At 34.8% G+C, this 72,089-nt stretch overlaps 2 protein-coding genes across 2 annotated transcripts; one reads left to right on the top strand and one right to left on the bottom strand.

Moving 5' to 3' along the window:
* Window positions 1-12,318: 12,318 nt before the first annotated feature.
* On the top strand, window positions 12,319-17,375 carry LOC131945979 (uncharacterized). Its single transcript, XM_059306611.1, has 6 exons — window positions 12,319-12,337; window positions 14,275-14,549; window positions 15,145-15,256; window positions 15,842-16,050; window positions 16,323-16,476; window positions 16,863-17,375. The coding sequence occupies exons 2-6, from the start codon at window positions 14,302-14,304 to the stop codon at window positions 17,253-17,255; spliced, it is 1,116 nt and encodes a 371-aa protein (XP_059162594.1). The 5' UTR covers window positions 12,319-12,337; window positions 14,275-14,301; the 3' UTR covers window positions 17,256-17,375.
* A 980-nt stretch (window positions 17,376-18,355) lies between these two features.
* On the bottom strand, window positions 18,356-35,330 carry LOC131945978 (sodium-dependent proline transporter). Its single transcript, XM_059306610.1, has 17 exons — window positions 34,991-35,330; window positions 29,481-30,485; window positions 28,435-28,583; window positions 26,686-26,849; window positions 25,087-25,230; window positions 24,151-24,316; window positions 23,736-23,865; window positions 23,177-23,311; window positions 22,629-22,732; window positions 22,345-22,469; window positions 21,891-22,003; window positions 21,573-21,701; window positions 21,151-21,250; window positions 20,693-20,793; window positions 20,050-20,223; window positions 19,171-19,341; window positions 18,356-18,789 (listed from the first exon to the last, which is right to left on the bottom strand). Exons 1-17 carry the CDS (start codon window positions 35,036-35,038, stop codon window positions 18,670-18,672), a joined length of 3,078 nt encoding a protein of 1,025 aa, XP_059162593.1. The 5' UTR covers window positions 35,039-35,330; the 3' UTR covers window positions 18,356-18,669.
* Between the last annotated feature and the right edge of the window lie 36,759 nt (window positions 35,331-72,089).

Genomic DNA, 72,089 nt, shown 5'->3' with positions numbered 1-72,089 from the left:
CGATCTTAATGTTGGAAAATATTTTATATGACCATAATCCCTAATTTTGGTACTATGTTTCTATCTGGTAAGGTCAGCCTAATGGATATCCAGGTAGTAAACCCATTAACCAAAACTCTACAGAGGATTAACATAAACGAGTGCAGAAATGGGGATTACTTTACTATAGGGATGGCGAGTTCATTTTGTAAAAATGCGATTACGCTGCAATAATTTTATTTAATTAATTTAATATTCGAATTTATTTTGCAGTCTATTAGCCAATTAGTGCGTCTGCGTGCACATGTGTGAGTATTTGTGTTTCTTGTTATGTGTTTATGCTTTAGTCTTAATACGTCCACATTTCAGAATTAAAACATTTTACTTGCCTTTACACACAATTGAGGACCCGGTCATCTAGTTGTCCGTAACGTGGTGGTCAAATCTTTTACCTCTAGCTTGGCCCATTTCTAATGAATCTATTTGTTTTCAGCTTTGCAGATGAGTGCAACTCGGAGATCATAACACTAGATTATTGTTTTAACCTAAATAGATACTAAATTAATCACACACACACACAAAGTAATATAAAAACTGCAATATTCAATAACCAAAAAGGGAGTTAATAGGTTTTTAGAGACCACTCAATCAGTAAGGGATATCTTTAATCTTTTACATAATTACCACTATAACTAAACAAAATTTAGTTGTTTTCATTTTTGAATTTTTAGTGTCTTTAAACTCAAGACAATCTACATTAACTTTATTTAATGAAATAGCTCACAAAGCATTAAAAGATAACCGCGCCAATAAAATTGGAAGTTTTTATTTAGATTTAATGACTTTTGTATTGTCCTAATAATTTTAAACATGCTTACGTTATAATTTTAGACATAATGCCCTTATAGCAACAAAACTATTTCTATCGTCCCTGTTTAAACAAATACAAATTCATACACTTCAAACTAGTTATCATAGCCCTATTTCACACCAATCAGCTTGGCTTTTAGGAAGTTTCATTCTTATCACACAGCTTTAAAAAAAATCAAACCTAGTTCCAAAACATTAACTCCATAATAATTCGTTGCACTCTATTTGTCGATTTCAAAACTGTTGGTCTAACTAAACTTCTAAAAAAATATCTGTAAAATATTCAAGAATAAACAGTTCAATAAATTATTTTTTATATAACAGATCACAACAGCTCACTAACCTAAACTCCATCCCCTGAAGTAAATAAATAAACATTGGAGTTTCTCAAGACTCATCTTAGCTCCGTTACTTTTTTAAAATATATAATGATTTTCCTTTGCAGATCAACGCTCGGCTGTTTGAAATATTGACGGTACTTCTTTGCATGTTTTTGCAGACAACCTATATACTTCTGAGAGCCAACTAAGAAATGTGCCAATCGACTTATCAACTGGGCAAATAAATATCAACAAAATGCAACTTTTTTTAACATGGATAAAAATATGTTATTGATATTGTCTGTATAGCGGTCGTAAAAAACAAAAACAAATTAAAGCTTTAAAGAACTTTAAATTAGTTTCTTACAAAATTATAATCTGAAGAAAGGTATGTGTCCTTACTATTGTCCGTTAAAAATTAAAGTTATATAACTATGATGGAAATTTCAGATAAAGAGACAGATCTTAAGCCAGTTTGGTATTGTGAATCATGCAGATTACAAAGTTTTCTTGCTGGAGCGGTACTCAACACACCGGCTATGTGACGAGTCAAAATTGTCAGACCACCTCCCCATGAACGAGGCTTCGTGCCTCATATTTAATCTCTACCAGGGGTAAGTGACTTTTTTGTACAACTAGAATCATCTTTCTTTTTTTTTTTTTTACATTTGAGCCCAGTGTTTCTTTCAAACTTTTTTCTCCTGGGGGGGGGGGGGGGGGGGGAGGGAAGGGCACTTGATATTTTCGGGCGGGGAAGGGGGGTGCTGGTAAAAGCATATATTTTCTATATTAATTCCGTTTCGTTCGAAGGGGAGGGGGGGGGGGCGGTAGACGAAGAGATGCATGGAAGAAACACTGGTTCAGCAACAAAGTGTCATCATCCTATTTGTTAGGGTGTCGCGTGGGATTTTAATCTTCAATATTATCTATTTATTTTGGTTTAAAGTATTTAAAACTACATTTTTGTTTAGTTCTTATCTATTTTATAAGAAATTCAGTCATCAAAATAAATAGGTATTTTAAAAATGCGAAAAATAAATAGTGCATAAAAACAATTTCGGAAACATTGGCAAACAAGAAATTCAACATGGCGAAAAGTCTCCTACCAGAAATTCCTAACACAGAAAATTACTTTAAAAAAAATTCATAAAAAAACGTTTTAATAACAAGCTTTTAAGTACTAATGCACTAAAAAGTAGAAAATAAATTATAGACTACTATTTAAATAACTATAAAGAAAAGCGTGGGTCTCTTCTCAAATATTAGTAAAGGTATAAAATAGGTACTAAAGTACTAAAGTGACCCACGCTTTTCTTTATAGTTATTTAAATAGTAGTCTATAATTTATTTTCTACTTTTTAGTGCATTAGTACATAAAAACTTGTTATTAAAACGTTTTTTTTATGAATTTTTTTTATGAATTTTTTTTTCAGTACTTTACATGTTTTATTTACAATAGAGTTACATGACTAAAAACCATTGCGCGCCTACTGAACATCACGTTCAGTAGGCGCGCAATGGTTTTTGAACGCAGCCATTACGTGATGGCGCAGCTATTGAAGGTGATGACGCGTGTGGTGTGGTTGGCTAGACATGCCTACTAATTCGGTCCAAATTTTTATCAATTCATAAAAAATTAATTAGGCATCCAATTAAGTCAAATTTAGTTTCAGAATGCATTGTCTTCATGTCTTGACCCACGTGTCAAATGTGAATCGTATCGGTCAAGTAGAAGTTCCCGAATTTTCACTCCAGCGTTTCGATCTAGACTGACGACTGACGACTGTCGACAGACAGAGGAAGTGAGTTAAATAAAAGCTTGTAAAAATGCTTCACCCTAGAAAATTATTTTCTCTAAGCTATACGATAGAGAATCGTTTTTATCTTCTAAACAAAATACTTTCAGGATTTTGGGCGTACATGAAAGTGAGCCACCTGAAAATGCTCAATCGGACGATCTTAATTTGACGGAAGCATCAGGATATTCAACCAGCAACCGAAACAGAGGAATCCGGCGAAGTGAAATGGTAAGGGCTGATAATCGTCTCATTAAAACACAATATTTATTGCATAAACACAGATTCAAGATTGAGGTTGTTACAAGTCAGCACAACTATGTGTTAAAGGATTCAGTGTTATTGCAACAATGTGCTAAATGGTGGAAGTGGGTTGTAAGCAGTGTTTCTTCCAGACTTTTTTCTCTGGGGGGGGGGGGGGGGGGCTGCGGACACCGTTAATAGTATATATTTTCTATATAAATTTGATTTCGTTGGGGTGGGGGGCAGTAGACTCTCTTCGGGGGACTCTGCCCCCCCCCCCGAAGAGATAACTGGAAGAAACTCTGGATGTAAGGGAATGTGAAGTAGTATATATGTAATAAGACCCCATGTCTTCTGTGTATTGAGGGGAAAATGGTAAATGGAGTATTTTTTAAATTAAAAAAAAAGATGAAAAAATTGTGAATTTAAAAAAAATATCTGTATTTTAAAAACCCAAAATAGGATAAAGTACTACTTGCAGGGCACTCAAAAATGAAATCAGATATTCACATTCAAAATTTCGTCCACTTAACTGAAATAGTACTATATTTATAAAATAAAATACTACTTCCGGTTACCGGAAACCGTTCAAAAATTGAAATAAATCTTCGCACGCAATTTAATACCTATATCTGAAAATTCGTCCACCTAACTAAAACAGTACTGAAGTTATCAGCTTTAAATAATCTTAAGTTGGATAAGTAGCACATGCCGTTACAAGAAATCAACCAAAAGTTGCTGATAATGAAAAATATGATATAATACACATTAATATTTATATATGCAATTTCGTCAACATAACTTAAATGGTGCGCAAGTTATCATGTTAACAGGGACACCCACGCACGCACGCACACACACACATACAAACACACAGACACAGATATATTTACATACAACATTTTATTACATGAGGGGGTGTAAAAATTCGAGTTTTGTGAAAAATCTTTTTTTTTGTACGACTACAATACTTTCTGTATACTCTATAAGTATACGAACATGTAAAAATATTTTAAAATATAAATTTTAAAATCATTGCTTAATGTTATCTTCCCTAGACATCGGATGTTTTTGGTGCAGACAGTGGGAAAAGTAACAAGAGACGAAGTCAAAGGCGAGCTACCAAGGGTACATTTTTATTTTTATACTAGCCGTCCCGGCCAAGCCCTGCTCTGGCTTCTGTGAAAAACCTTTCTGTTAAAGACCATTACCTGTGTGTTTAGTAATCATCATAAACCCGGCATTGCCCACCCAAACCACAACCAACCATAACAACAAAACGCAAACATAACGCTAACACAATTACAAATACAAACGAAAACAAAATCCTAACAAAAAACCCAACACAACCACAAACACCAATACAAACACAAAGAAAAAACAAACAAAAAAGCAAACGAAAACAAAAACCCTAACAACAAACCCAACCACAAACACCAATACCAACAAAAAAAAAAAAAAACGAAAAAGCAAACGAAAACAAACCAAATCCAAACGCAAAACCAACCAAAAACACAAATACAAACCCAAACAAAAAAACACAAACAAAAACGAAAAAAGAAAGAACAAAAATGAACCAAATCAAAACGCAACCACTAACGCAAACTTACCTAAACACAAAGAAAACACTAACGCGAACATAAACGCCCGGGGCGGAATCACCTGTTTTAGCTTAATGAACGACTATAGTACCCCAACTTATTCATAGTTTTTTGCACTCACTTAAACGAACGCGCCTGTTTCAATTTAATGAACAATTTTAATACTCCAAGCTTATCCGTAAAATACCTACAACATTTGCACTTGATCAATCCCCGCTAATTATGTAATTATTTTTTTTCCCAACACCAAAACAAAGTAATTAAAAAGTAAATTCTTTTCCACAAATGCAATGGTTTTATAAAGGGAAGTAATTGTGTTTTTCCTAATTTATCAAAGGGAAGTAAATGCTATAGGACTAAATAAAGACATAATTAGAATTTTTGTAAAAGATGATATTTTTTAAAAACTTGCGTTGAATGAACATGCCGATAATTATTACTTTAATTTGAAAAATGAAAATTATTTCCCAACACTTTCAATAGTAATTTTTTAACTCATAAATTTAGAGAAATGCGCACGATAATATTATAACACTTTAATCCATGCAAGACCAACGACAAACATATGCGTTACAGAATTGAGCTTTATATATTAGACTAGCCGTCCCGGCCAGGCCCTGCTCTGGCTTCTGTGAAAAACCTTTCCGTTAAAGACCATTACCTGTGTGTTTAGTAATCATCATAAACCCGGCATTGCCCACCCAAACCACAACCAACCAAAACAACAAAACGCAAACATAACGCTAACACAATTAGAAATACAAACGAAAACAAAAACCTAACAACAAACCCAACCACAACCACAAACACCAATACAAACACAAAGAAAAAACAAACGAAAACAAAAACCTAACAACAAACCCAACCACAAACACCAATACCAAAAAAAAAAACAACGAAAAAGCAAACGAAAACAAACCAAATCCAAACGCAAAACCAACCAAAAACACAAATACAAACCCAAACAAAAAAAAAAAACAAAAACGAAAAAAGAAAGAACAAAAACGAACCAAATCAAAACGCAACCACTAACGCAAACCCACCTAAACACAAAGAAAACACTAACGCGAACATAAACGCCCGGGGCAGAATCGCCTGTTTTAGCTTAATAAACGACTATAGTACCCCAACTTATTCATAGTTTTTGCACTCACTTAAACGAACGCGCCTGTTTCAATTTAATGAACAATTATAATACTCCAAGCTTATCCGTAAAATACCTAAAACATTTGCACTTGATCAATCCCCGCTAATTATGTAATTATTTTTTTCCCAACACCAAAACAAAGTAATTAAAAAGTAAATGCTTTTCAACTAATGCACTGGTTTCATAAAGGGAAGTAATTGTGTTTTGCCTAATTTATCAAAGGGAAGTAAGCGCTATAGGACTAAATAAAAACATAATTAGAATTTTTGTAAAAGATGATATTTTTTTTAAAACTTGTGTTTAATGAACATGCCGACAATTATTACTATAATTTGAAAAATGAAAATGATTTCCCAACACTTTTAATAGTAATATTTTAACTCATAAATTTAGACAAACGCGCACGATAATTGATCTAACACTTAAATCCGTAGAAATGCCAACGACAAACATATGCGTTACAGAATTGAGCTTTATATATTAGATTAAAGAATGACATTTTAGGCAAAAAAAGCAATGTACACGCACATTCTGGCATTGCCTTAATCTCTGTTTGCACCGCATCTGAGTCGATTGCCTAGATTTGTCTATTATCTGACAGTGGCCTCTTCCCATGGACTGGACACACCTGACCTTGGCCTCGTCTAATGGTTGAAAGTCTTGTCTTTTATCTAAATTTATCCTTTTCGGAACGTTGGACTCGTCTCTCTTATTCTATATCGACACCAGAGGCGTAGCGACCCCTCCCGGCGCCTGGGGGCAAACTTTCGATTTGCGCCCCCCCCCCCCTCGAACATTTCATTTGCACCCCCTCAAACTTCGATTTGCACCCCCCCCTTCGAACTTTTCATTTGCACCCCCCTCAAACTTTCAATTTGGCGCCCCCCTAAGGTCGGCGCCCGGGGACATATGTCCCCCCCCCCCCGCCCCCACCCCCCCTCGCTACGCCTCTGATCGACACTATCGATGAGCATCATCGCAACTTGTACCCATCATATGTTTTAATGTCTGTTCACAGCAGCTTTCACGGATGTGTTTGTTTTAAACCCACAAACACAACGTTTAGATTCGCATGAGATCGATGTGTATAAAGAAGGATCGGCCTGCACTGTAAAACAGGTGAGTTTACTTATTGTGTGGATTTATTTACATGCACTTATACAAATACTTCTCAAAATTGTCATGTCATGTTTAGATACTTCTTCGTTACAATGTGCCAGATAGATATGGCTCGATAGCAATAAAAAAAAAACAACCCATATTTATTCATTCATTCATCAGCTACGTTTAAGTTTAAACTTCGATAATGTGAGCACTATTGATGGTAGAGTTAACAGTGACTTGATTTATAGGTTATAAAAGTAAGAAAGTACTTTACCTGTTTATTATATGCACGTTAAAATTTACAAATCAATATCTTTTCTTTATATATACAGACGAAAGAAACATTGCTGAGGAGATACAATATTCTCAACAATCTTGACGGATATCGCTTAGCTGTACACGTCACAAATATCACTTTCTATTTGGATGACAGTGATTTAATTTGCCAACATTTATATATAGATGACACCGGTTTTTATTTATCTTTCTACCTAGCACCTACCGCTATTGTAGGTTCTTTGCACATATAATCTACAAACGAAAATACTATATAACCGCAATTTATATGATGCCATACTTGTTAAATTAAACACTCAGCATTTATGATGCCATACTTGTTAAATTCAATGCCGTTTAAAGCGTCAATAGTTTTTTTTCTTGTTGTTGCCCCTGATGTTTTCCATGTCTCGGATTCTTAGAGCATTCCCGACACATTGACCGGAGTCGTAGAGCATTCCCGACACATTGACCGGATTCTCAGAGCATTCCCGACACATTGACCGGATTTGTAGAGCATTCCCGACACATTGACCGGATTTGTAGAGCATTCCCGACACATTGACCGGATTCTCAGAGCATTCCCGACACATTGACCGGATTCGCAGAGCATTTCCGACACATTGACCGGATTCACAGAGCATTCCCGACACATTGACCGGATTCACAGAGCATTCCCAACACATTGGCCACCAGAGGCGTAGCGAAGGGGGGCGGGGGGGTACATATGTCCCCGGGTGCCGACCTTAGGGGGCGCCAAATTCGGTTTCAAAAACAAACTAAAATCTCATTTTAGCTGCATTTTTGCATTAAAAAGTATAAAATTGAAAGTTTGAAGCGGGGGGTGGGGGTGATGCAAATCGAATGTTTGAGGGGAGGGGTGCAAATCGAAAGTTTGAGAAGGGGGTGCAAATTGAAAGTTTGTCCCCGGGCGCCGGGAAGGGTCGCTACGCCTCTGTTGGCCACACTTCCGAGATATATAAAGTCGTCTACTCGATTAATGTTTTGGTTTTCTAATTTTACATCTCCATCTCGGTTATGATTACTATTTTAAAAATAATTTTATCTTTTGGTGGTTTGATCTGTTTAACTCGTTCGTGACCTAAATAAAAACTACCAGTCAGACAGAGGTCGACAATGAAAACAATCCACCCACTTGTCAGGTGGGGTGACAATAGGCAGAGGCGTAGCGAGGGGGGGGGGGTGGGTGCGGACCGCACCGGGTGACACCATTTATGGGGTGACACCAAGGCAAAAAAGAGCAAAATATATAAAGAAAAACTTGAGGGGGGTGCAAATCGAAAGTTTGACGGGGGGGGGGGGGTGCAAATCGAAAATTTGAAAGTATGTCCCCGGGAAGGGTCGCTACGCCTCTGGGGGTGACACCGTTAAGTGCCGCACCGGGTGACACCCGACCTCGCTACGCCACTGACAATAGGGCTGGTAAGTAGGTCACCAACCTATTCTACGGCTCAATAAAACCTGCAAGAGCCATAGAACTGGTTGGTGACCTACTTACCAGCCCTATAATCAAAGAACAATGTCACCGTCTAACCGCAACAAGGATTGAGGTATCGTCGAATAGACAACCAAGCGGCAGGTCTGCCCTTGTAAGTTAAACAATAGGATCCAAACGACTGGAGCTGAACGGGGCGTATTGCAAGCAGAACTTTTTTTTCTTGTGCCATTTTTCCTTTAATTTTATTTTCACGTGACCTTTATTCTGTGATTATATTGACTGTGACTTATTTTTCCGGTGACATTAAAAAAAAAAAAAAACTGCAATCGACTGACGGACGTTTGATTATTTGTGTGTGTGTGTGTGTGTGTGTGTGTGAGAGAGTAATTGTAATTTTATTTTTTTCATTGACATATGCTTTTTTATTGTGTGAATTTGCTTTAAATAAATATTAAACTATCTAATAGAGTTTGTTGGTTTATCAAAATATCCATTGTAGTAACATTTCAATCACTTGATTTGTCGTACACTGCTTTGATACAATAATAATCAATATAAATTTTATTTTATTATCATAAGGGTATTAAAAAATCCTAAATCTGCTCTTGATCTTCTTATTCCGAACAAAAAGACGGGGTGATGCATCATTTTGAAAAGCTATACGACTATCCCAAAGAGGGCTAATCGTAGGTTGGTCAGTCAGAGCTTAGCAATTTCTCCTGCGAAAATTAGCTGTAATTGCACTAATATAAAGTCTACGCCTATATTATTCTAAAACGTTTTTTCTAGGTACTAGAAGAGCGAAAGTGGAATGTACTTCAGAAAGGGTTACCTTTTTAAAAAAAAAAAAAATTAAAGTGCAGGTGCACAGAGGCGTAGCTGCATTTTTGCAGTTTAAGAAGGGGGGGGGGGGTGTGCAAATAGAAAAGTTGACGGGGGGTGCAAATGAAACAGTTGAGGGGGGGGGGGGGTGCCAAATTGAAAGTTTGTCCCCGGGCGCCGGGAAGGGTCGTTACGCCTCTGCAGGTGCAATAATCTCTTCCTAGTCATTTTTTATGCGTCTATACCCATAGATGGAGCTTGAAAACAACAACTACCTATTTTAGAACAAATGGATAGGACCAGCGAGTACACGGTTGTCTAGTCGACAGACTGATGTATAGTTTATGATGTGCGGTAGACGAGCTAGGGCGGGGGGGGGGGAGTCTTTAAATATAATAAACGTTTAAAATTAGCCGCCGTCCTCGTAAATATGTGAAAATTTGAAGGGGCTAGTGTGTTTCACATTGCAATACACGGATAGATAGCTAAATGATGTTGCTGTCGAAAGATGTTGGCCCTCGGGGTCATCCATTTATGACGTCCACGCTTTTTTTGGATTTTGGATTCCCTCCACCCCACCACAAAAATCCACATAATTCCACTTTAAAAATCCACACGCGTCCGCAAAAGCCAATTGTTTCGCCCCCCCCCCCCCCCCGTGTGGACGTCATAAATGGATGACCCCTTTTCGATAGTAGTTTTGTGTTATAAGCCCGCGTTAGAAACAAATAGACACCGTAAGGTTGTAATGTATGAGTTAAGTAACAAAAAAAGGTTTTTTATTTTTCATCTCTTCAGTACTATTAACTATTTTATTTAAAAAAAAAATTCCAGTTAGGTAATTATGAATGTAAAAGGCTTGCTTATCTTTTTCTTAGTTCGGTTTTTCAATCTCGGCCAAAATATATCTCCTTCCACTCAACCCGTTCCAACTCCATGCTATTTCACAGGTAAGATCAGAGTTTCTTCCAGCCCCCCCCCCCCCCCCCCCCCCCCCCGCAAAAATTCTGCCGCCTCCCCCCCCCCCCCAAACGAAATGAAATTTATATAATTATATAGAAAATATATACTTTTAACAGTGTCTCCCCCCCCCCCCCCCCGAAGAAAGTCTACCCCCCCCCCCCCCCCCGAAAATTTCAAGTGCCCCCCGGAGAAAAAAGTCTGGAAGAAACACTGGGTAAGATAGCCACATAATAATCTGTGCAATTTTTTTTCTCTTTAATGCAATCAAGTAAAAGTCTCTGATCTCTCCCTTTGAAAAATTGAAACGTAACTAGTAACTACAATAGGATTATTTCTTCACAACAATGCTTGGAGACTGGAGAAACCGTACATTATGCGTTAATACTAGTTGGTTTCTTGTTTTTTAGTGTTAAAAGTGTCACCAATCCGGTATAAATCCCTCCGCTTTGCGTTTGAAACTATTGGTGACAGTGTTTCTTCCAGATTTTTTTCTCGGGGGGGGGGCGGACACTAGTAAAAGTGTATGTTGACTATATAAAATCCATCTCGTTCGGGGGGGGGGGGGGGCGGACACTAGTAAAAGTGTATGTTGACTATATAAAATCCATCTCGTTCGGGGGGGGGGGGCGGACACTAGTAAAAGTGTATGTTGACTATATAAAATCCATATTGTTCGGGGGGGGGCGGTAGACTTTTTTCGGTGGGGGGGGGGGGGGGGGCGGAGCCCCCCGAAGAGATGCCTGGAAGAAACTCTGATAGGTGAGCGGTTTTTAGCAGTCACTAACTCTTAAGGGTACTTTTAACTGTTACAAAATCGTACAATGCGCGTTAATACTAGTTGTTTCCCCTACTCACCAATCCGGTGTAAATCCTTCTGATTTAAATGGTCGAATTTCTTTTTTAGTAATTCCTAATTTATGAAGTCGGCACGACTAAAAATATTTGTGCAGAGGCTTCACGAGGCAGGGGCGCCGGGGCCCGGACCGCACCGAGTGACACCATTTAGGGGGGTGACACAATGGCGAAAAATTGCACAATATATAGAAGAAAAATGCTTTTTGCCAGTTCAATTAATGATTAATAAGAATTAATCCACCTGTATTAATAACTGACGAATACAGATAACTATCTTTACTATTAACTGTGTACACTTTAAAGCTATCATCCGGGGGGGGGGGGGGGGGGGGAGGGGGGTGACATCAACTGCAGAATTTAGAGAGGAATAACTGCTTCTTGAGTATTTTGAATAGCTGATAAGTCAATAACGACAATAGAGGGGGTGACACCAAAATCTAATGACACGTTGAAAACGATGGTTTTTTTTCCCCCACGTGAATAATGAATTAATCGGTAGATTATACGCAGAAATTAGCGCTATTATGCAGGGAGGCGAATGTCACTTATTGCAACTACATATATTGGACTATGTAGACCTTTTCGGGGGAGGGGGGGGGGCACACCATGATGTCCCGCACCGGGTGACACCCGACTTCGCGACTCCACTGGGGGGCATAGATTAAACTATATAGGACCTATTTTCCATATAGACCTAGATATCTAAATTACTTTTTCAAATTCGTCATTGGGCGGGAGGGGGTGGGGACGGGGTGGACTGGCGTTACATTTTACTAGTTTCTGCTAGGATTTAGAGTACTAGCCCAACATTTTATAATATTTAATCATTAGAATCTAATGCTAGTCTATTTTTTTAAACTCTTCAATAAAAGATCAACCAGATTTCTACAAATCTACCGGGTGTTTGTTTACTCTTCAATATTATTCTTGTTTTAGAAATATTAATAATGTTAAAAAAAAAGTCTGCTTTAGAATATTTAGAGTTTAATTCTAGATCTAGATCTAGATCTAGAAATCTAGATTTATCTGGACTAGATCTAAATCTAGATCTAGTGACTAGTCTTAACTAGAAGATCTAAAAATCTAATAAATCAGAGAACCTAACTGAGTAACATAAACACTAGGACTATATCTAGATCTAGAATGATTAGAATCTCTCTAGATTCTAGTTCTAGATCTAGATCTAGATCTATAAAAAAATCTAGAATCTAGTAGATTTTCGATCTTAGAATATTATTTACTTATTTAGAATAAAATCGGTAATCTAAAAAATCTATCGTTTTAGGAATTTTAGGTAGATTCCAGAATCTAGATCTAGAGTCTAGAAGAGTCTAGTCTAGACTAGACTTCACTACTCACTAGCCTCTATTTAGAAATTTAGATCTAGATTCTAGATCTATATCTATAGTTCTAGAAATCAAGACTGTACTACTACTACTACAGTACTAGTAAACTAGACAAATGGTCATTTGAGGCTTTAGACTTTAGGACGGTTAGGTTGATAGAGTCTTGTCAGAAGATATTTAATATTTATTATTTCGAGTCGTTCCTTTGAATCCCGGTCAGAATGTCCCCCTGGTGTAGCCTCAACCAACCGGCGGGCTTTTTGCATTGGCATTGAGTTAAATAAATATAAACTCGCAACAGTAATATAAACAATCTTCTTTCAGTCCATCAGGCCACATACCATGCACGCACAATGTTGTGTGTCGTGCCTTAACCAAAACTACACATAAAAATAAAATGGCTTATTAGGCCCTTTTTAGCTCCAAAAAATGCATCGTGTGATGTCAGCTACCAACCAAAACTCTGAGAAAGCGCGTGTTTTGATGTTTTGATTGGTTGTTGGCGGGGGTGGCGTAAAATGTCTACCGCCCAATTTATATAGAAAATATATACTTCTACCAGTGTCTTCCTCCCCGGGAGAATTAGTCCACGCCCCCTCCCCTCTTGGAGAAAAAGTTTTAAAGAATTTAAAGAAACACTTGTCAGATTTTTAGATCATACAGACTAATGTAAGACCCTACTTTTAGTCAATAATAATGATGTCATTGATAATAAAGACAGTAACATTACTGTCTAATTTATTTGTCTAATCTTAAAATTGGTCTGAATTTAAATAGAAAAATATACTTTTACCATGTATAAGTATTATATCAAATTTGTTCTGTAGCAACTTTTCAGCGATTTCCGGCAACCCGAAGTGGAACTTATTCTACTGTCAATTTTTCAAAAGCGTATAACTTGAGTACTGTTTCTGATTGATAAATGAAATTTCACATGTAAGTAAGAGATTTAATTCTCTGCCTTCTTTCAAATTTTGAGTAATTTTCGTTGTCTGGAAGTACTAATTTACATGATTTCCGATTTCGCAAAAATCAAATATGAATTTATAAAGTACTATTATTTTGCACTATTATACAGATATTGTTGGCGTTTACATGGTGCGTGCAATTCTTTTTTTCTACAAGATTCTATTCTATTTATACAAGTTTAAGTAATTAAAAATGGATTAAAAATCATGTCTATTCCGAGTCGCGATCCACCCTACCGTTATAATTATATAAGAATATTTGAGAAAGTTAAAGGGAGATCACTCCCGCTTTATTTAAGTCTTAGTGAAGTAATAGTTCAAGTACTTAACAGCAGCGTTTTAAGCCCTCGCAAGAAATAAAAACAAAGCTGATATTATATTTATCTCTCTTTAGACTAATATTTTAATAATTAAAAAAAAAAAAAACCCCAGTTTTGTGCTTTGACAAAATTCTATAAAAACTGCATAAAAACTTTCTAATCACTCAAATGGTATTTTAATTCAATACTGTATATTTTTTTTTAGACCAGTTGCAAGAAAACAGCCAGTGCCATGGATAACACCCTAGGCATTGGTGCTCACTTTGATTCATTTGATGCTTTTCAAACAGCCCTGCAACAGTATGAGGACACACACTTTGTGCAATTCGCCAGGTCCAGCTCACAAACAGTTGCCAAAGCCCAAGCCTCAGCCTTGATTAAAACGTTCAACCCCAAACTGACATTCGCTAAAGTTTGTTACACGTGTATATTTGGACCTAAAAAAGAGCCTTCTACTTCTACCGGACTGCGTGCTTCAAAGTAAATAAAAACAGTTGAGCCATCTATGTTTGCCACTTTGTAAATACAGTACTGTAGTGATTATTTCTGTGTGGTAATGCTAGGGTTAGTGTAGTAATTCTAATACCAACAAAAATTACTTCCTAAATATTTTAAGTTAAAGATATCTGTGTAGCCATATTGAAAATTAGAGTTCTGCTTCATAGAATTTTAAAGAGTGCATTAAAACATGTAAGTTGATCCTTTCAGTTGGCAGTTTTTTAGACAATGAAAAGTGATGCATTTATTTATGACATTTATAGTACTGCAAATGTTGTTTGTAGCTAGCCTTTTTAAAACTATGCTTGTAATTGCCAGAGAATCTTTTTCTCCAAGTTATCCCAAACCAAAACTCAACTAACTAAGCATGCCCACTGCCACCTCCTAATGAAAAAGAAGTTAAATAAATGTCTAAAAGAAACACTGGTTGTAGGTGCAAGCATGGTGATTTCCTTACTTAATATATAATGATTTTATTTCTTCTTATAAAAAAAACTTTTCTCATCCTCATTTCTTAGGTGTATTATAAGTGTATGATTTCATTTTACTGATTTATTGTTGATATTAAAATATTTAGTTCTCGGAAACTAGATTGTCCTGTTCGACTACGTTTGGGTGCTACTAAAGATGGTCAGCAGCTGGTTATTAAAGAGAGTGTATTGGACATTCACAATCATGAAATTTCAGAGGTAAAAAAAATATTGGCGGTATGTTTTTTCCAATACATATTATAATGTAGGCTTATCAAAAAGTTTTCAACATCATTTAATTAGTAACCTGTTTAATATATTTGTTTGCAACTTTTACATTTTTATTATATTCTTTGAGACAAATCTTTTATAATAGGTAACACCAAAATAAGTATTAGTTAAATTATTTAAATTTTACTTTATTTTTAGTTAGGCCAAAATCACCCATTTGGTTTTATAAGGCACTACCAATAAAAACTTTTATCAAGTTGCCAATTGATTTTTTATAGTAAAGTACCCCTTTAAGACCTTGGGCAGAAGAGTCAGAACTAGCATGTGTCTTGACCTCGGCGCTTGAAAGGATGGTGTAGTCAGCACTATGCCCAGCTGCTTTTATTTTCCCTAACATGAGTCAGTTACCCATCAGAGCTGGGTGGACTCAAGGATCCAAGATCAGAACTTGGTCCTTCAGACTAGCAATCAAGCGCTGAACCACTCAAAAAGACATACAATGGTTTTAATTTATTGGACATTACTTTTTTAAAATTTTGTTTTAAAATTGTGTATGTTTTCAAAATAATTCAGGAACTCTACAAATCTTTCTCACGGCAAAAGAGGTTGGATAAAGAAACAGAGATTGAAGTTTTTCATTTTATTAACAGCCAAGTAGACAAACGATTAGCCAGAATGGTTATCAGAGAAAAAATTAGGAAAGAAACTGGGAAATCTTTATCTTTAAAAGATATTTTAAATATCGAATATCGAGTTGGTAAAAATCTCAAGTGCAAAATAGAGTGAGTTATTTTTCTAAACTTTTAATTTTCTCACAATTTCTGTCTGTCATTTTTAAATTTTTTTTTTATTTTTTATCTGCATTTAACAGTTAGTTTATTATTATAAAGTATTTTTACAGTTGTATTATAAAGCCTGATTTTCTTTAAAAAAATTAACCCAAATTTGATCAGGTTCAATACAAGATTTTATTTACCCTTAGTCTGTATAAATTGCTACTCATATCTAAAACAGCAATTATAGCAGTAATTTTTTTCTTTGTGACTTCACGTAGACCAGGATTATGTACTGCTACCAGTCCTATAGACTGCACAGTGCAGCCAGAAGATGAAAACAATGCTGTGGATAGAATACATCAAGCTCAAGGAGAATGCAATGGCACATACAAAGGTTCTAAAAAAGCTGGCAAGTACAGAAGCAGAAAGATAGTAAGTAAATATCTAGCTGTTCTTGGAGAATAATTAAGGCAAATACAGAGATTAGCTGTGACTGAGTATGATAATTTAAATTGACAATCCTGATCATGATACTTCCATCAAATCTATTACTGAATTTAAGAAAAGAATTGTTGGTTTAGCAGTGAGTACTATTAAAAGTTCCAGTAAAAAAAGAATTTTTAATCATAATGAGTTTACAATGTTTAAAGTTTCGGTAAAGAAAGAATTTTTTAATCATAACAAGTCGTACAGTGCTTCAGTTTGTTTTTAACCACTTCTCTCTTAAGTAAACCATTTATCTCAAAACTAAACTACCTCTTTCTAAGCTGCTTTTAACAGATGTATTTATAATACTGTCGATACTTTTTCTCTGCCAGATTCCCAGAGTCAAACTACCTTATTGCCAAACGGAACTGATAACTAACTTCAACGGTTCTGGAGACGCAGCTGAAAATGGAGTAGACCTCCACTCTTATAAAAACAATGTCAATATCATGTCAATACAGGATATTGAAGAGCTAGAAGCACAACATATTCCATCAATAATTGTTTCGGAGAAATGTGTGAACCAACTAACAGAGGCACCAAAAGCCAAGAAAAGGAAGTTATGTGCCCATTGTTGTGAAGGGACAAGTTCTAAAGAACTAGTCGACACAGCTAATAAAAAACTAGCCATAAAAAAAGAACTATTAGAAGTGGAAAAGCAAAAACTGAAAGTTTTTCAGAAAATGGTTAAAAAACTAGATTTAATACTTGAAAAACTTAACTGAAAGCTACTTATATGTAAATTTTATTGTAATTTATTGTTATTAAAGGTTTATTTTAAATTCATCCATTTTATTGAAAAATTATGTTAAGAATGATGCTGAATAAACAACTAACGTAACTTACTTGATCTCTAATTCGTTGTATTTTTAGCATTCTGCTGCCCTTTACTTGAACTTGGTTTATCGCCTTACATTAAGTACTGGATATGATTTTAAAATGTTTTATTTATCATCTTACGTAAATATAATTTGCATGAATGAATCTGCATTGTGTTGGGGTGATAGCTAGATTAAAATGAATTAGCTTAGAAAAGAGTGCTAAAAATTGAAACCCATTGTTCTCTTTCATTAATTTGATCAGTAGGATTTTCTTGAAAGGCCTTTGCCACTGTTACAGATAATTTGGATTCCCTTTTGCAAAATGATCTAGTACATGTGGCGAGTACTTGAAGTACCAAGGATTAATTCATAATACCTTCAATAGCACCATGTACTATTATTAAAAGAGTGAAGCAATTTACAGTATCATAATTTACTTTTATATTAATCATTTTCAACAGAAATTGACACTAGTATTTTGAAAATTTGAAGTTATTCTAATTAAAGTAACACATCTCACAAAATGTAATGTTTTGTTTCACCTCAGCAAATACATATGGGAAGGAGTGGTCTAGCTGTAGAGAGCTGGACTGCTAACAAGCAAGTCTCTACTTCGAACCCGGGTTCAAGTCAGTAGACCGTCCCTGAGTCCACCCAACTTTGATGGGTACCTAACTCAAGTTAGTGAGAGTAAAGGCGGCTGGGCATAGTGCTGACCACACTATCTCTTCATATGCTGAGGTCATAGAAACAAGTGAACTTTACATCACTTGCCCTATAGACCGTCAGGTTTGAAAAGGGAACTTTACTTTTACACCATATACATGAGGTCAATGATGAATGCTTCATTCAGTCATTTAGTTTGTGTTAGGAATTATTCCATACGTATTTAGTGCCATTTTCATGTTGGCCTGTATGTTTTGTTGAGTTGAATAGTATGAATCTATCTATATTTTGATAAAAACAGACAAAACATAAGTGAAAATATTTCCATTTTGCTTTATTTGATTGAATTACAAATGTTAGAAACGGTTTAAAAAATATGCCCTTTTTAACTTATGGTTTTTTCGAATACATAAACAGTTAGTAAAATATAAATTCAAATACTCATGAAACAATGTATATACAAAATGTCATTTACATATCACAAAAGTGATTCTAGAGTTAAAACAAAAAGGTGTATTAAAAATTAAACTGGTTCTTTTATTGTGCATGAGTAAACTTAAAATAAAATTTATTTTAACATATGTAAATTAACTTAAGCAGATGATATTTTTGATATCACATTTTCTCAATATCAGTAGGCCTATACATTACTTTATACATTGGTTTCAAAAGAAATTCCTGATTTCTCTGAACGCTGCGTCCCAATCGTCATCTTTGATAAACTTGAGATCACTGATATACGCGAGGCAAGTAAAGACGTCCTGCTCTCAGTCTGTAATGGAAGAACTGCACAGTTTCGAAGTGTCTTTAATTTTAATTAATTAGATTGCAGCACTAAAATAATAACATTTCAGATTACTTTAACATTTTGTAGCATGGTTGTTTCTTTATTCTGAGATAAGTTCCCAAAACAAAGTTGATTTAAAAACCCCATACCTCGAACTTTGAATGCTGTTGATTAAACTATGCCCTAACACCGATATTTAGTTAAAAAATGCATTTTGGTGGTTTCAAATTTTTATACACATTTTTGCTGGAATTTTATAAATGTAGATTCTTCTACTTCTATGAAAAGGTTAAGAAAAGTTATTCACTAAAATTATTTTATTATAATTTGTTTAATTCAGGCTGTAGTAAGTACTTTAATGGTTACCTTTACACTAGGTTGCAAGGACCGCTGGAGTCTTCTGTTAGCAAATCTATTTTTGGATTTCAAATTTCTGAGTGGATCCACTTGAAATCCATCTACGTAGGTGATTAATTCTCTGTGCTTTGGTAGAGCTGGGCCCCAATATACAGATGGAAGACAGAGCAACCGGATCCTCTGTTGAATTTATTTTTACAGATATTAAGAAAAATTAAATTTGGTTTACAAACATATCTTTTTAAGATAACAACAAAATATTGCTACCCTAGAATCAGACTGTTCTAACTCAACTTTTTTTTCTAGATTTCAACACTGTTGTGTTCTAAATCCACCAGGGCATCTTGGCTAAAAAATTCATGGCTATTTCTCTGACAGTTGTTACACAACAGTTAAATTTCACAAAGGCTTAAAATACAAATTTACAGAAAACAAAACTTTAAAGCCTTATTATGTACATTTTTGAAAAATGGAATTTGATTCTAAGGAAGCAATATAATATTATCTAGCTAGAGATTATCTCTTAAATTATTGAAATATTAACAAAGTGCAAGTTCAGGAAATCAAGATATGACTTGAAAAAGCCTACAGGGTATGTGTTTCTTTGACTGTTATTTATTCTGATAAAAATTGGTACATCTCAGGTTTTACTATTTTTAACTTCTGAAATCTATTTTTAGCATATCCCAATAACCTGCTTTATTTAAAATAAATGGCAGGAGTAGGATTACCTTAACTTTTACTATAAATAAACTCAAAACAAATTTATCTCCCTTGATTTTAATGGCAATTATATAAATTATCTTCCTTAATTTTGAATGTCAAACAAATAACTTATCTCCCTTGCTTTTGTCAATTGAAAAATAACACACAGCTTATCTTCCTCACCTGCCATATACTTTTTCCTTCCTTCTCCCGACATATCTTGTACAACATAATGATTGGGATGGATATGATACATGTGAAAGTCATGAGCCAACCCATGGCATCCGCCCAGCCTGGGTATGTGTATGTGTCATACTTGGTGCCTTTGTAGTCAATGAACATGAAGATAAAGATGAACTGGAAAAATAAAAATAAAATTTGTTACAATTACAATTTTTAACATTTTAACAATCAATGATCGCATTGTTTAAAGAAATATTGTTTTCCAGTATTAATACAATACATTACAGCACTTGTGTTTTCCACTATTGATAGTAAATCATCCTGTATGCTTTCAATTTATAAGCTTTTAAACATGTTGAAATGGTAAGTTTACTTTGTATAACAAGACAGGACTTCTAAAATTTCTTATCTGCAACTATAAAACAGCTCTAATTATCAGAAAGTAGTGGATGCGATTTTAAAATGTTTTATTTATCATTCATTGCAATTTTCCCCAACGCACTTTAAAAAAAATGATTTTTAACTTCAGGATTCTGATTCCCTTGCCCAGTGCTTTTTACTCTGATTCCATTGATCAGATTTTTAAGACTTGTGATTCCTCAACCAAGTTTGTAAGTTTCTAACTTCAAATAAAATTACTTACAACAATTGTGAGTGGGCTGAGCACACACCAAGTGACTTTCCAGTAAATGAAAATTGTGGAGCCAGTCATTAGCTGTATATCGCGGCAGAATCGTCGAACACCTGAGGAAACATTGGATTCAAACCAGTATCATACCACTAAGGCTTTATATAATTGAACGATTTATTATCAAAATCAGAAAAAGTAACCTTGATGATCCAAGGGGCAGGTTAAGTAGAGTTCACCTGTTTGAGTAACCTCGGCATATAAAGGGATCAACTAGTTAGTGCTTTGCCATCAGCCTTCAACTTCTCAAACACAAAGCAGGTACCCATCATAGTAGGGTAGAGAGTTGTTCTACAGACACAAACCCTGGGATTTGAACTCAAACCATTCAGGTTAGCAGTCTTATGCTCTAACATCCAACTAAGCCATTCCCTATTTATTTTGTAATTTAAGATAAAAATATTATAACTTACCATAAATGTAAGTAATTGATGTCACCTCAATAAAACCTATTATGATGAGTGTCATCCCCCCAACATAGTTGTCCATAAGCTGCAACATGTACATGCCACCCTGATAGGAGAAAAAATTTAATAAAAATACATTTTTGCCATATTTGTCTACAGAAACTTAATAATGCTGAGTAAAACATTGATCACAACTATTGCTAATGAGTGGTTGTTTTCAGTTATTATGTACCTGTTTAAACTTAGATTTATATGAAGTCTAATTTAGTGATAGCGTAATTGCTTTATTAAGAGTTTTTACTTTTATAAAAAGACTTCTAATAGTTATTTTATAATTTTGATTGTATTAATGAACATGAGTTAACAATTATTTTGTAAAAGAGAGTTTTTATTTTAAAAAGCACAACTACGTTGACTGCATTACTTACCGGGCATGTAAGAGGAAGTCCTAGTATAAACAGTACAATACAAATAGCCAAAAGTACAAAAACTTTTCTGGCCCGTAACTTAGGGAACTGGTCAATGATGCCAGTTAATACTGTCTCTATCATTGTGAACTGCCAAACAAAATTTAAAAAATAATTAAACATTTAACATTTTTTTAGATATTAAAAAAATATATTACATTTCACTTTCTGAAATAATTTAAAAAAATCTTTTTAAAACACATCATAGATAAAATGGTGTTGACAAAATGAGGTTAATTAAAATTTAAGCAATTGTTTAGTAAATACTTTTTTTTTTACCTGAGAATCCAATCCCAGTGTTAACAGCATAATGAAAAAAAGCAACGCCCACAGGGTAGGTGGGGGGAGGTTGGACACAGCTTCAGGATAAACAACAAATGCTAGACCAGCACCTACAAACATACATTTTTGAATTTGTATTTAGTTAACAACTTTATACAAATTGTTGCTCATTAAAGAAAAATTAATTTATGAAGTAAAACAAATCTATTTAGTAATAACTATTTACAATAGTTTTTGTTTTAGATTGATTTTCTTTTTAAAAAAGTAGTTTTAAAATGGACAATATTAAAAATAACTTTAGTGTCCAATTTGATGTCGATAACTACAAAAATTACAGAAATAAATGAAACAATATTACAGTCTAATTCAATTCTTATTTTCTATCTCCCATCATTAACATCTTGAGCATGTACAGAGTGCTATTACTAAAATCTTTAAAAAATGTTTTTACCATCAGCTGCCACGTCCTGGATGTCCACCTCCAGCTGACCAGCCATGTAGCCAAGATATGAGAAGATAACAAATCCTCCAAGAATGCAGGTCAAGGAGTCACCAAATGTAACAATTATGGAATCTCTAAAAAAAGTAAAAAAAAAAAAAAAGGTTAATGCAGGCTACGTCATAAGTTCACCTATAGTTAACAATATTATGAATAACCAGTTATTTTTTTATATAGAATGGTAAAATTTAGAGGACCTTTTTTATGCTCTGAAAATGAGTTAGAAAAAATGTTACCTGAGAATATTGCTATGAAATCTATTGTAGCTGGATAGAGTGATTAGACCACCACCTGCTATACCCATGGAGAAAAATATTTGATTTGCTGCATCTTTCCACACCTAATTCAAACAAAGATTTTACATGTAAATTTTGTAAACATTTCAGAATTTTTAAAGGTTTTTTTATTTAATGAGGATAGAAAAGAAGTTTTTTTTAAAGTACATTAATGCTAAGGGAAGAATTGAAATATCAAATTTAGAGAAATATTGAAAAACAATTAAAAACTTAAAGGAAGCATAATTTACAAGAGCCATTATTGTAGAGTTTTAAAACCATTTTGTATAAAAAACTTTATAAGTAAATAAGGTTTATTTAGTATGAGTAGATTTCTAATCGATAATTATACTGTAAATCTGGTTTTGAATAGTTTATTACTATTTTTTAATTTTTTTTTTTACAAAGCATTGTGTTTAAAATTTAAACAACTGTGTTTATTAAATTAAAGTTCATCATATTTTTGAAAACAAATTGTTTGTTCAATTTTATATAACATGTGAACTTACATTAGCATCTCCAAGTTTTTCAAATACTGGGGTGATAAAATAATAAATTCCAACTTCAGCATTTTCAAGGGTTACACCACGAAACAACAAAATTATCAAAACAACGTAGGGAAACAAGGCTGTGAAATAAACAACCTGAAAAAAAAACATTTGGAACACAGTTAAAACATCAATTATGGTGTACAGTACTACAAAAATGTGTCCTTTTTTATATCACAATAAAATATGCTTGCATAAAAAAACAAATATTCCATTGAGAAGTAGGCCTATATATAAACTTCAGGACAAATATGTTACAGATATTTGTAAAAGAAATGAATGAGGTAATCACTAAAGGAAAATATTAAAGCCACCCCCTAATCATTTAGCCTTATGATTTGGCAAAAAATAATTATAAAATTGAGAAGTATTTATAAATACATTGAAAGACAAAACAACTTTTTAAAACTTTCTTGTTTTAGAAATAATTATATCGTGTTTTGACTTTAATGATGTTTGAGGTAGAGTAGCTTATTGTTTACATGAAAATATTTAAGTATCACAACCATCAAGTTTGTACCTTTCCAGTGCTTTTGATGCCTTTAATTAAACAAAAGAAACATATGACCCAGGCAAGCAACAGACACAAGGCAAGGTCCCATTTAGGTTGTCCGAAATGGTGGATGCCATCACTGAAACCTAATACAGATCTAAGAAAAAAATGCAAATTAAATAATTAGTTACACCATCAAATAAATACAAAAAGCAAGTAAGCCATTATTAAAAAAAAAAACAACATAAAGGACAATACAAAAAAATGATAGATCCTTCTATTAGTTCCATTGCAGCCATATTTTTTCAAGAATTTCACTCATTTTTAAATGCTCATGTTACAAAACCAAAGAGCTTCTTGGAATTGAGTAGATAAAAAACATACTTATAGAAAACCTACTAATCAAGAACTTTTCAAGTTTAAGACCTACAACTGAGCCTACCTTTCCCAGTATTCTTGAGAAGGAGATTTCAACTTCCGTCCAGTGGCCTCAAAGAAAAGAGTTTTGTTCCACAACCCTATCTCCTTCCCATTCCCATTTTTACATGTACCATCAGCTCCTTTGCTGTCTCCATCGCATTCCATTTTAGGCAGCTTCAGTTTGCAGTCTGTGTGAATAAAAAAAAATGTTTCTTTATATTTGCAACCATCACTTAGATCTATCTGAAAAATATCTGTAATCACAGATTTAACATTTCACATGCCATGAAATTGGTCTAGATTAAACTTTTTTCTGCCATCAAAGTTTTCTCTGGCAGCTCTTGGGGGGAAGGGGGGGGGGGGGGGGGCGGCAGCTGTGAATGTCTACACTGCCCCGAATGAAGTAGAATTTATATACGAAATTATATACTTTAATCAGTGTCCACCATCCCCTGAAAATTTAAGTCCACCCTTCCCCCAAAAGTTTTTTAAGTGCCCCCCCCCCCCCCCCCCCTGGAGCAAAATGTCTGAAAAAGACATAGGTAGCGGTAGTGATCAAAAGTTGATGAGGTTACTATGTTCTAAGCACGATTAATAAGTTTAAACCTATTATTTACACCAATCTTATCTCTAATATATTGAAGCATTAATATATCTGTAGAGGTTTACTGTACAACCTATTAACGTATATTTTTAAACAGTTATTGTTGATATAGTTGGATTCCAAATATTTAGTATGACCATTATATGAAAATATTGTAGGCACTTATGTTTTAAATAAACCCATTTTTTTCTTTATTTCTACATTATCTGTAATGCGTTTTATGTTAGAACCAGCTTATTGGAATCCTTAGGTTTTAATTTTTAAAGTGTTTTGATTTTCTAACCACCATAATAATGTCACACATTGTATTGCTAAAATGAATTACTACAGAAGCAAATCAGATGTTTCACCCACCTTGAGTATTCCAGTTGTTATCACAGGTAAGAAAAGGTAAATCACTGGTGAAGGAGGCGAACATGTAGTGGAGAGCCCAGCCCAGGATCATGTTGTAGTATATACCTGTCATGGCGGAGACAATCACCATGGCAACACCAACACCTGAAAATTCATTTTGTGAATCAACTTATTAATTTTTGTAACTTAAAGATGTAGTCATGACATAACACACTTGTGAGAATTTGGTTTGTGTAGATCTAGTACCCATACTGATTGATATGTAAACAATTATCTATTCCAAAGAAACAAAAAAAAATCCCTAATCTAGAGATTTATTTATGGCCTTCATACAAACTAACCCAAACCAGTGGCGGAACTAGAAAAAAAGGGCCACCCCGCAAAGAAATTTTTTGGGCCCCATCTATATATATATATATATATATATATATATATATATATATATATATATATATATATATATATATATATATATATATATGTGTGTGTGTGTGTGTGCCTTTATATATAAACAAAATACGAAAATACCAACACAGTACTCATTTCGGGATTGTTCGATTTTTTTTTTAAATTAAGAATACTAAAAAAATTTTTAAAGAAATTAAAACAAGTTACAAGAACACGTCACAATTCTGTGAGTGCTAATTTTTTTTTTCTTTTTTTAATAGTGACAATCGTAAACAGCGTAAAATCGAAGATCAGTCTTACTATCCATTCTGTGTGTGTGAGTGCTATTAGTCTGAAAATCTCTGTTTTAAATATATGTTTAATGTTTCCAGTATGTTAGTCGGTCAAAAGAATATGAAGCATGAAAAAACCATGTCGCGTTATGTTTATTTTCGTGTTTTTTTGTATTTATATTATTAGTTTTAAATACATTTCATTTTTATGCTTTGTCATTCTTTATTATGAATTTTTTAAAATAATAATTAAGAGATGTAATTGCTTTTTAATTTGTTTAGTGCACATCTATTAAAAGGAGCTTAAGAGCACACATACTTGACTATTTGAAAAAGGGAAATAAGTCATGGAAGTGGTTTGAACGCTTGCCTATCATTCACGCGATTTTCATACGAATTTTTCCGACAACAGCGTGTGTTTGATTGTTGGAGAAAGAGGACCCGGGATGGTGTCTATAGAATAAAGATAATGAAACCGCAGCTACAGTATTCTTTTTACACAACAACCATAAAGTCAAAAATGTATCAAGATTTTTTTTAACTAAAAAAATAAATTGATTATGGTCGGCTGTGGGCCCCTAAATGGCCCGGGCCCCCCCGCATTGCGGGGTCTGGCGGTACTGTAGTTCCGCCCCTGACCCAAACCAAACCACGTAGTCAACTCTGATTACAAATTACATATGTATATCAACTAATAATCATTGCGCTAAACATAATACAATAAAAGCCAAGTTATTAACCTAATATCGAAGCACATTCTAGAACAAACCATAGTCCTATAAGCCTACCAAAAGCTTGGTTATACCTTTTGCAGGAATAGTAATGGCTAGCTATGTAAAGGCTCAATCAGATTTTCTTTTTACTGTACAGACTTATTTACCTTTGAACAAAGGGGCATAATTCCAACAGACTTATTTACCTTTGAACAAAGGGGCATAATTCCAACAGGTCGTAGCTCCGCAGCTAGTGAATTGTCCGAGCGATGATTCCAAGAAAAAAAGTGGCAGCCCTATCATGAACATCATCAGGATAAAAGGGAAGAGGAAAGCTCCGCCACCATTACGATAACAGAGATAAGGAAACCTGCGAGAGGAGTGAAATATTCAAATAAATAAGAGAATGTAAAGAAACAATGCGTTCCCTCAGTATTATCCTGTACTATCAGCAAATTTTGATTTGTTTTTGAAAAATTCGAGTTTATGATAAAGCAAAGCACAATGCTCATGCACTCCTAATGGTTCCCAGAAAAATCCGGAATCGGAAAACTGCGCAAAAAAAAAAAACAAACAAAAAAAAACAAAAACAAATAACTAGCACGTCATCTTCTAACACTAACACATTATCCTCTACCACTAACACGTTATCCTCTACCACTAACACATTATCCTCTACCACTAACACGTTATCCTCTACCACTAACACATTATCCTCTACCACTAACACATTATCCTCTACCACTAACACATTATCCTCTACCACTAACACATTATCCTCTACCACTAACACATTATCCTCTACCACTAACACGTTATCCTCTACCACTAACACATTATCCTCTACCACTAACACATTATCCTCTACCACTAACACATTATCCTCTACCACTAACACATTATCCTCTACCACTAACACATTATCCTCTACCACTAACACATTATCCTCTACCACTAACACATTATCCTCTACCACTAACACATTATCCTCTACCACTAACACATTATCCTCTACCACTAACACATTATCCTCTACCACTAACACATTATCCTCTACCACTAACACATTATCCTCTACCACTAACACATTATCCTCTACCACTAACACGTTATCCTCTACCACTAACACATTATCCTCTACCACTAACACGTTATCCTCTACCACTAACACATTATCCTCTACCACTAACACATTATCCTCTACCACTAACACATTATCCTCTACCACTAACACGTTATCCTCTACCACTAACACATTATCCTCTACCACTAACACATTATCCTCTACCACTAACACATTATCCTCTACCACTAACACATTATCCTCTACCACTAACACATTATCCTCTACCACTAACACGTTATCCTCTACCACTAACACATTATCCTCTACCACTAACACGTTATCCTCTACCACTAACACGTTATCCTCTACCACTAACACATTATCCTCTACCACTAACACGTTATCCTCTACCACTAACACATTATCCTCTACCACTAACACATTATCCTCTACCACTAACACATTATCCTCTAACACTAACACATTATCCTCTACCACTAACACAATATCCTCTACCACTAACACATTATCCTCTACCACTACCACTTCATCCTCTACCACTACCACATCACCCTCTACCACTAACACATTATCCTCTACCATTACCACTAACACATCATCCTCTACCACTACCACATCACCCTCTACCACTAACACATTATCCTCTACCATTACCACTAACACATCATCCTCTACCACTACCACATCATCCTCTACCACTACCACTAACACATTATCCTCTACCATTACCACTAACACATCATCCTCTACCACTACCACATCACCCTCTACCACTAACACATTATCCTCTACCATTACCACTAACACATCATCCTCTACCACTAACACATCATCCTCTACCACTAACACATCATCCTCTACCACTAACCTCCAGACGTTGCCCAAACCAATGGCGTATCCAATCATCGAGAGGATGAAGTCAAACTTCCCAGTCCAGTTGCCCCTCTCCTCGTTCTCATCCACCCCGTAGATGAGTTTTCGTTTATCGTTCGTGTCGTCGATATTCAGCATCGAGCCCTGGAAGGGTTAAATGATTAAACTATCATCTTGTTTAGAGCAGTGTTTCTTCCAGACTTTTTTCTCCGGGGGGGGGGGGGGGGGGGGGACTTGAGATTTTCGGGGGGGGGGGGGGTCGGTCAACATTTGGGGGGGGGGGGCGGACACTAGTAAAAGTGTATGTTTACTATATAAATTCCATCTCGTTCGGGGGCCGGTAGACTTTCATCGGGGGGGGGGGGGCTCCCCCGAAGAAATGTCTGGAAGAAACTCTGGTTTAGAGGATACGAAATGTACGATACTTTTTGCAATGCCTAGAAATGAACAGTTGAAAAAAAAAATTGATAATTTTAAGAAACTTCGAGGTTGATAATTTTCATACAAATAGCACGCCTGTTAAAAAAATTGCAGCTTTTTAAAAACAGCATTGTCCTTACATTTTGGCAAGTAGTTTTAATTGAACAAAAACAATAATTAAAAATGAATTATCTGAATCAATACACAGGCATTTGTTTAATAAGCAAACTCTTTTAGCAACTAGCACGTATCAATCAATTATTATGGAACACCGAAAGTCAAGAGTTCGGAAGCTGGATTTGAGTCCGTAGGACGTCTTTGAGTCCACCCAGCTCCGATAGTTACCGATGGTTAGAAAAAACTTAAACTTGCTGAACATAATATCCATGACCACCCTTATCCAGAGGTCAAAGAAAATGGTAAACTCTACTTCACCTAACTAACTGACCGTCATGTTCGCAGGGCCTTATCAGTTATGGCTAGAGATATTTCATCACAAAATCTAATCCTAAAGGCAACAAGCTAATCGTAAGTTAATAAAAACATTCAAAATATTATACGATCTAGTAAAAGAGTATTTAAGAAACAAAATAAAATAAAATAAACTTTACTAAAACTGACCTGGGATGGAAAGGACGTACTGTCTCGACTTTTGCTGTCACTCGGTGTTAAAGATTCGGGGCCCAAAATTTGTCTCCCAATTTTCTTGACATTGTTGTTATTATTGAGTCCGTTGGATTTTCTGTACGGGTCATTGTTTGGTCCATCGTAACCCTGATAGTTGGGTGCGTATGACTCGTACGTGTTGTATTTAGACTCTGGTTTCTGAGAGTTTAACGTGGAGGGCTTATCTTTTGGAGGCGTTTTAGAATAAGGGGTGGAGGGTTTTTTTCCTTTTCGGGGCATCGAATCCCAGGGGTCATCGTAGCTGTCGGCGGGCGAGGGTGGGCGGCGGGATCTTCTGGGTGATGCTCGGCTGTCGTCGCTGTCGCTTCTGCTGGGGGAAAGTCGTCTGCTGGGGTGTCGATCTGGTGAAGGTCGGCGTCTTTCAGGTCGTCGGTCTTGGGGGGAGTGTCTCCGGTCTCTGTTTCGATCTGATGGTGATCTATCTTTGTCTCTGTATCTATCTGATGGGGGTCTATCTCTGTCCCTATATCTATCTGATGGGGGTCTATCTCTGTCTCTATATCTATCTGGCGGCGATCTATTTCTATATCTATCTGATGGTGATCTATCTTTGTCCCTATATCTATCTGATGGTGATCTATCTCTGTCCCTATATCTATCTGATGGTGATCTATCTCTGTCCCTATTTCTATCTGATGGGGATCTATCTCTGTCTCTATATCTATCTGGGGAATGTCTCCTTCTATCTCGTCTATCTGACGGTGATCTGTTTCTATCATGCGGAGATCTGTTTCTATGTGGTGGAGACCTGTCTCTCTCAGGCGAGTAGCTTCTATCAGGAGAAGACCTGTCATCATCTGTGACGTCAGGTGAGCGACCGATTGGTCGAGGCGGGTCACGTGGAGGTTTCCTGTCCTCATCACGGAGCGGGTTGCTGAACGGCTGGTAAAGGTCATCGTCAAGGTCATCGTACTTGTGTTCGCCTGGGCCCTGATCAGCCTGGGACATCAAATCAAATAGATCATCGATTTTATGAAACAAAATATTGAATGGTCTACGGATTCATTTATATTTGTCTACATTTACATTTTTTTTTACAGGTCAATGAACCTGAAGTAAATAAGAATGCCGATAGTGTCTACTGGGTCTCCGGTCAAAAGCCCCCTGGATAGAAACCCCCTGGACAAAAACCCCCCGATATAAACACCCTGGACATAAACCGCCCCCCCCCCGCGACATGAACCCCCTGGACATAAACCCCCCGCGACATGAACCCCCTAGACAAAAACCCCCCGACATAAACACCCTGGACATAAACCCCCCGCGACATGAACCCCCTGGACATAAACCCCCCGCGACATGACCCCCCTGGACACCCCCCCCCCCCCGCGACATAAACCCCCTGGATAATACCCTCCCCCCCCGACTGAGGTTTATATAAGGAAATAATAACGATGATGAGAAGCAAGAAAAACTAAATTAAACTAATTAATGTAATCTTTTTAACGACTAACAAAAGAGTTTCTACATAACAGCATGCTATTAGAAAGTCAAGACTCTGGCCTTCAAAAACTTAATCAAGTTGATAGTGAATTTGCTCTAAAGCTCAGAATGCTACCTGTAGATTACTGTAATTCAAAACGTCAGAACACAAAAAATATTGCATTATGTTGATCAAGCCGAACAGGCGAACAATACGGTTAAAGGGTCGTTATAAGATTAAAAAAAACACAACAACAACATTACATCGTGGTGGAATGGTAGAACGTGTAGCTAGCACTCTGCTCTAAACACATTGATATCATTGTTGGCCTTACAACTCGTATGGGGAAGAAAATAAATAAAAAACTACGACCTAGTGAAAATTGTGACGAAACAAATCACACGAAACGATATTTTCGAACAGTTTCGTTGCGTGCTGATCTCTGATACAAGTATCTGGGCACGGCGTGTAGGTCAGATACCAGTATCTGTGCACGGTGTGTAGGTCAGATACCAGTATCTGGGCACGGCGTGTAGTTCAGATACAAGTATCTGGGCACGGTGTGTAGGTCAGATACCAGTATCTGTGCACGGTGTGTATGTCATATACAAGTATCTGGGCACGGTGTGTAGGTCAGATACAAGTATCTGGGCACGGTGTGTAGGTCAGATACAAGTATCTGGGCACGGTGTGTAGGTCAGATACAAGTATCTGTGCACGGCGTGTAGGTCAGATACCAGTATCTGGGCACGGCGTGTAGGTCAGATACAAGTATCTGGGCACGGTGTGTAGGTCAGATACCAGTATCTGGGCACTGTGTGTAGGTCAGATACCAGTATCTGGGCACGGTGTGTAGGTCAGATACAAGTATCTGGGCACGGTGTGTAGGTCAGATACCAGTATCTAGACACGGCGTGTGGGTCAGATACCAGTATCTGGGCACGGTGGTAGGTCAGATACAAGTATCTGGGCACAGTGGTAGGTCAGATACAAGTATCTGGGTACGGTGCGTAGGTCAGATAGCAGTATCTGGGCACGGCGTGTAGGTCAGATACAAGTATCTGGGCACGGCGTGTAGGTTAGTTACCGATGTGATCCGCGTAGAGCCAGCGTGCGGCTATAATTAGCTCCAGTGAAGTTTTCAAAAAATTCCCCCTTTTCACGGTTCACTGACTTAGCGTAGCGTTTGGAATGTTTTCTAATTACAATTTAGGATATAGACCTTCCTTTTTCTAATCAGAATATATCTCGAATCGAAGGTTCAACTCTTTTAAGCCCAGATGAAACCCCCAAACTATATATATATATATTTATATATATATATATATCGTTACGATCCATTGAGAAAGTCTTGTATAAATCTGTCAAAAATTAGGTGACGTCATCTAACCACCGGAATGTACTTAATATTTGATGAGAATTAGTTTTTAAAAAGTTCCTACTTGTGTGTTCTACTTATTACGTTTACTGCGCGTTAAAAAACGTTCGTTAATCGGTCGTAAGCCCTTGAATACACATTGACACCCTATATGCAGCTTTATGTGTTAGTAGTTAGTAAATCTGAAACTAAACATATTTTTTTTGGTAGCTAGTATTCAACTTTTATTTTTCTCAATACTTAATTAAGGAGTGTTCCAAATAATCACCAGGTGAGTCAGATAAAAATAACATGACGCTGTCTGAGAACTACAATACAGAGTTATTGCGCCTTAAAACAGGGCCTTTGAAAACTATGTCACACATATATATATTATCCTGATGTATAATTATAGCTGCGTGATTCAACTCCTTTCAACACTCCTTTCAACACATTTCCCATTCTGTACACTCTTTTAAACCCCAAACCCCGATTTACCTTCTAGACACTTTAAACCACAACCCCCTTCTGCTGAAAACAATTAACCCTAAACCTCCCAACTCTCACTACATTACATTCAATATTCACATATCACTCTAGACTCTAGACTCTAGGAAATCAACGAGCCAGCAATGTGCCTGTTTCATCACTACACGCCAAGACTAACTTCAACTGGGTTAAAGCCCTATTTGAAATACTCTCTAGTCCAGCGACACAGTGACACATGTCTATTTAAAGAAAACAAATAGATTCTGTGAATAGTTCAAGTTTCTTGTAGTCATTAAATATAACTCACATCTTTATAATAGATTGTTCACGTATAAAATAAGACTCCCATGGGCCAATCTTGACCGACCATTTGACCTGATGTATCATCGCCCAATATTCCAGAGCCCATGACCTTATTACATAATAGTTCTTGAATCTTGCCCCAAGGATATGTGTGTCTAAACCTAGTGTGTAGACTCGTTCAACCAATCATTCTACTTTAAAAAAAAAAAAATTCAAAGTAATCAAATTTACGGCATCGTTACATAATATCGCTCCAGTGGCGTAGGCAGGGGGGTTTAGGGGGGTCATAATCCCCCCCCCCCCATAGACCCCTCGGTATATATATATATAAAGTATGAGGGGGGATGCAAATCGAAAGTTTGAGGGGGGGGGGTGTGCAAATCAAAAGTTTGAGGGGGGGGGGTGCAAATCGAAAGTTTGAGGGAGGGGGGTGTGCAAATCGAAAGTTTGTCCCCGGGTAAAAATTGGACCCCCTTGAGACGATCCTGGCTACGCCACTGTATCGCTCTATACCACCTAACTACCTCAAACATAAAAAGGATATACCACCCCGTACAACAGCGATACGTAAAACGACTGTGTTATGTGCAAACTCTCAGAAGTGTCAGCCCATATGGGATCATAGTTTCTTCCAGGCATCTCTTCTGGCGGGGGGGGGGGGGGGGGGGGGGAAAGGGACAGAGCTCTTTCGAAGAAAATCTACCCCCCCTGAACGAAATGGAATTTATATAGAAAACATACTTTTAACAGTGTCCGCCCCCCCCCCCCCCCCCTGAAATTTTAGACCGCTACCCCTTCCGAAAAATTCAAGTGCCCTCCCCCCTTCCGGAGAAAAAAGTCTGGAAGAAACACTGTATCGGATATCACCCTGTTACCATTTTAGAGCGATTGACGCAATTTTGTAGTTTTTCCGACTCCGCTAATTCGTTACAAACAAGTACATCATAGCTGTGGCGAGTATATGAGAGCAGCAATATCTGCATCCAAACCATATGGGTAATTTTCTAGCTGTTATTAATTAATTATCATTATAGTAATTTGTCAAATTTTGATAATCTCGCCTTTTCGCGCTCAATAGACTACATCGCACTATTAAATGTGCGTTAGTAAAAAAAATGAAACAAAAAACAGGGACGTTTTACATCAGCATTTTGTTTTTAATTGGACAGCGTTGTCGAACGGTAGAGCATATGACTCTTAACACGAAGATCTCGAGTTCGGATCCCAGTTTCGAGCCCGCAGGAGTTCCCTGCATCCGCTCTGCTTTGATCCCACTACCCCTTCAAATGACGAGGTCAAGGAAGCATGTGAACTCTAGTTCACCTACCCTGTCTGAAAAAAGTTACTTGTGAAACCACTGTTAATAATACCCAGCTCGTATGGGTACGCGACTCACGTTAGGAACAGTAAAGGCGGCTGGGCGCAGTTTGACTTCATTATCTATTTATATGACGAGGTTACAGTACCAGGGAAGTAGACGTGCAATTACAAAGCCGTATCATTTTCCTGATTCGATTTCGTTCAGTCTTAGTTAGCTTTCATTGTCACGAACATGGCATACCACTAAATATTCACAGGTCTTTTGAAGGCGTTTTATTTTTTGTGTGTTAAAGACAATTTGATACATGGTTAAAGCTGTTGTGTCGATATTGTGCATTTGAAATGGCATGGGTGGGGGTGACATTAAAATGACTGAGAAGAAAAGTCATCAACTCAAAATGACAACAGTGAGACTGAAATGACTAATGTGAGTCTCAAGTAAAAAAGGTGAGATTGGAGTAAACAGATGAGGATGAAGTGAAAAGGTGAGTGAAAACTATAGAGATAAAGGTGAGATTGAATACAGTAAGGTAAGACTGAAACTACTTCTACCTGGAATGCTCGATTGTCCTGGGACTGAGCTCCTCCCCTTAGCGCCATGCTAATTTCTAGAATGTTCCAATGTTGCCAAATATCATAAATTCCACTAGCCGATATCCATTGTTCTACAGATCTATCACACTTTCGATATGTTAGTTTTTACGTGTAGAACGATGTACATCACTCAGCATTAAATAGTTCCCAGCAGGATATAGGTTGCCGTATGATTTAGCAGCGGACCTCCAGCGTTAATTTGTTGACGTGTGTCGTGTAGGTGTTGACACGGCAAGCATAGAGCACGCGTGTTGTTTACTTTCAACACGTTCACGATCAATGACGTGTAGTACAAACAGCACACTGTTGTAACACTGAAAACAAAAGGTTAAAGAGAAACTTCTATAACCAGGTTGATATGAATGAGACACCTACTAGACTATAGTAGGCTACCTTAAGATTACAAGAAATTAAACCCCACTAGATTAAAAGAGGCTACCTTAAGATTACAAGAAATTAAACCCCACTAGATTAAAAGAGGCTACCTTAAGATTACAAGAAATTAAACCCCACTAGATTAAAAGAGGCTACCTTAAGATTAAAAAAAAATTAGGCTAAAAGATAATATAGATATTACATAAAATCAGACTACCAACAGATTAAATAAGGCTACCTTGATGAAAAAAGGAATGTGGCTACAATTAAATTAACCGAGGCTACCAAGAGAGTAAATGAAGCTACACTAGCTAGAAGTAAATGAATCTATCACGAAATATATATAAATGAGAATACTGCAACTGGCTACCTACGAAAATTTTACAATAAGAACGAGTTTGTTTTCGGAAATCCCCAATTGTTTGTTAAACCTTGCCTTTCCCCTCCCCACAAGTTACACAAAAGACTGATCTTTATTTACAGGTAAAAAAACGTTAAAAAGCTACAGGTAAAAAAAAATAAAAGCATTAGCACCCAGCTGACCCCTAAAACAGGATATTTAAAAAAAAATGTCATGATGCCCTAAAGATTGAACAATATAGTAATGTGGTATAGTCCTACTTGACACAAGTATACCAATTACATTTTGTTGGATTCTAAAACACTCTTTCTACTTTATACGTACATACATGGGCCTTATCTTGGGGATCTACATTGTTCATATATATATTCATATATACACATACATTGAAGTCTGCACACAAACACACATATGTCCACACACATGTGCATGCATGTATGCATTTATATATAAAAGGCTCTAATATATATATATATATATATATATATATATATATATATATATATATATATATATATATATATATATATATATATATATATATTAGCCTAAGTTAGTATGGCCGAAGATGATACTTGAATCTTAAACCTTTCTTTCTCGCTTAAGATGTAAGTATAAATTTAAACGACTTAAGCCAGACTTGTAAATAGTTTGCAACGCATCTATACTGAACATCAAAGCATCTAGATTCTATATTTAAACAAAAAATTCGTCATGTTATTAGCGCCCCCCAATTTCGGCAACACGAATATCAAAAATGTGAATTGCTATTTCTAAGAGTAAAAGCCAGTGGATAAATAGGCCACCAAAAAGAGAATTAATTAATTAATCGCTTAATTATAAATAAGAATATTTTCCGAACAAAAAACTACAACTAAAACTACTGTTATGTAATACTATATTTCAAATAGTCCAACATTTAAAATAATTGTGTACTAAAATTCAGCTAGTAATCGCAATCTAAATTTTAAAAAGTTAATGATCCCTCCACACACATTCACTAATTAGTCCAACAGAATAAGTGCCACTAACCCGAACAGGTGCCGGTAGTGTTGACGCCTCTACCTGCCACTAACCCGAACAAGTGCCGGCAGTGTTGACGCCTCTACCTGCCACTAACACGAACAAGTGCCGGCAGTGTTGACGCCTCTACCTGCCACTAACCCGAACAAGTGCCGGCAGTATTGACGCCTCTACCGACCTGACGGTGCACTAGATCTCGAACACCCGGGGCCACGCAGCAGACGACACAGGTGCACACACAGGTTGGGTTTTAAAATCAGGTACACAGCGACTCCTTGTTTGATGACCTACACGGGATAGCCCCCCCCCCCTCCACCTGCCCGCCCCCTGGGTCACACGGAGTTCGTCAAGCGGAAAGTATGACCTTCTGTGTACCTGTGGCGGGGTGTATGAGGGGCGGCGGGGGGGGGGGGTTAAATAAAGTATGATGGGAAGTATTCTATTTAAAGAATGACTTTGGTGTAGAATCAAATAACAGTTTTAAAAATAGAAAATAAAGACAGTCGAAAAGGTGAAAAATTTCAACAAGGTATGCCGTCGTAATCGGTAGAAACCAACACACATCACCAATATCGTTATCCACCACCACCGCATAACACCACACAACACCAGGTACTAATCATCATAGCTCATCATCATAAAAACACACATCACAATCACCCCCACACACTACCGTCAAACACTACAACAACAGTTTACAACAGGCACCACCAATTAACACAACCACCACCACCACACACTACTGTCAAGCACCACAACCACACATGAACACAACCACCACTTACACCACCACACATCATTTGATCAGCAGACGTCAAGCCGTGTCAAAGAAAAGTTCAGGGGTCAAATTGAATCACCGGCCTTGCATTTATTTGTGGAAAGGGCGACAACTGTAATTAAAGTGACGAGTGTGCTGAAAACGAAAGTAGCGTAGCATCCGGTTTGTTTTCATTCAAGCTACATCCTGGATAATTTATCTCTTGGCAATATTATAAAAAAAAAGTAGGAACAGCTCCTGGGAGCGGGTGATAATGGTGGGAGGGGGAAGGGGGGGGGGGGCTGCACATTAATCTGTGTCGTCACCATAAACTCGCCACTAATTAGCAGATTATTAGTCTAAATAGATTACCGCCATACTTTTTTAGCGCAATTTCCATTCTGGAGAATTGCGTTTATTAACCCGTCATTTCCGGATGTATGAATGAATGGATGGATGGATGGATGGATGTGTGTCCGCAGCTTTAAGTCGTATCTCCTCCTCAACGAAGCAATATCGATGACTAGTTCCAAAAGCAATTATGTTAAGCAAGCTACGAGGATGAACATAGGCCATAAAAATTCCGGGTTTCTTTCATGTATTTCCCGTAAAAGCCAAAAAACCTCGAAAAAAATGCAGTTTTTGGCCCATATCTCGGCAACCAGACCACTTAGCGAATTGAAACATGTACCAATCAATTCCTGCCATAATTTAGAACAATATTGCCGAAGAAAGTTTTCAGAAATATCCTTTCGTTCGGTCACAAAATGTTTTTTGAATTAATTAAAATTTGGACCGAATTAGTAGGCATATTTTTCCAACCACACCACACGCGTCATCACGTTCAATAGCTGCGCCATCACGTTCAGTGGCTGCGTCATCACGTGCAGTAGGCGCGCAATGGTTTTTAGTCATGTAACTCTATTGTAAATAAAACATGTAAAACACTGAAAAAAAATTAATAAAAAACGTTTTAATAACTAACAATGGTTTTACTAACCCTGCTCTTGATTTACGCTACGACAGAGCTATTTTTAGATAACACAAGGAAATTGCGCTAAAATTGTCACTAGACTTTTTTTAATTACTTGTTTTCACAATTAGAGTAAGAGATTTAGAACTAAATCCGTGTGCAATGTTATGAAACGATTTCAATCTAATCGTTTGTTACAGGATTTATTTAGGACATTTTGCCCGGGGAATAGGGGTGGGGTTGGGAGCACTTGAAACTGTTGGGGAGTGTGTACTTAAAACTTCCACTGATGGGGGGGGGGGGGGGGTGGTGGCTAAAATATAATTTCTATTTAGATTTAATAGTTTTAATACTTCAAAATTCTGTTTTATCCTGAGGACGGATGACTTGCTCCGGAATGACCCCCCCCCCTCCTGGACACATGACTAAAACAACTGATCAGAGCCGTAGCGACCCCTCCCGGCGCCCGGGACAAACTTTCAATTTGGCGCCCCCCATATATTTTTTTTTTAATTTTTATAATTCAAAATAGCAGCTAAAATGAGCTTATTTTGGCGCCCTTAGGGTCATTGCCCGGGTACATATGTACCCCCCCCCCCCCCGTCGCTACGCCTCTGCAACTGATATATTATAGTGTTGACGGCCGATTGTCTACTGATCGTCTGATTCCGGCACGAGTTCTCCGACCCAGGTCGTCCATGTCAAGACACATGGGCTCGCGACAAAAAGCTCCTCAAATGGTTATAGTCCGTCACAACCGCATGGTCGGGCTGGTAAAGCTCATGGTTGCCAAATCTAAAAGTCTCGAGTTCGAAAACCCGGCCATATATCTGGACATCGACGCTACTAAGAGAGAAAACTTCGAAATCAAACAACAGCTGCAAACAACTGCAGCCTTGTAGTTTGATCTTGAAAAGACAAAAAACTATCCGAACGTAAAAGCTGGCTGAAATCTGAGTCAACGGCCTATATGGCGCATAACATGTTGGTACGTAATACTTAATTGTGTTGGAGGATACCCTGTACAAAATGACAATAAAGGTAGAAGATCTCGATATCAATCGAGATCTTCTACCTTTATACAAACCATATACATACTCAGTTTGTGTTTGAGCGTTTAAGCACAATTGTATTTTATCCATTTGTATTTAATAACAACGTTTCGTTATTCGGCTGAGCACAGTGCTGACCATACTGAAACAGGTGAACTCTACTTCGCCTGACGCAATGGACCGCTAAGTTCGAAAGGATTCTTTACATATACTGTACACTGCTGTATTTCCCCATATAAGATACAATAATTGACGGATGATTGTCCAACACGCATCCACAGATTCTTAGTCACATTGTCGTTTTGAAAAGAACATGAAAAAGAAACAACAAATGTTTCCCCAGACATTGTAATATCTCTAGTTTTATCTGTTGCTAATTAATTTGTTAGTCACGACATCGTTTATGAAAAAAGAAACAACAAAATACCCAATGTTTCTCAGATAATATAATATAATATCCCTAGTAATATCATATAAGCTAATTAAGTTGTAATTAATTTTTTGACAATTGAACATGAAAACACTCTAGAAATTTTTTTTTTTTAATTTTCAAAAAAAAAAAAAAAAAAAAAAAAAAAAAAAAATTCCATATGGTGAAATTCCAATGAAATTAATGCTAAATTAAATGGAATTTCACCATTAAAAAACTTTGAAAATTTGAAAATAACATTTCTAGCGATTTTTCTCTAAAAAAAACTAGTTAGCTGAATTTAGTAATGTTAGTACAAGAAGGATCATTGATAATATGTGCTTTTATAAGTTACTTTATGAAATTTTAGAACTCCACACAAGGTATTGTTTTTCCAAGATGGCCGCCGTTGCGTCAAAGATATAATTGTTGTCTTTTATGTGAATATCATTGGCTAGAGGTCTGTTAAGAAACTGCGTTATCGTAAAACATGCGTCGTTTAGCTCCATTTTACAAACATAATGAATAAATAAGTGTTATATTTTAAGATATTTTTATCAACAGGCTGAAGAGATGGTTCCAGAATTTGCAGCTCATACTTAAATGTTTATCATCCACTGAAGACGATACATCCATCTTATGTGGTGCATTGCAAAGTCATTGGAATAGAATTTCGAAATTTAGCAAGCGAGGGAAAATGCACAATTTTAACAAGAGCGCAGACTGCTTAGACGACAAAGAATGTGCTACAAAAATCCTGAAAATAATTCACGTATACGTTGCTCCTGTCTTTTGCTTGCTTGGCATCGTGGGCAATGCCTGGAGTATCCACTTCCTTAAGACTAAAGGCCTCAGCAACAACATCAACTGTGTCCTCGTATCACTCGCTGTTGTGGACCTCTTGTTCTCGCTGACAACACAATTAATTCACCTCCACTTAGTTTGTGATGCGCTTAACTTAAACCTTGTGCTGAAAGTAACAATATATTTTCAATTCTTTGTCGAACCATTGAATCGCATCTGCTTATTATCTAATGTATTTCATGTAGCTTTGATATCGGTTGTTAGATTAGTCGCTATAGTCTTTCCTTTTCATCTCTCGCGTGTTTTTACACATCGCAGAATTCGTATCTCTCTCATATTTATCCACATTTTGCCTTTTATTGTAGCAATTGCAATTTACACTCTAGATAACATTCACTTAATCAAATTTGGCAACGCAAAAATAAATAAAATAATTGCTGCCTACTTTAAATCTAAGGATTTTCGAAACGCAGTTTTTGTTTTTGAAAATATTATAATCCCTCAGCTGTTTTTAACGTTACCTGTTCTGATAATTCTCTCATGTACTATTGCAATTACTTTCAAAATGTATACACGCAAACACAAAATGTCAACGAAAACGGTGGCTAAATCTATGAACGAGGGGAAAGTGTTTTGGACTTTGTATGCCATCTGCATATCGAAGATGTTGATGTGTTTTGTTGATACGATCTTGTACAGTTTTTACTCACTGCAAAGGGACCACTCTGATTTAAAGAGAGATGTTCTAGAAGCTGTGGTAATGATATTTGAAAGCATCAATGCTTCCAGTAATTTCTTTATATATCTGTTAAATAACATGTGTTAAAAATAAGTTCAAAGTTGTTTTTTTCTTTAAAAAAGTAGTTTGTTGTAAATTATCAGTTCAAATAAAAAAAAAGTCTAAATAGAGACTCAAGAATTGTTTTTGTTTATAGTATGTTTGGTATTTTAAAATAAAGTTTTTTTTGCAAACAAAGATTTAATTTTTTTAAAGTATATAAATGGACTTCAAGGTAATTTTCATAACAATTAATATGAACGTAGATTTTATTAACATTTTTTTAAAGTTCAATTTGTTTTGATGACACTTTTGCGCCTCTGTTTTAAATCCAAACTTGTCAAGAAAATGCTAATTAATAATAACGTTTTATTGAACTAAACAACAAGTGGATAATATCGCGAGAAAATACTCGGACTGGAATCCCCAAAGGAAGGAGTGAAGTGTGCCGGCCAAGGAAATCATGGAGAACATTTGAAGGGGAGAGGAAAGGCCGCTGGACTGACGTGGGAGCAAATGAAGAGACCAACCCAAAACAGAGTAAGGTAGAGTGGTGTGATTCCAAACTTTTTCTCCCCAGGGGCCACACAGAAATACGTCACGTCACACACCAAAATATGTATACGTATTGCAAAGATTGATTCGAGTAGATTACAGATAACACCCATATGTTAAGGTTTATTAAATCATGGAAAATTTCATCTCCCATGTTTCGTAGCATGATTGTTGAGTTTAGTCTATAGTTGATAAACGTCGTACCACTCGTCCACTAAATGAGCATGAACGTTTGGTAGTTATCTGAACACTAGATGATTGCATAGTCGTATGGTAGAGAGTACGACTGCTAGCCCGAAGCACGCGAGTTCGGATCTCTGGATTGAATATTAATGAGATTTCCCGAGTCAACCCTTTTCTGATGGTTAAATGACTCACGTTACGGAACTAATTAATCCAGTTGGGCATAATGTTAATGAAAATATCCCCACAGTAGGCCGAGCTAATTGAAACAGATGAACTCTACTGCATCTCTCCAAGGCTCTTGGGTAGGAACGGGAATAGGTGATAATCTTAACACTTAAAGATGTATAATTTTTTTTTATTATTCATGAATCATGAATTTTTAAATAGTTGTTACCTTTTAGATTTTACCTTTAATTCCCAAGATTGTTTGAAATTCGAAACACAACAACAAGTACAAAAACATCCAGCACAACAACAAACACCACCACCAATACACCAGCAGAGCTGGTATAGCGAATTAATTAATTAATTTGATTGTACTAAATATTACGTTTCTATCAATTTATTAATACTACTAAAAGTGGAAAGTTTGAATATTTTTGTTTGTTTGTTTGTCTGATTCGTTAGATAAGAGCATTTGCATCATGTGTAGAGCTGTAAAATACGTATTTATGTAAATAATAATGTAATTTTTTCCTCAAATGTTAAACACTAATTCATTTAAATAAGATAATTAATTTATTGATATATTCATTTGTAGAAACACCACTTTAATTATAAAAGTTCTGAACAAATGTTTTATTTACACAACCATTAAAAACTTTCACAGGGACTTGTAGTTACGTCATTTGAAAGGCTGAGTAATTTATTAAAATGAAACGCAACTTATACCGATAAGCTATATTTAAGGCCAATCATAAATAATAAGTTAAAAAGAAAAACAAGTATAAAAACACAATAAATAATTGAGTTTCTTTATTAAACTATTTTTTTTTTTTTTTTTTTTTACGTCTCAGTGTTGTAGATTTGACTTTCAGCGCGCCCAGCCAATGAGTGGTGGCAGTAGCTGATTTTTACTACGTTCATCATGCGACATAAGAAGACTGGTGCAGATTTACAATTTAAACTATTCCTGAAACTTTCATTCTCAAAAATTTTACATGTTATTTACAGAATAAAATATGTATTTTATAGGGGGGGGGGGGGGGTTATTTCATGGACCAAAAGTACTTTGCTATTTCTAAAAATTAAAGTTATAATTGGGACAATATTTGGCTATAATAAATAAAAGTGCTGAGTTATAGTAAACTATATATTAACACAATTTGGCTTCAAAGGTTGGTCTAGGCTTCCTAAATGGGGGGGGGGGGGGGGGGGGAAGTACAAATAGTTATATCTGAAATATACAAGAAAACATAATATGTTATGTACAATAGGTAGTTGCTATTTCTGAATAATAAAGTTGAAAAGGGGACAGTATTTGTCTATAATAAATAAAAGTTATGAGTTATAGTAAAACTTTATATTAACAAAATTGGCTTCAAAGGTTGGTCTAGGCTTCCTAAAAGAGGGGAGAAGTACAAATAGTTATATCTGAAGTATAAAAAAAACATGATATATTATGTACAATAGGTAGTCATTTGCATTCACACTGTCCATTTGTACCTATTATCTGCAAACAGTCTTCATTTTTTTTTCTTTCTTTTTTTTCCAAGTTGTTTACATAATCAAAATTTTAAAATAATTAAACTTCAAAACAAACTTATTAATTAATTTGAGTTGGTAATGTACAGAGATGATCGTTAAATCAAATATATTGAAAGTATTTGAATTACATGAAAGGACAAGTTTATAAGAGGAGAACGGTGGTGGGTCAGCGAGGGGGGGGGGGGGGGGGGTGGTGGTGGGTGGGGGTTGATTGGGTAAGGCGACCTAGACAGCGTGATCGTTTTAGCTACGCTGAGTAAACAAAATTCGTTCACTAGGAAGTTTGGTTGGGGGGGGGGGGGGGGGGGGGGTGGTTGGTTGTGGCAGGCCAGGCGCTGGGAGCGTTGTTGGGTAAAATGAACGCTGTGGTGTTACATTTATAGCGTCATGTTGTGTAACATGACTGCTAAAAGGAGGAGATAAACTCTCCCAGTCTCACGATAAGAGTATAAAACTAGTAACAGCTTACTTAAACATTCACAGTAAAACATTACCAGTGGGTGAATTTCCGTGTATGGCAAAGTAAACGGATAGTGTAGTTACAAAGATTTCAAGTAACAGATTTTTACATCTTACAAAGTGGTTGGGGTAAAGAGGTGGGGTTGCAAGGTTTATTTATAAGTAAGGTAACCAATAATTTATTCAAGGGGAAGTTTGAATGAGCAGAAAAAAATGTTCCAGAATTTGCAGCTCAGACTTGAATGTTTATCAAACTCTGCAGACTTTACACCGACAGTCTTATTGGAAAAAAATGTTCGAGTGTAGGCCTACAAAAATATTGGATCTAGACTTTCCAATTGTTTCAAGCCAAGTGAAATATTTTTGAATTTTTTAAAACATACTACAAGTATACGAAAATATTGTAATTCCTCAAGTATTTTTAACATTCCCTATTCTTATAATTCTCTCATGCACCGTGACAATCACTTAAAATTGTGCTCAAATAAATTCAAATTATCGGAGAAAACTAAATCTAATAAACCGGAAGTGATCTTTAAGATTTTACCATTAATTCCCAAGATTGTTTGACATTCGAAACACAACAACAACGAGTACAAAAAAAAACCAGCACCACAACAAACACCACCACCAATACACCAGAAGAGCTGATATAGTGATTAAATTAATTAATTTGGTTGTACTAAATATAACGTTTCTATCAATTTATTAATGTATCTATATGCTACTAAAAGTGGAAAGTTTGTATATTTTTGTTTGTTTGTTTGTCTGATCCGTTAGATAAGAGCATTTGCATCATGTGTATTCACGTAAAGAGTCATGTCATTTTTTCCTCAAATGTTAAACATAAATTTATTCAAAGACGATAACTAATTTATTGTTGTATTCATTTGTAAAAACACCCCTTTAATTATAAAAGTTCTTAACAAATACTTTATTTACACAAACATTAAAAACTTCCACTGGGACTTGTATTGACGTCAATTGAAGCTATTATTTATCAAAATAAAACGCAACTTATACCGATAAACTAGATTTAAGGCCAGTCAAAAATAATTAGTTAAAAAAAAGACAAGTATAAAAACACTATAAATAATTGAGCTTCTTTATTAAACTTTTTTAGTTTTAAATATTTGATACAAATCTTTGCGTTTTAGCTCCAAAGATCATCTAATACAGAGTATTTACATAGAGCTACCGACATATTAGACTTAAGACATTTTTTGTCTGTCTGTAGACTATATTTAGATTTTAGATCTAGAATCTAATCTAATGAATAATTTAGTTTCTGTACTAAAATATTTCAGACCTTAATTATTTTATAAAAATCTTTGTTTTTTTAGCAATGGAAATGCCTAAATTAGGATATAATACATTTGAAATAATATTCGCGCAATTTTAGTTTCTTTCTCTGGCAAAGTAAAATAACTTAATATATTTTCACCAGATGACATTTGCTTAGTTGGCCGAGATATTAGTGTAATAGAAAACATTTAGGTGGTACGGGTTCCAAACACATCATGCCAACGTTAATTTTTATGTTGTTCCTTTCCCTGATAGAAATGACAACACACGCGATTGGTTCTAACTAATAATATATTATTATTTTATTATTAGCTTTAATTATTTATTCATTTATTATTAAAATGAGGTTCGAGCAAAATATATTACAGAAAAAAATCGACCTTTTTAAAAGACAAAAACATGTAAGCTGAGGTGTGACTTTTTGTTTTAGATGGGAATGATAAAGTTGCCTTTTGGTAATTGACGAGACACAGGGTAGGTTAAGTAGAGTTCAGCTGTTTCTGTGACCTCAGTATATGAAAATATAGTGGGGTCAGACACATTCTCAGCCGAAATCGTTGTTTAAAAAAAACAACATGTTGTCTGAAGTGTGACGTCTTTTAAAATTTGGGGTCTGGTTTTAATGATAGTAGGACCGTCCAGGACGTTCAGATTAGAATCAGCATCGATGAAATGCGTTTTAAAATTTTAAGCCAATGTGAAATTCAATTTGTTGTCAAAAAAATTCAATGAGGATCAATAGCTCTATGTAAAGTCTCTTTTACAGTATGGCTCGGAGCTAGGCTACAGATAGTAGAGAATGAAATAAGTGCTTCTAAAAAGTGGATTTAGGGCACAATATCAGAAAGACAGTAGATAACAACACAAAGAAAATACTGCGGTAAATTCCACGGGGAAAGAGGAAGAGAAGGAGACCAAAAAAGTCATGAGGGAAATCGTTTGAAATCAAGATGGGGAGGCTGGATTATTAGGGTTAGATCTTCATAAAAATCAAGTGAGTTGACGAAGTGTTGTATACAACTATGCTCCTTAGGAAGCAGAAACAAATAAAAACAAGAAAATCAAAAGAGTTTAAGGGGGTCGGCGTGGTCGAGTCGGTATAGCTCATGGTTGCTAAACCGAAAAGTCTCGAGTTCGAACCCTCGGGCAGATGAGGCTCGTTAGCTGGGGACAGCCACTCTTCTAGGAGAGACAACTCCAAAATCAAACAACTGCTGCCTTGTAGTTTGTTCTTGGTTGGACAAAGGCTATGGAAGCAAATCCAAAAAGAAAAGCAGTCTGAAATCGGAGTAAATGGCCTCAATGGCGCATAACCAGTTGACACGTAACGCTTAATTGTGTTGGAGGCGTGGTCGAGTCGGCAAAAAGCTCATGGTTGATAAATTCGAACAAAAAGTCTCGAGTTCAAACCCACTGGCAGATAAATCTCGACCCCCTTCAACACTAATAATTAAGAACGAAGAAGAAGAAGAGAAAAAAAGAGTTTAGAGCAGTTTTTCTTAGCCTGGCTAGATCGAACCCAAAAGATTCGTTAAGTCTGTCTCAAGGTCAGTGTGGACGATACAACTATTAAGAAGGGTTCAGTGAATGCACCTATGAAATTGATGGGGCTCGGTTCCTCCAAAAAGCTTAAGAATCAATGCTTTAGACTGTAGTTAGTAGAAGATGCAAGCTTATTTGGCTCACTTTTGTTCTTGTCTTCAGAACAGTTCCGAAACTAATATATCACAGTTTCTAATTATCAGTTATGTTTAAAAAAGTAATAAAACAGGAGCAGTCGTCGTGTTGTATTATTTCTACCTGGTTTAGTAAGTCTAGTAGCCTTAACTATATGACAATAGCAGTATTAAGAACCAGAGTTTCTTCCAGGCATCTCTCCCCCCCCCCCCCAACGAAATGAAACTTATATAATTTATAAAGAAAATATATACTTTTAACAGTGTCCGCCCCCCACCCCCTCCCCGAAGAAAGTCTACCGCCCCCCCCCCGAAAATTTCAATAGCCCCCCCCCCCGGAGAAAAAAAAGTCTGGAAGAAACACTGTTAAGAACTGTTAAGAAACACGCAATCAAAAAATGATCTAATCGGTATAATATACTAATTTTCTTGCCTCAAGAGTATCGCCTTCCACCCACCCTGCTATTTTACTGATTGACTAGCGATACAATAATCCGTGATATTTAATACAGTGATCCAAGCAAGATGTAATGCAAACAAGTAAAAGTATTTGATATCTTACGTCGAAGTTAAAAGAATCGTAAGAATGTTAAAAATAACTAGTTGCATCATTTCTTAACAAAAATGGCTATTCTAAATATTAAAAGAATTATCTACTCACCAATTTAGTATAAGTTCTTGCAATTTTGGTTTTGAATTATATACAGTCAGATTTAAGAAATGTAACCGCTACAATCATTTATATACTGGTTTAACTGTTTTCTACATTGATTGTGTAACTGTAAAACATATTACATCAAGAAAAAAAATCATAGGCTTTGCGACTCCTCCCAGCGCCCGGGCCGAACTAGTAATTTGGCGCCACAATGCAGATAGTTGAACGAAGTTCAGATTAGAATAAGCAGGGATGAAATGCTTTTTAACTTTCTAAACCAGTGTGGAATTCAACTGCATTGCCAAAACTTTTTAAAATCAGGATCTATAGATAAAGGTGTAGTCTCTTTAACTGATAACGGGTTGTTTGGTATTATACTAAAATTGCCCCTAATTTATTATATTAATTTCATTTTGTCCGACTCATGAAATAAGAAAATCGTCAATAGATGTGGAATTTTTATTTATACAAACGTAGAATTATGCTAACATTTCGTGTAATTAAAAATAAAATGGCGTTCTAAATTTGCCGATTGAAAAATGTAATGAATTTTAATGCAGCATTATTTTTCGGCTATAGATTTAAAGATATATCTGTTTTGTGCATCTCTAAAATTCTTTCTCTATACTCTGAATACGAGAAGTATAAAAAGCGTAACTACAGGATAAAAAAAACTTAACATGGTTTATTGAAGAGACATGACAATTTTTTAAACAACTTCATACCGAAAATGAAAAACGTTTTATAAGCATTAACATTTTCTCCGCAAACAATAGAATTTTTAATGAGGTAAATGTTGCGAAAATTTGACAGCTTAGTATACTAACAATGTAATAATACGAGGCGTTTATGAGAAAATAATTGCCAAATGTGTTTTAAATTGTTGACATTTAGTTGAATATAATTAACTAATTTCTTCGCTTGAACAGCTTCTGCGTGTAATAAACAAAAATAGCGTTGTATATAATTAGAAGTTTTTTTTATCTCATAGCAGAAAAAAAATGTTCCTTAATTTGCAGCTCAAACTTGAATGTTTATCAAACTCTGCAGACTTTACACCGACAGTCTTATTGGAAAAAAATTGTTTGAGTGTAGGCCTACAAAGATATTGGATCTAGACTTTCCTATTGTTTCAAGCCAAGTGAAATATTTTTGAATTTAAAAAAAAATACTACAAGTATACGAAAATATTGTAATTCCTCATGTATTTTTAACATTCCCTATTCTTATAATTCTCTTATGCACCGTGACAATCACTGCAAAATGTGCTCAAATAAATTCAAATTATCGGAGAAAACTAAATCTAATAAACCGGAAGTGATCTCCCCTAAACTTTCTCGAATATTCTTACATAAAACAACAGGGGATGGTAATTCAGTATATATTCATGATTTTTAGTCCATTTTTAAATTACTTAAACTTTTAAAATAGAATAAAATTTCGGAGAATAATAGAATTGCACACCAAGTGAACGCCAAACAAAATGTGCATAATAGTGCGGAATATTATTAAAACTTTATAAATTCACATGCATTTTTTGAGAAATCGGAAATAGCGTAAATTGCAACTTCCGTGAACCGAAATTACTCATAATTTGACAGAAGGCAGTGAATTCTGATTTTTTACTTACATATGAAAATTTATTTATCTATCTGCAAAAGTACTCAAGTTAAAACCTTTTAAAAAATTGAAAATTATCGGAAATCGCTCAAAAGTTGATACGGATCTACGATTTTTATATTATTCGTATATATGAAATGTCATCGACCTCGCTATAACGGTACTCAAGTTATCGTGTTTACAGACACACACACACACACACATACACACACAGACATACGGACAACTCAGGGAGTTGTAAAACGTCGAGATTTGTAAACGTCTCGATTCTGTTTTTTTGCACGATTGCAATACTTTATGTATAATTCGCATACGAGAAAGTAAAAAAAAAAAACCCACTCAAACAAAATAAATGACTTATTTGCCTTACAACATTCTTTCATTTTGATGGAGTAGAGGTCTAGATTAAAATTTAACACCTAAGCACATCAAACACAAATTTTCTAGATAAAAATCTAGATTGATGCCTCAACACACACACATTTGAACCGATTAAATGTGTTAGTATAATACAATTCTATGAGTTTACCTTCAAGAGTATTTTATTTGGAAATAAATGATTAACTAGGGTTTTGTCCTCTCTTCTCTCACATCTCTCCCTCCCCCCCCCCAAACCAAGAAGCACGCCCACTGTTCTCAAGGACAAAATGGAAAAATGATATAATTTATACAAATAACTATATAATCTAACATTCGTTCGATCCCCCCCCCCCCCAACTGTTCCATTTACGTCGAAGATATAATTGCCGTCTTTTATGTAAATATTATTGGCTAGCTGTGTGTCCAGAAACTGCGTCATTGTAAAACATTCGTCGGTTAGCTCCATTTTACAAACATAATGAATATAATTTTTAAAAATATTTTATTATATTTAAGAAGGTTTCCAGAATTTTCAAGTCAGACTTGAATGTTTATCATAAATTGAGGACGATACATGCATTTTTTATTGCGTTGAATTGTAAAGTTTTTGTGTGCAAGTTACTGGATATAGAATTTCAAAATTTAGCAAAAGTGACGCAGAACACATATTTTAACATGATTGCAGACTGTTTAGACGACAGAGAATGTGCTACAAAAATCCTGAAAATAATTCACGTATACATTGCTCCTGTCTTTTGCTTGCTTGGCATCGTGGGCAACGCCTGGAATATTCACTTCCTGAAGACTAAAGGCCTCAGCAAAAACATCAACTGTGTCCTCGTATCACTCGCCGTAGTGGACCTCTTGTTCTCGCTCACCTCACTATTAATTCACCTCCACTTTGTTTGCACTGCGCTGCACTTAAAAAGCTTGTTGAAAGTAACTAATTATTTTCAATCTTTTGTCGACCCATTGAATCGAATTTTCTTATTATCTAATGTATTTCATGTAACTTTGATATCGGTTGTTAGATTAGTCGCTATAGTCTTTCCTTTTCATCTGTCTCGTGTTTTTACACCTCGCAGAATTCGTATCTCTCTCGTAGGTATCCACATTTTGCCTTTTATTGTAGCAATTCCAATTTACACTCTAGATAACATTCACTTAATCAAATTTGGCAATGCGAAAATAAATAAAATTATTGCTGACTACTTTAAATCTAAGGATTTTCTAAAAGTATTTATTGTTTTCGAAAATATTATAATCCCTCAACTGTTTTTAACGTTACCTATTCTGATAATTCTCTCATGCACTATTGCAATTACTTTAAAAATGTGTACACGCAAACATAAAATGCCCACGAAAAGGGTGACTAAATCTATCAACGAGATGAAAGTGTTTTGGACTTTGTACGCCATCTGCATATTGAAGATGTTGCTGTGTTTTGTTGATACGATCTCGTACAGTTTGTACGCCCTGCGCCGTGATTGGTCAGATTTAAAGACAGATGTTTTAGAATCTGTGGTATCGATATTTGACAGCATAAATGCCTCAAGTAATTTCGTTATCTATCTGTTAAACAACATGTGCTAAAATTATTTTTTTTTAATAAAATAGTTGTATTTGTTGTGAAATTATCAGATCAAATTTAAGAAAATGTCTAAGTAAAGACTCAAGAAATTGTTATTTATATTATTTGTTTGGTACTTTTAAATAATTTTTTTTTTTGCAAACAATGATTATTATTTTGTTAAAGTATATGAATAAAATTCTTAACTTATATATGACTAACCCAGATTTTTAAAAAAAAATTCATTTGTTTTTTGTTTTAAGTCATTATTTTGAGAACACTTTTACGTCTCTCTTTTAAAAACAAACTTGCCATGAAAATGCTAATTAAAAAAAATATTGAACTAAACATTTAGAGGATAATATCGCGAGAAAAGCCATTGTCTTGAATCACCATGGAAATAGGAAAGTGGGCCAGCCTAGGTAATCATTGAGAAGAATGGTAGTAGAAGAGGAAAGGCCACTGGGCTCACGAGGGTTCAGATGAGGTAGCTACCCAAAACCGAGTCACGCGGAGAAGTGTGATTGCAAACTATGCTCACACTTAAAGATGTTTAATTTATTACTTTTATTAGATCTATATGTGAATTATGAATTGCTACCTTTTAGATTTTTAGTTTATTTCCCAAAATTGTTTGAAATACGAAACACATCAACAACGAGTACAAACACAACCAACACCAGCTCCAAAACAAACATCACGAGAAAATCTACCAGAAAGGTTGATATAGTGATTTCATTAATTTATTTAATTGTTCTAAATATAACGTTTCTATCTATTTATCTATCTGAATACTTCAAAAACGAAAAGTTTGTGTATTTATTTATATTTATTTGTTCTTTTTACTTTCTCGTATATACGAAGTATGGAGAAAGTCTTGTAATCGTGCAAAAAAAAAATCGAGATTTTTACAAATCTCGACGTTTTAAACCTCACTGATACGGAAAAACATAATTTTGCAATCTTGTCCGTATGTCTGTGTGTCTGTGTGTCTGTGTGTTGTGTGTGTGTGCGTAAACACGATAACTTGAGTACCGTTACAGCTAGGTTGATGAAATTTCATATATATATAAGTATTTTATCAAAATCGTAGATGCTGATCAACTTTTGAACGATTTCCGATAACCGAAAGTGGTACTTTTTCTACTTTGAATTTTTCAAACGCCTATAATTTGAGTTTTATTTCAGATAGATAAATGAAATTTCACATGTAAGTAAAAGATCTAATTCTCTAACTTCTGTCAAATTTTGAGTAATTTCTGTTGACCGGAAGTAGTAATTTACGCCATTTCCGATTTCTCAAAAAAGCAAGTAAATTTTTAAAGTACTAATAATATTCCGCACTTTTTTGCACATTTTGTTTTGGCGTTCGCTTGGTGCGCAATTCTTTTTTATTCGAGATTTTTTTTCTATTTTTAAATTTTAAGTAATTAAAAATCATGTCTATATTCCGAGTTACATAAGAATATTTGAGAAAGTTTAGGGGAGATCACTCCCGGTTTATTTGTGTTTGTTTGTCGTTACGTTGGGTGAGAGCATCTGCGCTATGTATAGAACTGTCTTCTTCTTCTTCTTCGTTCTTAATTATTAGTGTTGAGGGAGATCGAGATTTATCTGCCAGTGGGTTTGAACTCGAGACTTTGTTCGAATGTATCAACCATGAGCTTTTTGCCGACTCGACCGCGCCTCCAACACAATTAAGCGGTACGTGTCAACTGGTTATGCGCCATTGAGGCCATTGACTCCGATTTCAGCCTGATTTTCTTTTTGGATTTGCTTCCATAGCCTTTGTCCAACCTAGAACAAACTACAAGGCAGCAGTTGTTTAATTTTGGAGTTGTCTCTCCTAGAAGAGTGGCTGTCCCCAGCTAACGAGCCTCATCTGCCCGAGGGTTCGAACTCGAGATTTTCGGTTTAGCAACCATGAGCTTTACCGACTCGACCACGCCGACCCCCTATAGAACTGTAAAATACGTATTTACGTCGAGAATAATTGTTTTCTCCAAATGGTAAACACACATTTATGTAAAGCCGATTATTTATTTATAGATATATTCATCTGTAGAACACCCCTTTATATACACAAGAACATTAAGAACTTTCACAGGGACTTATAGTGACGTAAATTGAAACGATTAGGAATTTATTGAAATGAAACGTAACTTATACCGATAAACTACAGTTAAGGCCAACCAAAAAAAAATTAGTTAAAAAGATATACAAACACAATAAATAATTGACTACCTTTATTAAAATATTTTAGTCCTTAAATATTTGATATGAATCATTGCTTCACAGATATCTAATTCTAGAATACAACGAATTTACCTAGAGTTACCGATAAACTAGACAAGCCATTTTTCGTCAGTCCGTAGGACTAATGTCTTTCTAACTGTGGGTTCTAGCTTTTCGTTACCATGTGTGACAGTGGGGAAAGGTAACTTAAAAATGGTCTAACAAACGTGGCGTCTAGATGGATGACTCCCGAAAACCACTCTTATCCAAGGATGACGGGTAGTCTGGTATTATAGAAAAATTACCCCATTGTTTACAAGTTTGTATATTTTAATTTTTTTTTTCAAATTCATGAAACAAGAAAATCGTCAATAGATGTAGAATTTAATTCTTACAAACGAAGAATTATGATTACATTTCGTATAAAGCTAAAAAACGAATCCTATTTCTGCAGATTTAAACGTTTAAAGTGTTTAAATTCATTATTATATGTCGGCTATATATCTAATGATATATCTGTTTTTTCTATTATGTTGCAACAAATTTATGAATTTTCAAAAGGATACGCTTATTAAATCTTCTAATTCGAGAATACCAACAACCTATTTCCCAATAAACTAGAAACTAAAACTAATTTTTTTTTATCGTAAAAAAGGCAGACAAAAATGATTATTACCGAAAGACATAAATACAATAGATAATTTAATCGGTTTACTTTACTTTTACAGACCGTAGGCTACACATTTCTTATAAATCTTTGTTTCTTAGTTAAATCAGGATAGAAATTAATTAAAACTTATATTTAGCGTAATTTTTCTTTATGGGTAAGAGTGGCATCTCTTGAAACATTTTACAGAGTGTATATAAAATATTTCAAAATATTTTAAGGATATATACAGTACGGAACACAAACAATAATACATCGTGGTTTTAATTTTCCCCAACGGAAAGTGCACAGTCGAAATTCCCCAGACACGAAAAGTCTTTTAATTCGTTGCTACTAGATTTAATTAAAGGATGGAATCAATGTCTTTAAAAAATAAACCGGGGGTGATCTTCCATAAACTTTCTAGAACATTCTTACATAACACTACGAGGGAAATAGACATTATTTTTTAATTAGTTTAACTTTTTAAAATAGAATAGAATCTCGTAGAAAAAAAGATTGGCACACCAAGTGTATAGCTAACCATAGATGTACCAATATATGTACCATAGTGCTGAATATTATTAATATTATTAGTACTTTATAAATTCATATGCGTGTTTTTGAGAAATCTGAAATAGCGTAAATTACTTCTTCCGGTCCACTAAGATTACTCAAAATTTGAAAGAAGGCAGAGAATTTGATCTTTACTTACAAGTGGAATTTCATTTATCTATTTAAAAAAAGTACTCAAATTATAGGGTTTTGAAAAACTAAAAGTAGAATAAGTTTCTATTCCATTTATAGAAAATAGCTGAGAATTTGATACAGAACTACAAATCTGATATAATACTTATAGATGAAACTTCATTAACCTAGGTGTAACGATACTCAAGTTATCGTGTCCACAGACACACACACATACACATATTCATATTTGGTATTTTTTAAAGACAAAATCTTGTATGTAAGATGTGACGTCTTTTTAGATGTGAGGGGTAACATTGACGATGTGTGACAGTTGGAGGGGAAAGTGTAGATAAAAATCGTCATACAAGTGTCCACTAAATACGACCCCTAATCTTTAATTAGTTATTGGAGTATTGGTCGTCTATTTTTTTTATAAAGTGTAATGATATTTATAATAAGAAAATGGAACTTATAAACATCACACCAGAGAGCCTAACACAAGCTACTTATGATTTAATAATTAACAATTTTCTTATGCGGAATGAATTAATATTCGCTAAAAGTATTTGTATTATCTTTTTGATTTTCGATTTGAGTTTTATAGATCTTTTTTCACCTCTAGAAAAAAATGTGTGTAGAAAAAAACTATAAACACATTTTTACAATCTTTTTTTAGTTCACAACTTCCGTTTGTTTGTTTGTGTGTTTATGCAAATCTTTAAACTCAATTTCGGCCAACTTCTTTTTCAGCGATTTCAATTAATTTTCTAGATACCTTCTTCTTTGAGGTCAATGCATGAATGCATATTTTTATCTAATTGGAAATAGGGTTATTGATTAAAATCTAATAAAACGGGATCGAAAGTAAGGGGAGATAACAAGACGAAAACCTGAAGATAACTCGATACATTACCGAAGTCAATAACATAAGAGGAGATAACTTGCTATACACGATCAATCACCCGATGAACTGAGCTGTGATAAACACTGATTGTTGTTTGGTCAAGGTTGGTTGAGTGTCGACCACGTATATTCAATAATAAAATGGGAGATGACTAAATAACAGCGATCATTCGATCAGCTAGACTTTGAGGGTGAGCTGTTGTCACTGTTGACTATATAGAAGGGGCAGAGAACTATTGTCTAAAGATTGTAAAATGGAAATGGGTTTTAACACAAATATTGTTAGTCGAAACCTAGATAGATATTGTGTCAACGAATTACTAAAAAGTGGAAAATAAAACAAATATAAAAACCTTTATAATAACACGCTTTTAAATGCAGTTAAAATTTTATAAAAAGTATTCTGTGTACAGTTGTACTACATAAACATTAAGACCACAACATTTTACAAAAAATATTCTAAATATCTAAAATTGCAGAGTTGTATTACATAAACAATAAGACTGCATCATTTTACTAAAATATTCTAAAAATCTCAAATTTAGCATGTACTGTTTAATAAATAAATTACAAGATTACTAGAAACGTTGATGAGATTCAATAATGAAATTACCGATTCCAAAAAGTTTATCTTCAAATCTATCCAGCCAGAGAATGAAGAGCTCATAGCGTAGACTACGGCACCAGGTAGACACAACACGAGCTTTGACACGCAGATGGCATACAAAGTCCAAAATATCTTCGCCTCGTTGATGGATCTAGACCTTGTTTGTCCAGAAAATTTGTACTTGCGTCTGCACATTTGAATCGTGATGGCGAAAGTGCATGACATAATTATAAACAGTGGGATTGTTAACGTTATCTGGGGGATACAAATGTTCATGTATTTTTTAAGTATTTTACTCAGTATCTCTGATTTGAAGAATGCAAGCTTTTTATTTAATTGGACATTGTTAGACATAACTGTACGAATTACGTGTACGGTGTATGAAGGGGCGATTAAAATAATAGGCAAAATGTGGATTACTACAAGAGATCTGCGAATTCTACGAGATGGATAAACTCGACCAAGATGGAAAGGAAAACAAATCGCGACGAATCGAACCATTGATACTAAGGTAGTGTGGAATAAATTCGAAAACAAACAGTAGCGGTTTATGAGATCAACAACATAATGAAGATACGTAAACGTGTTAAATATCAGTTCTAGATGCAGTACACATGACAGCCACTGAAGATGGATGAGAGGCTGGGTCAGGGAGAACAAGAGGTCCACTACAGCGAGTGATACAAGGACGCAGTTTATGTTGTTCTTAAGGCCTTTACTCTTCAGGAAGTAGATATTCCAGGCGTTGCCTAGGATGCCAATTAAACCAATCACAGGAGCAACGAACAAGTGAATTATCGTCAAGACTTTTCTAATGCATTCTGTCTCATCCAAACAGCCAGCAGTCGTGTTCCTTTCTTCTACGGCCATGTGAAAATATTGAACTTTTGTGTAGATTACAAAACATTTCGGTTCCATATCCAATAGTCGTTCTTTCGAGAAGTGTTAAATATATAAAAAAATGAAACTAGACAAAAGTTCTTTAGATGATAATAAACATTCAAAAACTAGATTCACATTTCTTAATATACCCTTCAGCTATGTAATGAGAATGTTTCTGTATATTACATTAATATAATTTTTTTGCTGGCATATGATGTTCTTAGAATAATATTTTTTTAAACATGTGAAGGTCATGCTCAGCAAACAAATGATCATATACAAAGTACATACAAACACAAACTTACACAGGTAATACAGTGTTTCGATGCCAGTATCAGTCTTACGAAAGAGGATTTAAAAAACAAACACTAATACCGACGTGGCAAATGCTAATGCGTTTTTAGACGACTCGAAAAAATGTCGTAAATTTTAATGCAGTAAAATACTTTTTTTTATAAGCACACACATTTTCAACATGGACAAATAATAATGGGTGGGATTGATATTTTTCAATGACTTTATCAGCATACATCTCAATAACTTTGTTTACTAATAGATTAATGAGATTAATAAGATCGTATGGCAATAGAGCTATTAAACGTTTTGTGACACTGTGCGTCAAAGTTTTAAATTGCCGTCTTTTATGTGAATATCATCAGCTTAATGTCTATTCAGAAACTGCTTATGCATAAAACATTTGCTGTCAAGCCTAATTAAGCTAATATAATAAAAATAATTAGTATTATATGTTAAAATGTTTTCATCAATAAACTGAAGAGAACGTTCCAGAATTTCAATCTGAAGGCAATACAACGCATGCTGTTTTCTGTGTTGATTTTGAAAACGTCTTCAGTTATATCGTTATCTGTTTTTGCTTAAATTAAAAATGTAAGGAGTTTCAAGTTATGCTTTACCTATGGAATCTTTAAAATGACGTATTTCTACGGTTTTAAAAATATATCAATGCACGTTAATTTCTTTGTTTGTTTAAAATCATTTGGTAACACTTTTGTGTCTTCGTGTGTCAAATAAAAACTGTCAAGCTAATGAAAAGTAATATTAATAATATTTTATTAAACAAAAGACCATATTAGTTTTATGTGATACAAAGATAGGCTTAAGAACAGATTAGTTTTTACTGGATGATGCGATAACGAACAAATGTTAACGTTTACTAACTAATCTAATATATAAAGCTCAATTCTGTAACGCATATGTTTGTCGTTGGTTTTGGATGGATTTAAGTGTTGGATAATTAAAGTCCTTACGGTCTACATTTATGAGTTTAAAAATTAATATTGAAAGTTTTGGGAAATAATTTTCTTTATCAAACTGAAAGTAATAATTTTCGGCATGTTTATTAAACACAAATTTTTAAAAAATATAATCTTTTACAACAATTCTAATTATGTCTTTATTTAGTCCTATAGCACTTACTTCCCTTTGATAAATTAGGAAAACACAATTATTACTTCCCTTTATAAAACCATTGCATTTGTGGAGAAAGAATTTACTTTTTAATTACTTTATTTTGGTGTTGGGAAAAAAAAATAATTACATAATTAGCGGGGATTGATCAAGTGCAAATGTTGTAGGTATTTTACGGATAAGCTTGGAGTATTATAATTGTTCATTAAATTGAAACAGGCGCGTTCGTTTAAGTGAGTGCAAAAGACTATGAATAAGTTGGGGTACTATAGTCGTTCATTAAGCTAAAACAGGAGATTCCGCCCCGGGCGTTTATGTTCGCGTTAGTGTTTTCTTCGTGTTTAGGTGGGTTTGCGTTAGTGGTTGCGTTTTGATTTGGTTCGTTTTTGTTCTTTCTTTTTTCGTTTTTGTTTGTGTTTTTTTGTTTGGGTTTGTATTTGTGTTTTTGGTTGGTTTTGCGTTTGGATTTGGTTTGTTTTCGTTTGCTTTTTCGTTGTTGTTTTTTTGTTGGTATTGGTGTTTGTGGTTGGGTTTGTTGTTAGGTTTGTGTTTTCGTTTGCTTTTTTGTTTGTTTTTTCTTTGTGTTTGTATTGGTGTTTGTGGTTGTGAATGGGTTTGTTGTTAGGTTTTTGTTTTCGTTTGTATTTGTAATTGTGTTAGCGTTTTGTTTACGTTTTGTTGTTTTGGTTGGTTGTGGTTTGGGTGGGCAATGCCGGGTTTATGATGATTACTAAACACACAGGTAATGGTCTTTAACAGAAAGGTTTTTCACAAGAGCCAGAGCAGGGCCTGGCCGGGACGGCTAGTGACTAATATATTTGTGATGCTCCAATGTTTTGCACAATGCCTGTTTATTTAGTTGTATCCATAATTTAAGAATCGTAAAGCCACTATATTGTTGGGCGAGATAGTAGAGCTTACTTCAACTAACCCGAAAATCCCGATATCATTTCTTTAGGATGCCACTGAGCTAACCCAGCTTTGTTGGGTACTTGACTCATATAAAGGAAACGCAGGCGATTGGGGATAGCGTTGAGCACTCATGTTGCGAGCTCATTAAAACAGATGAACTCTACTTCATCTGCTCCGTGTGTCATGGGCACGAACGGGAAAAGATGATGATGATCTAACACATTTAATATTCACATTTAATTATCAACATTGTTTGAAGTACAAAATAAGAACCATAACAAACATCACCAATACCACCAGCAACGCTGAAATATTCAAATAACGCATTTATCTCTATGTAATTGTACTAGATCTAAAGTTAACGTTACTATTTCTGTTATAACAAGAAGTGCTCTTTATCTATATATATATATAAAAGCAAGTGGAGGATGTTTGTTTGTTATTCGCACCTATAGATCAGGTACTTGCAGGTAAGTTGCTGGGAAATTGTGCTTGACAAAGTTTGCTGTTCACTCTCATTTTAACGGTAAAATTAGTTATATTAATAATCGTGTTTAAAGTGACCGAAAACTGACCCAGAGTGACCGCGGCCTTATATAAGCTTTACGTTTTTACTTTCTCGTATATACGTAGTATAGAGAAAGTATTGTAATCGTGCAAAAAAAAAATCGAGATTTTTATAAATCTCGACGTTTTACACCTCACTGATACGGAAAAACATAATTTTGCAATCTTGTCCGTATGTCTGTGTGTGTGTCTGTGTGTCTGTGTGTCTGTGTGTCCGTGTGTAAACACGATAACTTGAGTACCGTTACAGCTAGGTTGATGAAATTTCATATATAAGTATTATATCAAAATCGTAGATCCGTATCAACTTTCGAGCGATTTCCGACAACCGAAAGTGGTACTTTTTCTACTTTGAATTTTTCAAAAGCCTATAACTTGAGTACTATTTCAGATAGATACATGAAATTTCACATGTAAGTACAAGATCTAATTCTCTACCTTCTGTTAAATTTTGAGTAATTTCCGTTGACCGGAAGTAGTAATTTACGCTACTTCCGATTTCTCAAAAAACTAATGTAAATTTTAAAAGTACTAATAATATTGCGCACTGTTATGCGTTTTTTTTATTTCGCGTTCACTTGGTGTGCAATTAATTTGTCTACGAGATTTTATTCTATTTTTAAAACTTTAAGTATTTAAAATGGATTAAAAATCATGTCTATAGCCCGAGTTCCCATCCCCTGTTATTTTATATAAAAATATTCGAGAAAATTTAGGGGAGATCACTCCCGGTTTATTTTAAAAAGTGCTTGAAATAAATTGACTACTTGCAAAATGCGACAAAAACTTGATATTTGGTAAAGAGATAGCTCTGGTGCGTAGACATCTGGAGAAATGCAATATTATAAGAAATGTCAAACTAAAAGGTTAAAAATAAAACCGATTTACCCCTGAATTTTAACCATTAAAGAAACGTTACTGCTTAAGTAATTTAAACTTTTAATTTTCCCCGTAAAAGAAACGAAGAAAACATGACATTTTTTTTACCAACCATTTTCTAATTGATGTAAAGTCAAATGATGTATAATAATTAATATTTTATCTATTGCTGATGTGTCGGTAAAACCGACAAGAAGTGCTCTTTATCTATATATATATATAAAAGCAAGTGGAGGATGTTTGTTTGTTATTCGCACCTATAGATCAGGTACTTGCAGGTAAGTTGCTGGGAAATTGTGCTTGACAAAGTTTGCTGTTCACTCTCATTTTAACGGTAAAATTAGTTATATTAATAATCGTGTTTAAAGTGACCGAAAACTGACCTAGAGTGACCGCGGCCTTATATAAGCTTTACGTTTTTACTTTCTCGTATATACGTAGTATAGAGAAAGTATTGTAATCGTGCAAAAAAAAAATCGAGATTTTTATAAATCTCGACGTTTTACACCTCACTGATACGGAAAAACATAATTTTGCAATCTTGTCCGTATGTCTGTGTGTGTGTCTGTGTGTCTGTGTGTCTGTGTGTCCGTGTGTAAACACGATAACTTGAGTACCGTTACAGCTAGGTTGATGAAATTTCATATATAAGTATTATATCAAAATCGTAGATCCGTATCAACTTTCGAGCGATTTCCGACAACCGAAAGTGGTACTTTTTCTACTTTGAATTTTTCAAAAGCCTATAACTTGAGTACTATTTCAGATAGATACATGAAATTTCACATGTAAGTACAAGCTCTAATTCTCTACCTTCTGTTAAATTTTGAGTAATTTCCGTTGACCGGAAGTAGTAATTTACGCTACTTCCGATTTCTCAAAAAACTAATGTAAATTTTAAAAGTACTAATAATATTGCGCACTATTATGCGCTTTTTTATTTCGCGTTCACTTGGTGTGCAATTAATTTGTCTACGAGATTTTATTCTATTTTTAAAACTTTAAGTATTTAAAATGGATTAAAAATCATGTCTATAGCCCGAGTTCCCATCCCCTGTTATTTTATATAAAAATATTCGAGAAAATTTAGGGGAGATCACTCCCGGTTTATTTTAAAAAGTGCTTGAAATAAATTGACTACTTGCAAAATGCGACCAAAACTTGATATTTGGTAAAGAGATAGCTTTGGTGCGTAGACATCTGGAGAAATGCAATATTATAAGAAATGTCAAACTAAAAGGTTAAAAATAAAACCGATTTACCCCTGAATTTTAACCATTAAAGATACGTTACTGCTTAAGTAATTTAAACTTTTAATTTTCCCCGTAAAAGAAACGAAGAAAACATGACATTTTTTTTTACCAACCATTTTCTAATTGATGTAAAGTCAAATGATGTATAATAATTAATATTTTATCTATTGCTGATGTGTCGGTAAAACCATCTCGTGCAACCACCTCCCCCCCCCCTCAGGGGCTGTTGTATTCTTCCTTCCCCCACATTTGGCTACCTGTCAGGGTGTGTGCAGGAAGTGGGATACGAGAACCCGTGAACGATGTTACAGGGTCGAGACGCTGAGCGCAACACAGATCGCCTCCAACCCGGTTAACGTTCCCAGCGGTGTATGAAACTTACCATTAGTGTATCATCGTAGAAAGATTGATGACAGCTTTCTATGTACTCTTCATGGAGAAACCTACGTGTTAAAGCGGAGACTTTAACGAACCAGACTGGGTATCGGATTCAGCAATAAGTATTTCATTTGTTTCATTGTTATACAATAACATTTGTTCCATGTGCGCTTCCTGGCGACCATTACATGTTAAAGCGTAGACTTCAACGAACCAGCCTAGATCTACATGCTAATGTGGCGACGATAAGAACCCAGAGACTAGAAACCTGCGAGTTGGAGTTGAGACGTGGTGTCCTGAGGTGGCTGAGAACCAACATTGTGTCAACAACTGCGGCCTGTGTCGGGACCACTTAGGCCCCGCGAAGAGACTGCTGCGTAAAATCTCTGTAAACTGAACAATGTGCTATTCTAGTAGATAATAAGTTTTGATGTTGTACCCTTAGGAATTATTAAGATTTTTCCTTGTCGGTATTATCTACCGTTGACCCGGTAAACAATGGAGTTCATTAATGCGTTTCGTGGGTATTTTATGAGGCACAAGGGTATTTGCTTTTAATAAGGGTAATGCAAATTTATTTTTAACACGGCTATTCATGGGGTTACTTAGTACAAATAATTAATGAGAACACTCAAAGAAAGAGTAAATGCAAATAGTTTCTTCCAAATTATTCAACTATTAAACATATAGGAATAATAAATTTACTAAATTTCTTATATTAATGAAAACTACTGTTTTAATTATTTTTATTTTTTTTGGAAAATAGATTAAGTTTAAAAATTGTAACATTAGTCAAAAAAACGATTCCTTCTACATTTACAAAAAAAAATATACATTTTGTTGTATTAAATTTGATTGTAAGTTTGTGTGTGTGTTTGTGGGGGGTAGGATTATGTGTTAAGCCAAAATATTATAAAGAGGTATTGTAGTCCAAGAAGATGTTACATACAATAGGTTAGGAGGTGCTTAAAAAATCTTGACATTACTCCCCTCCCGCTAATTAACGACGGTAATTTTACCAAAGTCATTACTTCCCGTTCTACTACCCAGTACCCCAACGCCAAGGATACTACCTCAACACAAAAACTACATTAGGACATTATCTACCCTTGTCAGTTCACTATGGTAACGGTATACCACATGCTAGGGCAACGGTAACGGAAACCAAAAGGTTAGGATAGCCGTTGCGTTTGCGGTTGCCGTAACGGTTGCTTTAAAAGTAACGGTAATGAGAAGATGTAATGAAGAATAGGGATAGAAAAAAGATTTAGCATAAGCAAATTGATTTGGTTATGAAAGGTTATGTATTTGGAGATGGTTATTAGCAAAGTAAAAGGGATAGGTATAGGTGAAATATGTATTTTGTTGTGAGTCCGTTAGAAATCTTGACATTACTCCCCTCCCGCTAATTAACCACGGTAATTTTACCTAAGTCATTACTTCCCGTTCTACTATCTAGTACCATACCTCCAAGGATACTACCCCATCTTTAAAAAAAAAAAGAAATTGGAAATATCGTAAATAACTGCCTCTGGTCTCTGGTAATACCATAAATAAAAATTGGTTCGCCTAACTGAAAGGGCACTTAAATGATCGGTATTCTAGAGAATAGAACTCTTGTAAAGTATCACTTTAAGTTTTCTGTGGTTCCTAAAAAATGGAAAATAATCCAAATATTAAATCTTATACTTGTATATGAATTTTCGTCTAACTAAATGAAACAACACACACGTTATCGTACATGTAAATAGAGTAAAGTTTCATTTCGTTTAACTGGAAATGGCTCAAAATTTGAAATAAATTTCCACATATAATGTACATATTTTACGTAAAATTTAGTTAATCTAACACAATCGGTGATCTAGGTATTTGGTTTTAAAAAACTTAAGTAGCCTACATTAAGTATCACTTCCGTTGTTTTGGAAATAGCTCAAACGTTGATTGAAAACTTTTTATTTGATGTAAAATTTGGTTTGAAATTTTGTTAACTTCAACTAAGTTATTGTGTTCACATGCGCATAGATGGACCAAATTGGAGGAGGTAAACGTCAAAATATGTCAACATTTATTTTTAGATTTTTCAACTATTACAAATATCACAATACAGCCATTATATTCCGTACAAACGTAGACAATTCTTAACGTTTCAATATTAAACTTTTTGTGCAACTCTAAAATTCTTTCTCTGTACTCTGTATACGATAAAGTATAAAAAGCATAACGATAGAATAAAAAAAATGTAATACGAATTATTGAAGAGACATGACAATTTTTTAAACAGTTTCCTATCGTAAATGAAAAAAGTTTTAAGCATTACTATTTTCACCGCAAACAATCACATTTTTAATGAGGTAACTGTTACAAAAATTTAACAGGTTAGTATACTAATAATATAATAGTACGAGCCGTTTATGAGAAAATTATTGCCAAATGTGTTTTAAAGCTTGAAGAGCTTCTGCATGTATCGTGTGTCGGTTTAAACTGATGTAGAATTAGATGTTTTTATCTCATAGCTTAAAAAAAATGTTCCAGAATTTCCAGCTCAGACTTGAATGTTTATCAAGCTCTGAAGACGTTACACCTACATTTCTTATTGGAAATAAAAAAAAAAATTCCAGTGTAGACCTACACAAATATTGGATATAGACTTTCCAATTGCTTCAAACCACTTGAAATAAACCGGGAGTGATCTCCCCTAAACTTTCTCGAATATTCTTGTATAACACTACTGGATATGGCAACTCAGGATATAGACACTATTTTAAATTCAATTTCAATTACTTAAACTTTTTAAAATAGAATAGAATCTCGTAGAAAAAAAGAATTGCACACTAAGTGAACAACAAACAAAATGTGTATAATAGTGCGGAATATTATTAGTACTTTATAAATTCTCATTCGTTTTTTGAGAAATCGGAAATAGCGTAAATTACTACTGCCGTTCAACGGAAATTACTCAAAATTTGACAGAAGGCAGCAAATTTGATCTTTTACATACATGTGCAATTTCATTTATCTATCAGAAACAGTACACAAGTTATATGCTTTTGAAAAATTTACAGTCGAAAAAATAGTCCACTTTCGTTTATCGGAAATCGCGAAAAAGTTGACACAGATCTACAAATTTGATATAATACTTATATATAGCTGTAACGGTACTCAAGTTATCGTGTTCACAGACAGACAGACACACACACACATACGCACAGACACAGACATACGGACAAGATTGCAAAACTATGTTTTTCCAACTCAGGGAGTTGTAAAACTTCGAGATTTGCAAAAAATCTCAAATTGTTTTGCACGATTACAAGTTTTTCTCTATACCTCCTATACGAGAAAGTAAATACAAAATTTTGACATGATTGCTAAACCAACCAACAGTACAACAAGCTGTTTAGACGAAAAAAAATGTGTTATGAAAATCCTGACGGTGATTAACATGTTTGTTGCTCCGCTACTTATTTCACTTGGCGTCGTGGGCAACGCCTGGAATATCCACTTCCTGAAGAGTAAAGGCCTAAATAACAACATCAACTGTGTCCTCGTATCACTCGCCGTAGTGGACCTCTTGTTCTCACTCAGCAGCCCGTTCATTTATATTAGCTGGATCTCTAAAGTGCTGGAGATTGAGCTGTTTTATGAAGTGACTTTGTATTTTCTAGTAGTTGTCAACCCATTGAATCGCTTCTGTTTGTTATCAAATGTATTTCATGTAACTTTGATATCGGTTGTTAGACTAGTCGCTATTGGCTTTCCGTTTCATCTCTCTCGTGTTTTTACACCTCGTAGAATCCATATTTGTCTCGTAGTTATCCACATTTTGCCCATAATAATATGGATTCCTTTATACATTCGGAATAATATTCACTTAATTAATTTTAGCAATGCAAAAATAAATGATATATTTGTTGCGTACTTTAAATCTGAACAATTTTTTAAAATACTTCAAGTATACGAACATATTGTAATTCCTCAAGTATTTTTAACATTCCCTATTCTAATAATTCTCTCATGCACCGTTATAAACACTTTTAAAATGTGCACGAACAAATTCAAATTATCTGAGAAAACTAAATCTAAAATGGAGGCAAAAGTGTTTTGGACTTTGTATTACATCTGCATAACGAAATTCGTCCTGTGTTTTCCCGGTACGATCTTGTACAGTTTTCAATCTTTGCACTCTGACTGGTCGGCTTTAAAGATAGAATTTTTCCAATCAATATTATCGATACTTAATATCATAAATGCCTCCAGTAATGTCGTTATCTATCTATTAAACAGCTTGTGCTAAAAAATTTGGCAATTCGTATTCTTTAAAAAAAAAATAATGCTTGGTTATGTAAAATTCTGATCATTGAATTAAAAAAAATAATTCTTAATTTTGTCATCTGAATTTTTATGCAAATTGTAATTTTCGTATCTTGAAAATATAAAGTCTCTACGTACTTTAACTCAGAGACTTTCTGGTTAACCGTCGTATGCTTTACCATTTGACCATGAACTCCCACATTAGTTGCAAAATTGGAATATAAAACAACACCAACAAGCAAATGCCTTATTTGCCTTTCAACATTCTGTTATTTTGATGCAGTAGATGTCTAGATTAAACCTTCCCACGTATGCACATCAAATGCAAATTTTCTAGGTAAAAATCTAGATTGATATTTCAAAACAATCATTTAGAACCTCATAAAAGTATTAGTATAAAAAAATTCTATGAGTTTACCTTTAAGAATATTTTATTTGGAAATGAATAATTAACTAGTGTTTTTTCCTACCTTCTTTCAGCTCAACTACCCATGTAGTACGTCCACCGTTCTCCAGGACGAAATAGAAAGATGATATAATTTATACAAAATACTATATAATCTAACCTTTGTTCGAACTCCTAGTATTCTTGAAAGGTAGCATCAAAAATATAATTGCCGTCTTTTATGTACAACGCCTAGAATATCCATTTTCTGAAGAGTAAAAGACTCAGCAACAACATTAAAATGTGTTCGTATCACTCGCAGTAGTGGACTTCTTGTTCTCGCTCACCACACCATTAATTCACCTCCACTATGTTTCCGTCGCTATTGTCTTTCCTTTTCATCTCTCTCGTGTTTTTACACCTAGCAGAATTCACTTTCTCTCGTAGGTATCCACAATTTGCATTTAGAGAATTCGCATTTAAGTATTTTCTAAAAGCATTTATTGTTTTCGAAAAATTATTATCCCTCAACTGTTTTTAACGTTACATATTCTGATAATCTTCTTATGTACTATCGCAATTACTTTCAAAATGTGTACACGCGAACAAAAATGTCAACGAAATCGATCTCTAAATCTATGAACGAGGGGAAAGTGAATTGTACGCAATCTGCCAATCAAAGATGTTGCTGTATTTTATGGATACGATATCGTAACGTTTGTACGCCCTGCAAAGTGACTGGTCAGATTTAAAGAGAGATATTTCACAGTCTGTCGTATCGATATTTGACAGCATGAATGCCCTAATTTTTCGTTATTCATCTGTTAAACAGCATGGGCGAAAATTTAATAAAATAATTAATTAAAAAAACATTAGTTGTAATTTTGTTAAAATTATCAGATGAAATTTTTAAAAAGTCTAAATAAAGAATCAATAATTTTATGATTGGCACTTTAAAATAAAGTTATGTTGAAGACAATGATTGAAGTTTTTTTTAAGTGTATCAAAATACTTCAAGAAAGATTTTCTTAAAATTACACATGACTAACATGGATTTTATTTTCCTTTTTAAAATTTCAATTTATTTCTTTGTTTTTAGTCTGTTTTCAGAACACATTTGCGTCTCTCTTTTAAATTCAAAGTTGACATGAAAATAGTAATTAAATCATTTTTATTAAACTAAACACTAGGAGGATAATATCGCGAGAAAATGCTTGGATTCAAATCCCCAGTGAAGGAGGAAAGTGGGTCGGCCAAAGAAATCATGTAGAAGAACATTAGAAGAAGAGTAAAGGCCTATGGGCTCACTTGAGTGCAGACGAGGAAGGCTGCCCAAAACGAAGTCCAATGAAGAGGTTGATTACAAACCATTGCCCCCAGGAGCCGCAAAGCTAAAAACCAAGTCAACCACCCTAATATTTATATGTGTTTCAAAGATTGATGAAAATCGATTACAGGTAGCGCACATTTGTTAAGGTTTATTAAATTATGAACAATCACAATTTCAGCTCGTATTTACGTAGAATGATTGTTGAGTTTAGTCCATAATTTACAACCATAGTACCACTAAATGAACAGTTTTATTTGGTAGTTATCTCAAAACTAGGTGAGTGCATAGTTGTATGATAGAAAATGCGACTGTGTTACGTCCCTTACATGTCCCCTGCTTGTGTGTGTGTGTTGTGTGCTGGAACGACAGGTACCCTCCCTTTGGTGTATAGTTGTATCCCTTGGTTGAGTGTGTTTTTATGGAGCGAGAGGTGTTCACATGAGGTGTGTCAGGTGATGGGTGTCAGAGCGTGTGCTAGTGGGTGAAGCAGTTAGTTGTAGTGTGGCTGTGGACGTGGGACGTGGTGTTGAGTATTTGTTATTTATGTTGTAGACCCCATTTGATCTTTTATTATTTTATTACTTTATATATTTATATTAAACATCTTATTATTTATTATTATATTTATAGAGTGTTAGTGTTATCTACTGTTGTATACGTTGTATTTGTCTGTTGTTGTATATACACCCCTAGACAGAAGAACCCAACAGACTGCTAGCCCGAAAGCCTCAGTGTTGAATATAGAGTACGTTTCCTGAGTCGCCACATCTCTGATGGGTAACTGAGTAATATTATGGAAGTAAATGCAGTGAAGTGCTGATCAAACTATCCCCATAGTAGGCTGAGGTAATTGAAACAGATAAACTTTATATTATCTTCCCCAAGTTTCTTGAGTACGAACAGGAATATAATACAATGATTATAACACACAAAGATGTTTAATTTACTTTTAGTATGTATAAATCATGAATTAATGTTTTTTACCTTTTAGATTTTACGTTTAATTACCAAGATGGAGTGAAATACAAAACACAACAACGAGTAAAAACACCACCAAAACCACCAACATAAAAAGCCCCAACCACTACCACAAGAAGAGCTGATATAGAGATTGAATTCGTTTTTTAATGCACTAATTTTAATGTTTCTTTTTATCTATCTATCTATTCAAATCTAAAAGCGAAAATATTGTACATTTATTTATTTATTGTTTTGTTTGTTTGCTTGTATGTTTAGATATGAGCATCTGAAATATAACGTACGTATTTATGTAGAGAATGTTGCTTTTTTTTTCCTAAATGTTATGCACAAACTTATGTCAAGACAATAATAAATTTATTGATAAACTATTTTGTACAAACACTCGTTTAATTAATAATGTTCCAAACTAATACTTTATTTAATTAATGTAATTATATATTCTTTTGTACAAACATACTTTTATAGAAGCCCAGAACAAACATTTTATTCACACACATTTTAAAAACTTCCACAGGGACGCTTAATGTTTTCACTTGAAAGAATTATAAATTAATCAAAATGTAACGCAACCTATACAGATAAAAAATATATTTATGCCAAACAAAAAATAATTAGTTAAAAAGAAAAACAAGTATTAAAATAATAAATAATTGTGCTTCTTTTTAAAACTATTTCGGTCCGTAAATATTTTGAGATTAATCTTTGCTTTTTAGCTTTACAGCTTATCTAATTCTAGAATACAATGAAGTTACGTAGAGCTACCAGTAAACTAGACTTACGCAATTTTTCTAGATCTAGAATGTAATCTAATGAATAATTAAGTTGATTTAAAAAGAATTTTAGGCCTTAATTATTTTATATATATCTTTATTTTGTAGCAATGGCTAAATTAGGATAAAATTAATATAAAATAATATTCTCATAATTCTACTTTCTTATTCTGGCAAAAGTAAAATAACTAGTTTCACCAATAGACACGTGCCTAGCTGGCGGATATGATAGTATATTGGTCTCATGTAGTTGGTATGAGTTCTAAACACATCATATACATTATTTTTTTTTAATGTTTTACTTTTCTCTCATAGAAAATGCACAGTGGGAAATAACAACACACGCGATTGTTTCTAGTTTATTATTTTGATTAGTTTGACGCTAGCTGTAATATTTTTTTTCCATTCATTATTCAAATGAGGTTCAAACTAAAAATATAATAGAAGGTAATCGATTTTTTAAAAAGACAAAAATATCTAAGCTGAGGAATGACTTCTTCCTTGATGAGAATAATAAGTTGTCCTTCTGTACGAGACGGAGCACAGGGCAGGTTAGGGGTCATCCATAAATGACGTCACGCTTTTTTTGACGATTTTTACCTCCCCCCCCTCCCCTCCGTCACACGTCGTCACAAAAAGTCAGACCCCCCCCCTAAAATGACGTCACACCTCAACCTACAACCCCCCTCAAAATTGCAGTTGATTTTTTTAAAACATCGATATTTTTCCAAAATCTTGTCTAAACTATTACAATTTATTAAAACAATATCTAAAACGCGAAATAACGTCTAAATTTCGTTTTCTAACATTGCTTTTTTATAATGCAAAAATGTGACGTCGCAACATCTGAACCCCCCCCCCCCCCCTCCCCCTCATCACACATCGTCACAAAATTACGGACCCCCCTCCCCCCTACGAGTGTGACGTCATTTATGGATGACCCCTATGCAGAGCTCATCTGTTTCTGTGACCTAAGCATATGAAGAGATAGTGTGGTCAAACCAATGCTCAGCCGAAATCGGTGATAAAAAAAGAAAAATATATGTTGTTTGAGATTTACGTCTTTTTACATGTGATGTCTGGCTTTTAGTGACGATATGTGATTTTGATCGGGGGGAGGTAAAAGATAAAAATTGTCAAACATACTTTAAATTATTAATATACGACTCTGGAAAGCTAAAGCTAGTTTTCCAAGGATACCGGGTATTCTAGTATACTACTAATTGTCAAAAAAAAAAAATATATATATATGTTTGTTTATCCCGTTTGATCAGA

This window comes from Physella acuta, unplaced genomic scaffold (assembly GCF_028476545.2).
Source record: "Physella acuta isolate Inbredline_101_S28 unplaced genomic scaffold, ASM2847654v3 ptg000542l, whole genome shotgun sequence".
Lineage (NCBI taxonomy): Eukaryota > Metazoa > Mollusca > Gastropoda > Physidae > Physella > Physella acuta.
Note: the sequence above shows the minus strand (reverse complement) of the source record. Positions and strands in the feature narration are given on the sequence as shown.

Coding starts and splice junctions, on each gene's coding strand:
- LOC131945979 (XM_059306611.1), top strand. CDS start 14,302: ATGGATAACACCCTAGGCATTGGTGCTCACTTTGATTCATTTGATGCT. Junction 15,257..15,841: donor ACAATCATGAAATTTCAGAG/GTAAAAAAAATA, acceptor AAAATAATTCAG/GAACTCTACAAATCTTTCTC. Junction 16,477..16,862: donor AGTACAGAAGCAGAAAGATA/GTAAGTAAATAT, acceptor TTTCTCTGCCAG/ATTCCCAGAGTCAAACTACC.
- LOC131945978 (XM_059306610.1), bottom strand. CDS start 35,038: ATGGCGCTAAGGGGAGGAGCTCAGTCCCAGGACAATCGAGCATTCCAG. Junction 25,231..26,685: donor TTATGCCCCTTTGTTCAAAG/GTAAATAAGTCT, acceptor ATGAATTTTCAG/GTGTTGGTGTTGCCATGGTG. Junction 22,470..22,628: donor TTTCATAGCAATATTCTCAG/GTAACATTTTTT, acceptor TACTTTTTTTAG/AGATTCCATAATTGTTACAT.